At 42.6% G+C, this 60948-nt stretch overlaps 1 protein-coding gene across 2 annotated transcripts; it reads right to left on the bottom strand.

The window, feature by feature from the left end:
- Positions 1–608: 608 nt before the first annotated feature.
- LOC120913450 (delta-like protein C) lies at positions 609–36470 on the bottom strand. 2 transcript variants are annotated; one of them, XM_040323376.1, is made up of 9 exons: positions 35944–36467; positions 34859–35098; positions 32204–32261; positions 26533–26790; positions 15507–15868; positions 9814–10033; positions 4944–5574; positions 3321–3432; positions 609–1371 (listed from the first exon to the last, which is right to left on the bottom strand). In XM_040323376.1, exons 1-9 carry the CDS (start codon positions 35998–36000, stop codon positions 1366–1368), a joined length of 1944 nt encoding a protein of 647 aa, XP_040179310.1. In that variant the 5' UTR covers positions 36001–36467; the 3' UTR covers positions 609–1365. The 2 variants fall into 2 exon arrangements, with proteins under 2 accessions (XP_040179310.1, XP_040179311.1); XM_040323377.1 differs by lacking the exons at positions 609–1371; positions 3321–3432 and adding an exon at positions 3842–4328 and having other exon boundaries at positions 35944–36470.
- Positions 36471–60948: the final 24478 nt, after the last annotated feature.

The raw sequence follows: 60948 nt of genomic DNA, 5'->3' as shown, positions 1-60948 counted from the left end.
AGTTCAGGGATATGCAATGAGCGGACCTCCAGCTGTTGCAAAACTACAAGTCCCATCATGCTTCTGACTCTGGTGTCATGCTTGTGGCTGTCAGAGTCTTGCTATGCCTCATGGGACTTGTAGTTCTGCAACAGCTGGAGGTCCGCTAATTGCATATCCCCGGGACTCTAGTTTGACATTATTTCACAACAACAAGAAATACTTAAAATGATTGTAAACGATCACCTTGTAATACAACCCATTCAGTTTAAAATAGGAATGAAACGCAAAAAATTTGAGTAAAGATACAAAAAACATTATAAACACCTTTTTTCTCCTTTTTTATAAGTGATCACATTCTCTATGTTCTCAGCTGCATAAGACGTGGGGGGGGGGGGGGGGGGGGAACAGTGCACTGAACTGAGCTTCCCAGTGAAAGGCTGTCCAGGGGGGGCATGTCAGGACAAGTCTGATCATTGGAGGAGAGTACTCCGAGTACCCAGCATAGCTAGAGAACTGACCACAGTTTGCTCTCCTGCTTAGTGTGGTCAGTGTTTAATAGGAAAGCAGAGGGACTGTCAGGAACACCAGGAATTTCACACAAAGAAAGCAATACAAAGAGATCAGGATACATGATACAACAGGGACATATCAAGAATATGAAATGTTGGGGTAACAAACACTTAAAGGAAAAAAAGGGTATTTATATATTTGTTTAGAGTACTTCTGTCTTAAGTTGTAATAAAAACATGTTTTTTTTTTTTTCCATACTAACCTACAGCAAATCAAGCTCCTCCTAAGCACATGACTACATAACAAAAGAGCGTTTTGTGGGTAGCATAAATATACATTTAATCAGTCAGTTTTTAATATTTTTCTTTTTTTGTTTACGAAGGTAGGAAGACTATAAACATATATACAGTCTATAAATTAAAACACTTTGGATCAAAACCAGCACCCTTGACGTGCTTGACGCTTCCTGAATAAATAAAGCAAAGGTCCATCAGTCTTATTTTGATGCAAATTGCCAAAGCTGGAGACGATGAGGCGTTCATCTTTTGAATCGTTTGACATTTTGGTCTCTTTTACAGTCTTGTTACATAGAACAAAAAGTGTTCTTTTTTTTTTATCCTACAAAGCCCAGCAGATGGAGACTGCAACTAAAAATCTTGTCTTTGGGGTATCATGAAATTAGCTTTTTTTTTAATTGCAGTTCTATTATTAGCAGCAGAGCAGATATTAAATATAAAAATATATATACATCTATTTAAATATGTACACGTCCAAATATTTCAATAAATAAATGTTTACTGGAAGTGAAGAAGAGATAGGTAGTATTTCCTTGAGCTGTACAGACGGAGGTCAGGTTCTTGTATTGGAGGTGGGTTAGACCTGAGGAAGGAGAGAACAGGAATTAATGTAAGACTTTGTTTAACTTATTTTGTAATGTGCAGTACTAGGCAGGCTAATAAAAAAAACATTGCAACAGCTGTTATATATGTAATCAAAATTTGATAAACTCTAGTGCTTCGTACACACGACCGGTTTTCCCATCGGGAAAACTGCCACGACAGCTTTTGGCCGGGAATACCGGCCGTGGGTATGCTACATCGCAGTTTTCCAGACGAGAAAACTGCGGGGGAAAAAAAAGAGAGTGGGGTCTTTTTCCCGTCTGGAAAACCAGTTGTGTGTATGCTTTCCCAAGGGGAAAAAAAAACACACATGCTCAGAATCCAGTATGAGACGGTTCTGGTAAAACTAGCATTCGGAATGGAGATAGCACATTCGTCAAGCTGTAACGGACTGAAAAGCGCAAATCGTCTCTCACCAAACTTTTACTAACACGAGGATCAGCAAAAGCAGCCCAAAGGGTGGCGCCGTTTGAATGGAACTTCCCCTTTATAGTCCTGTTGTTTGTGTTGTACGTCACTTTGCTTTGGACGGGTGGTATTTGGCCTTAACGTGTGTATGCAAGGCAGGCTTGAGAGGAATGCCATCGTGAAAAACGTTGTGTGTACAAGGCAATAGAGTCATAGTTGGCAAGGTTGAATAAAGACTCCAGACCATCTAGTTCAATGTGTGTGGATGTCTCTACCACTCCCTATATACCTCCCTGTATTTTGTGTTCAATAAGATGTCCATCTTAAGAGTTGTATTTTTTTAATTAGTGACACTTCCCACTGAAACCACCAATTGTGTGAGTTCCATAACCTTGCTTCTCTTTACAGTGAGTCTGTATCTGATTCTGTCTGCACTTCGGAAACCGACACTTGACATTCTTCTCTCTCTATCCTCATCCATAAGGAGGTATTCCTTTTATCCATCACTTGTGCGAGGTAAGTGTCTGACCTGGCGGTCTACTTCTGGAAGAAACAATTTCTGGTCTTGCATAAGAATGAGGTTGTGTTGAGGCCCAGGACTTCCTATCTGCCTAAGGTTATTTCTCTTTCACCTCAACCAGGTCATTGTTCTTCCATCCCTCTTATGGGTTTCAGTTTACTAAAAGGAGGTATCCCTCCATTGTCTAGATGTGGTTCCAGCAGTGAGAGTGTATTTTTTATCCAAACACAGCTTCTTTCAACAAGACTGATTACCTTTTTGTCATCCTGTATGGTCCCTGTAAAGGTGTGCCAGCTTCTTGTTACACCGTCACCAGGTAGCACATACAGACCATTAACCAAGCTTGTGGTCTCAATGGCCAGGCTCTACTCTTTTCTTTCAAGGTGCAATCTACTAAATCAGCACCAAGCAACTGTTTCCTAGAATTGCAAGGCTGCCACATGGTCTTCTGTTTATACTTTCTCCAAGTTCCACTAAGTGGATGTTATGGTCTTCTCTGATGCCTAAGGTCTTTGCGGCTCTTTGTTTTTTGTTGTTTTTTGGGGGCCTGTTTTCTCTGTAGCCCACCCCTCACTTGGATGGCTTTCGACATCCCAGAGGTGCAGGACTTCCTGTGTCCCTCAATGGATGAGAAGAACATAGGCTTTTTCTACTCACCATATCCCTTTTTTTACGAGTCCATGAAGGGCTCCACCCCTTTGTATTTTTTTAAATCATGCTCTCACTACTGCTTTGCTACATAGTATGAGGGTTTTTCTGGGATGGTCTACAGTATTTTTTGTTTTCCAATATATAAGTGGTAGTACAACTCAAAGTGAAGGACTTCAGGTGTCCCTCAATGCACCCCTCAAAAGGATTTTATGGAGAGTACAAAAATGATATTACTTTTCATGATCTGCTGCCCCAATTTTCCTGTACTTTTCAACAATCTCTCCCATATGTATAAACAGGTGGCACATAACAATTGAGTATAATAATGCTTTGGAAGAATGGATTGTTACCTCTGTTGCAAAGACACACTGTTCTGAGGAGCCGGGGAGCAGGTATATAGAGTGACAGAGAGCATCTTGGTTTTTCCCCAGGGCATTGCAGTTTCTAGAATCTGTCTTTGTTCTAAAAAAGAAATTGACATAGTTATTATAGAAGCAGGTTAAATAAAGAATAACAGACTAAAATTGTGTGGCACTTCTGCTTACCAATCTTTATAACACGTCCTAAATGGTTACAGTTTTGAAAAAATAACTAAGAATAAGAATGAAACAGAAATATGGTACATATTCTGTGTCAAAGTACTTCAGATTTAGCTATAATTGTTAAAATTATTGTAAACTCTGTTTTTATTTTTATTTTTTAAAACTACTTGTCCAAGGAATCTACTTGTTACACATGACAATCTACTGATAAGGAATGTCTGGGGATTTTAAAAACAAACGGGGCTTTATGGCGACTTAAACTTTTAATGTTTTTATATGGCAACTTAAAATTTTAATGTTTTTATATGGCAACTTAAACTTTTAATGTTTTTATATAGCAACTTAAACTTTTTGTGTTTACAAAACGGTTTATTGAAAAAAAATAAGTCTCAATACAATTTAAGCGTACATTGGTAAGACATATACATATAAAAAAGGGGGCAGTATACATCACATAATATATGGGTAGCAGTAATATAAAAGATAGGGGAACAATCTATGGGATGTATAATAGAATCATTGATTACTTATTGTAGAGGCACAAAAACCTAGAGAGATTGTTTGACGATAAAGGCCAATCACATTATATTGTAGTTCAATGAATCAACAGAGAGAGATCCCAAGGTTTTCATTTTCTATCGTATGTGTCCATAGTGTCAAATAGGGTGTGATGAATGTGTTCCGATAGCTTGATGGCCGGCATGCGATTCATAATTTGGGACCATGGCACAGTAGAAGATCGCCAGTTAAGAGCTATGGCCCAGTGTATTGAGCTGAACAACGTGTGTATTAGCCTAGTGTAGGCTATAGAGATATCTGGAATAGGATAGAAAAGGAGGCACGTTTTAGGTGTCAGTACAATGCTTCTACCCGTAATTTGTTCTATTTTATTTTTAGCCTATTGCCATGTGGTTTTGAGGTGGGTACAATCCCAGAAGGTGTGAATAAGGGAGCCCTGGACCGGGCATCCTCTGAAGCATAGGGGAGAGGTTGTTGGATAGAATTAATTAATTCTGTCTGGGGTGAGGTACCACCTGTATTGAAGTTTAATGGCAGATTCTCTGATGGAGGCTGTCTTTGTGCACTTTCGTAAGTTGTTAATCATAGTGTCCCATTGTTCTGTGGAGAAGGACTCATTCAGATCCGATTCCCACTGTGACATTTGACGTGTTTTGTCTTGTGTATTGTGTTCATTTAGATCCTTATATATTTTGGATATTATATACCATATACTTTCAGAGGTCTAGTGGCATCCATGCCTTGATGGGTTAGGGCTGTTATGGTGGCAAAAGGGGACCTACTCAACATTCGGTGGTGGTAATAAGGTTATGGCTGATTGGTGTAAGCTAGTATTACATATGTTTATTTGTTGGTTGTTTTCCTGACTAGGTAGGGTTCTCCCTTAACAATCTTAGGTTAGTTATCACTCACCGTTGCCCATCTCTGTCCTCCTCCATATCGGATGTTGGCAGGAGCTTCTGCTTGCTTCGGGATTTCTCCCTCAAACAGTCCTGATTGGGCATCTTGAAATGAGGCGGTGAGATGAGGAAAGGCTCCTTTTCTTTCAAGTTGTTTTTGTGCTCCAGATCATTGGTCACTATCCCCTTCTGATCTTTAAGACCTTTTTTGATGCTTCTCATCAGCAGGACCAGCCCACAGGCTAGCAAACAAAAAGTGATCACACCTAAGCAAGCAGCCAGAGCTACGTTGGAAGGGGGATCAGCATAGTAGGAAGCTGAGGTTGGCTCCTGCACTCGGAACTCACATCTGGAACCCATATATCCCATAGGACATTGGCAGACGTGGCCGCTAAAGTGAGTGTAACAGGTGGCTCCATTAAGGCAGGGCCTGGAGCTGCAGGCATCAACTCGCTGAGCACAGTCTTTTCCTCCATAACCAAGAGTGCAAGAACAAGTGTAAGTGTTGATACTGTCCACGCAGGTCCCACCATTGGCACACGGATTGCTGGCACAATCATCAATATTTATCTCACACCGGGCTCCGGTAAAGCCCTGCCGACACTTGCATATTGCATTACGTCCAACATCCAGGCAGTGGCCTCCTAAATTAAGCCAAAATAATGATATCAGTATAACATTTAGCAACATTCAATTTAGTGGGGTTTATTTACTAAAGCTAGAGAGGGCAAAATGAGTCACAATTCTGCATAGAAACCAATCAGCTTCCGGGTTTTATTGCCAAAGCTTAATTGAGCGAGCTGAGGTTAGAAGCTGATTGCTTTCTATGCAGAAATGTGACAAATTTTGCCCTCTCTAGCTATAGAAAATAAACCCCAGTGTGTCAACTTGGGTAGCGCAGAGTTAACAAATACTCTGGATTATAAGAGTGCTTTATGAAATACTGCAATGGCCAAAAAAAACAAAATCAACATAAAAAACAGAATGCAATGATTTGCAAATCTCATAAACCATTATTTATTCATAAGAGAAACTAGAAATTATTTCAAATGTTTAAACTAAGAAAATGTATTGTTCTAAGAAAATACATTTTGAAATTGATGGCAGCAGTTGGGACAGGGCAACAAAAAGCAGCCAAACTAAGACCCCTTTCACACTGAGGTGGCTTGCAGGCACTTTAGCATTAAAAATAGCACCTGAAAACTGCCTCCCATTCATTTGAGTGACTGCTTTCACACTGGAGCGGTGGGCTTGCGGAACGATAAAAAAAGTCCTACAAGCAGCATCTTTGGGGCATGTTTGGCGCTTCAAAAATACGCCTTAAAAGCACTTTGAAAGCGCAACAAAACAGGCATTTTTTGTTGTTTTTTTAAGGTCACTTTGTCACGTGCCCTTAAAAAAAGCACCCGCTAGCGCTTGAAAAGCGCTGCTAAAGCACCGCAAAAACTGGCACTTTAGTGGGTGTTTTAGCAGCACTTCAGTGTGAAAGGGGTCTATGTGGTACTAACAAGAAAGAGCTTAAGGAACATTTTGTAGCTAATGAAATTAATTAATTAACAGATCAGTAAGGGCTCTTTCACACGGGCGGACCGTATGTCTGCTTTTTCATCCATCCATGTACGGATGATGACAAAAAGAAAAAATACCGCGCTTAAACCCTAAAAATAACTAGCTTAGCTGCAACACGACAGTGTCATACAAACACAAAAACAAGTAAAGAAAAAAGAAATGTTGCGCTATTAATGTAGATTAAACTAAACAAACAGTTGATAACAGAGAAGAAAATTAATGAAAATTATATGAGATTGCAAAGACCCCAAGTTTAAAGGGGAATAAAACATATAATTGGAAATAAAGTCTTTGTGGCAATCAAAAATAATTGCAAGCAAGTTCTTCAATGTTGAATATAAATTCATATGTTGAAATCATATGTGGTGACCAACACCACTAAATAAAAGGATGGAGGCTTACCGGATGGCAAGCAATGAAAAGCTTGCGGCTGCAAACCCCAGCCAGGGCCTTTTGATGATCCTCGCAGGGAGATGACAGGGGATGGATGTTGAGGCTTCCCGAACACAGAACCACAGGATTGCAGCGTGTCACACACAAAAAAAACTTAATGGTGAAGTACAGCAGGACCAGCGCATATAAGATATTCGTGACTCAAGGGACCACCACCACCAAAACACCCTATGAATGGGAGGCTTACCAGATCATAGAGCAGTATGAGCATGTGGCTAAACCCCTAGCCAGGGCCTTTAGAATCCCAAGCGACGGTGATATATCTTAACCTCCCTGGCGGTCTTCCCGAGACTGACACGGGGTTAGATTTTCTTGCTACTATCGGTAACCCCGTGTCAGTCACGGGCTTGCCTCGCTAGATCCACAGGCACTTTTTACTTACCTTGTCCCTGGATCCAGCGATGCCACCGCGCTGTGTGAGCGAGCGGGACCTCGCTCGATTCACATAGTGCTTCCGTGTGACGCCGATCTCCGTTCCCTGCGACGTTACGACGCACGGGGACGGAGAACGGCGCCAAATTCAAAAACGTAAACAAACACTTTACATACAGTATACTGTAATCTTATAGATTACAGTACTGTATGTAAAAAAAACACACCCCCCTTGTCCCTAGTGGTCTGTCCTGTGTCATGCATGTCATTTTATATAATAAAAACGTTTCTTTCTCCCTGCAAACTGTAGATTGTCCATAGCAACCAAAAGTGTCCCTTTATGTCAAAAATAGTTTTAGATCAGCTAAAAAACAGCGATAATAAATTATAATCACTTGCAGAATTGTGCGATAGCGATTTGTGGGGAAATTCGTCATAAAAAAAAAAAAATAATGACAGCAACAATTCTGCAACTGAGCAAATTTCAGTGATTTTAATTTGATTACATTATTGAATAATTTTTATTATAATTATATTATTATTTGTTATAATTATTTATAATTATTTATTATATTATAATTTATAATTTTGTTTTTAAAAAAATGTCATACCTGGGATGCCTACAAGACTCTTGTTTGGTCAGATTTAAGTGAGTTATTTCTAAAAATTACAGACCTACAATATAAAACGCCAAATTTCCTTGCAAATAATGGTACCGCTTTCAGCACCTTTTTTCTGACAGAATCATACCGCCAGGGAGGTTAAGGGTCCTCCGGTATATTATGGTCAGTGGATGCATAGAAAAAATGATAATGCCCACATGGTGAAGTATGTTGACTCAATGGTTTTAATAAAAAAAGGTTAAACACTTACAAGGTAAAAGCAGAAATGGATAAAAGCCGGCCGGCTCTAACAAACGCCCGTCCACACGGAACGAAGAACGTCTTGCTGACGCAAGACGTTCTTCGTTCCGTGTGGACGGGCGTTTGTTAGAGCCGGCCGGCTTTTATCCATTTCTGCTTTTACCTTGTAAGTGTTTAACCTTTTTTTATTAAAACCATTGAGTCAACATACTTCACCATGTGGGCATTATCATTTTTTCTATGCATCCACTGACCATAATATACCGGAGGACCCTTAAGATATATCACCGTCGCTTGGGATTCTAAAGGCCCTGGCTAGGGGTTTAGCCACATGCTCATACTGCTCTATGATCTGGTAAGCCTCCCATTCATAGGGTGTTTTGGTGGTGGTGGTCCCTTGAGTCACGAATATCTTATATGCGCTGGTCCTGCTGTACTTCACCATTAAGTTTTTTTTGTGTGTGACACGCTGCAATCCTGTGGTTCTGTGTTCGGGAAGCCTCAACATCCATCCCCTGTCATCTCCCTGCGAGGATCATCAAAAGGCCCTGGCTGGGGTTTGCAGCCGCAAGCTTTTCATTGCTTGCCATCCGGTAAGCCTCCATCCTTTTATTTAGTGGTGTTGGTCACCACATATGATTTCAACATATGAATTTATATTCAACATTGAAGAACTTGCTTGCAATTATTTTTGATTGCCACAAAGACTTTATTTCCAATTATATGTTTTATTCCCCTTTAAACTTGGGGTCTTTGCAATCTCATATAATTTTCATTAATTTTCTTCTCTGTTATCAACTGTTTGTTTAGTTTAATCTACATTAATAGCGCAACATTTCATGTACGGATGAAAAAGGGACATACATTGGTCCCTAAGCGATTGCGGGTGTCAGCGGATGAATATCCGCTGACACCCGATCTCACCCGGTGCCGCATTTCTCTGATTCTGCAGATGGAGGAAAACCCTATTTTTCTATCCGTCTGCGGATTGGATTGGGTGAACATGGACAGACGGTCCGTGTTCATCCGATCCCCCCATAGAGGAGAGCGGATAAAAGACAGGGCAGTCCCTGCACAGTGTGTGGGGACCGCCCTGTCATCCGCCGGCGCTGATCCCCGCTAAACAAGCAGAGGTTCACGGGGCGGATCATCACTGATCCCCCCCATGTGAAAGAGCTCTAACATAATTGGGTATAAAAAGTGCATCTTAGAGACTCAGAGTGGGTTTTTTACGAAAGGCAAATCCACTTTACACTACAAGGGCAAAGTGCACTGGAAATTGCACTGAAAGTGCACTTGGAAATGCAGACGCTTTCCCTCATTTCAGATCTACCCCTCTGATTTACAATAAAAAGTTTGCAATAACGCCGACAGTGCTGTGCTGAGAGCGCGCGCCTTGCACGCTCCTGGCACAGTGACCGTCGGCTCTCGGAAAGTACCCCATTGCCATTTGAGATCGGGACTTTTCCAATCATATGACAGCCAATCACGGCGGTCACATGGCCATAAGCCCCTCTCAGCATAGCAGACCCTTAAAAGGGCCGGCGGCAGCCATTGCCAAGGGATTAAAATATAGTTTGGTTACTTGGAATAACAAGATACTGCACAGGTACGGTCCAGCCTTACCATTCAGACAGGGATTGTTGGTGCAACGATCGATTTTCTTTTCACAGTTGGAGCCGTGGTAGTTGACAGGGCAGCGACAAACATAGCCTCCCACGATGCTCTTTTCTACGCACGTGCCCCCGTTAAAGCAAGGACCATCTGCACAGGTCATGGCACTAATATCGCAGTTCTTGCCATAGAAACCGCGAGGACATACACACTTGTAGTCATTTTCCAAATCCTAAGGAGGCGGGGGTGGGTTCAATGAAATGGATGGGATGGTAGGAAGACAATTATAAAAGAGAAAAGCAAGTTGGGTTTGTATAGCATGGAGGAGGTTTGAGAAATGGCAGAAGCAGGACACAGAATGATTTGTATTGATCCAAACATAGTTTGATGATTAGAAGATGAGGAACATGATTGATGGTTCAGGAGGGTGGGGGAAAGTAAGAAGGAGAGGAAAAGGGAAGACAATGAAATAGAGAATAAAAAAAAAAAGAATTCTCATTAGGATTATACATTCACTTATGCTTCTATTATAAACACATATGAATAAAGTTAGTTCAATTACAATTAATTAATGTCACTGGGCCAGGTTTATCAAAGTATCTCAGTGCAAATTACCGTATTTATCGGCGTATAACACGCACAGGGGTATAAAACGCACCCTAACTTTAAAGCGGGGGTTCACCCTATTAATAAAAATAGCATAACATGAGGCATAGTAGCGCGAGCTACAGTATGCCTGTCTTTATTTTTTTAGTCCGGTACTCACTGTGTAATCGTAGAGACAAGATTCCGACCCCCCTATGGAGAGGGAAGGTGATTGACGGCCGGCTCTGGCACGTCACGCTTCTCCGGAAATACCCGAAATAGGACTTGGCGCTTCACGGCGCCTGCTCATAGTCTGTGCGCAGGCGCCGTATAGCGCCGTGAAGAGCCGAGACCTGTTCCGGCTGTCTTCGGGGAGCGTGACGTGCCAGAGCCGGGCGTCAATCACCTTCCCTCTTCATAGGAACGCCCATTCCCCGCGGGGAGTCGGAATCTTGTGTCTACGATTACACTGTGAGTATGGGGATAAAAAAATAAAGACAGGCATACTGTAGCTCGCGCTACTATGCCTCATTTTATGCTAAAAACATGTTAATAAGGGTGAACCACCGCTTTAAGAGGGAAGTTTCATGAAAAACCCTTTCCACAGCCCCCTGTGTATAACACTCAGGCACAGTTTTCCCTCTATTTTCAGGGTAAAAAAGTGAGTGTTATACGCCAATAAATACAGTATCTGTGTTGTTCTTAGCAAACCATTCAGGTTCTTCCTTGTAATTATACACGGCAGGTTAGAAAGTAGCATAAAAAAGTCTTAAGTTACTTAAAGGGGTTGTAAAGGTTTGTTTTTTATTTTCTAAATAGGTTTAAGCTAGTGCATTGTTGGTCTACTTACCTTTTCCTTCGATTTCCCTTGTAAATGTTTTTTTCTTTGCCTGAATTTCTCACTTCCTGTTTCTCCTCAGTAAGCTTGCCCCCATCATCCGAGCCGTTCTGGCTGGGGGTTAGTCATCGTGCTTGCCCCCTCCCTTGGGACTACAAGGGAGAGGGCGTCTCCCCACAGGGATGTAGTCCCAAGGGAGGGGGTGAGCACGCAGACTAACCCCCAGCCAGAACGACTCGGATGATGGGGGCAAGCTTACTGAGGAGGAACAGGAAGTGAGAAATTCAGACAAAGAAAAAACAACAATGCACTAGCTTAAAGGAACCTATTTAGAAAATAAAAAAACAAACCTTTACAACCCCTTTAAGGGCAACAGAAACACTTTAGTTTTGATAAATGAGGCCCATTGTGAGTAAGCATGTATATGTTACAGACAAGCAATTCCTTGTTTTTTGACTGTATAGATTCATACAAGGTGTATGAAGGTGAGATCTATACAGACCATGAAATGTATGCATTGGATGACTCTTGGTTATCTTCCGTGTGCGTTTATGGGGTTAGTATTGAACTGTTTGTCCTACATCTACGGATGAGAGGTGAGATGATATATATATATAAGTCTATAATGATATATGTAAGAATTCATGTATAGAGTACATACGTACCTGTGAAATATGTATGTATTATGGCAATGGGTGTGTAATTCTGCATAGTGCTGCGTTCAGACAAATATTTAGGAAGATTTGCATGCATTTTCCATATGCTGTAATATATATATATATATGAACCTCGCACAATGGGCCTCATTTAAATTGGTTTGAATGGAAATTCCCCATTCTCTGACCCAAACTTTCATACATAAATAATTTTTTCTGAAGAGGTGACTCTAGATTCAACCTGCACAGTGCAGATTGCTGGTAAAATCTGGTAATGCAACCAAGTCCTGTTAACGGTAAGGCCTAGTACACACGTCCGAGAATCTCGTCAGGAAAAAACAGCCGTTTTCCCTTACGAAATTCTTGGCAAGAAACTCTTGCCGCCGGAGTGTACTGACTGTCCTTTCAAAAGAACCGCAGTGACGCAGTGACGTCATCGCGTATGACGAGCATGCGCTCGTCACATTCGATGCCGCCGCCACCATCTTGTTTCACCCTACCTAGGCCGTGTAAGCGTCAAAGTAATTTCGAGCATGTGCGGGTTTCCACAACAACAGGTAAGTATACACACGCTTGGGTTTCTCGTCGGGAAACAGGCCGACAAGAATCTCGACGAGAAAAAAGAGAGCAGGTTCTCTTTTTTTTTTCTCGTCGAGATTCTGGCCAGATTTCCTGACGAGAAACCTGATTGCCTCGTACACACGCATGAGAATCTCGGCAAGAAGCAGTTTTCTTGCTGTTTTGTGCCGAGAAACCCGGTCGTGTGTACGAGGTCTGATAATGTTTTGTGGACAAATATGGGAATAACTGCAAAATGTTGTATGATTTTTAGACTCTAATATAGCCTCAATTCACTAATCTATACTCATCATTATTTTCCATAATTATCCTTTTTTTGTTATAAAAAAAGTTGCATAACCCAAATTAATGATCATTATGGCAAATATCACATGTCCTATAGCTTACTGAATTGAGCCTAATGCCTCGTACACACGACCGGTATTCCCATTGGAAAACCTGCGATGAGAGCTTTTGGCCGGGAATCCCGGCTGTGGGTATGCTCCATCGCAGTTTTTCAGACGGAAAAAGGTTCTCTTTTTTTTCCCCGTCAGGAAAAAACGCTGGCGGTAAAACCGTTCGTCTGTATGCTTTTCCGACGAAAAAAACAAACGTGCATACTCGGAAGCATAGACCTTCATTTTGTCGACTTACGTCACTGCGTTCTTGGCAGTCAAAAGTTCACCAGACTTTTGTGTGACCATGTGTATGCAAGGCAGGCTTGAGAGGAATTCCATCGGGAAAACCGTTGTTTTTTTAACCGGTCGTGTGTACGAGGCATTAGGTTCTGAGCCTTCATACCTCCCTGAGGAGCCTCCAAACATAGCAGCCCTCTCCGACTAGTAAGCATGCACTCCAGTTTGAAGGTATTTTTGAACTATCCAGCAAGTCGGAGAGGTTTAAACCTCCTCAGAGAGGTATCAAACCTGAGGTTGGATTCACTTTAAGGTTCTACTGGGCCACCTATCTGTCTTAATCTGAGGACCAGAACTGTGACTGTTCCATAGCAATGAGATCCAGGTCTGCCATGAGCCGTGGATACATGGCAGAAAAATCAAACCTGCTTAAAAAAATGAATAGTGGAAATATTAACGAGATGCAATTTTTCATTGATTTCACAAAGCTGTGAATGGAGAAAGAGTAAGATTGTTGCATACATCTAGTCTCCTGTCAAGTAATGTCATTGACTAATTTTTCTCAGCCTAAAATGGCTTGTTCAAAATACATTTTATTTAAAGTGGTTGTAAACCCTCATATATACCCACTGAAGTGACTAACCTCACCACAGATACACAGAGATTAAACAAATCGTCCTACATAAGTTGTACTCGTTTATCTGTGGTCCTTTCTCCTCTACCACCTTCTAATGCACACATTACACACAGTATTTCTTAGCTTCAGAAGGCAGAGGCAGGGATCTGATGTCACACACAGCACAGACCTGAGTGTAATCTGAAACCTGAGTGCAGGGAATGAACATACCCTCTCTACACAGTCTCTTGTAAGGACATTTTTACGACTGAGGCTGTCAAATCACCTACTGTGTGTTGGGGGGGCACTGTCTTCAGGGATTGTCTGGTGTTGACATAGACCAGGGATCGGTAACCGGGGGGTTATTGGGATTGTGCCCCCCCCCTCATAGCAGTGCCCTCTGACCCTTCCAAATCACCCCCCACTGTAGTGTCATGTGCCTCCCCAATGCAGTGTCATGCTCCCCCTTTACATTACTTCCTTCCCCCCAACTGTAGTGTCCCCTGCCCCCCATAGCAGTGTCCTGTGCCCCTCCAAAGCATTGTCCTTTGCCCCCCAGCAGTGTTTTTTGCCCCTTCACATTAACCCCCTCCACAAACACACCCCAGAGTAGTTAGCACTCTCATAGCTTACAGAGGTGTACTGCAGAGCGGAGAGCAAGAGGCTGCACAGTATTGGATGGAGTGTGGAAGCTGCCAAACTTTAACTTCAATTTTCACCCAGCATCCTAGCATCCAGGCCCCTGCTGGTTAACCCCAAAGGTTAACTGAAGAAGCTCCCGTCCTCCATCCGGTACTGTGCTGCCTCCCATTCCCGGCTTTGCAGTGAGAGCAGTGCCCGCGGTTGATGAGTAGATCGCGATTGGCAGCTTTCAGACTACAGAAGGATATGCTTTGTTCATATTTTATTTCAGAGGTTTACAACCACTTTAAGTCAAATATCCTACATATGTTAAAAGATCATTAAATATCAGATTTCTGAGATGTACAAGAGCAAAATAAGTGATCATAAATGAAAAAAAAATTTTTTTGTAAGTTTAGTAGCCATTTAATGGAGGTAAGGAGTTTCTAAAACACTATACAGTATTTAAGGGGGCAAGCAAGCTTAAGTAATTCTCGCCTAGGTAAGAAAAATGTGGAAGTGAGAGCATGTACCTGCCAGAAAAGGGTACCCATACCCCCCCCCCCCCCCAAAATATGGGAGGTAGTTAGGTGGAGTAACATGGATTTTAAAGAGGTAGTAAACCCTTATAATAAGGCTTACCTGTAGGTAAAATGAATATCTCATTATCTCATAAACGTGCACCACCTAGGAAATATTCCAGCGAGCAGCAGCCAGTGACATCTTTGGCGCATGCGCTCTGAAGGAACGGCATTCCTTCAGAGCTCTGTGCCCTGCCTGGGGCGTTATCGGGGCTCCGGCAATCAGATGGCCAGAGCTTGCGAACCCGGAAGAAGACCAGGTGAAGATGGATTATACCCCTGTCAGCAGCGACAGGGCGACACTGGAAGGATCACTTTGAAAGGTAAGTCTAACATAATGTGCTAGTATGCAGCGCATACTAGCACATTATGGCTTAAACCTGCAGGGGGGACCCTTTTTTTCTTAGGTTAAATTTACTACCGCTTTAAGTCAAGGTCTGCTTTAAATTTGAACTTTAGGCAGATATAAAAGTCACAAATGAATACAGCTCTGTAATCATTAATACATCAATAAAGAGGAAGTAAACCCTGATGGGTTTTACTTCCTCTTATTTCCCCTGCATAGTGAAAGCATAATGGGCTAGTATGCCTCAGGGCTCCCGAGTTTTCACTTACATTACAGCTGCCTCCGTTCCTGCATGGGTTGCTGGCACACTCATTGCTCTCGATCTCACAGTTGGTACCGGTGAATCCTGGCCGACAGTTGCAGGAGTAGCTCCCTTGTCCAGTGTTGGTGCAGCTGGCACCATTTCGGCATGGCTTATGGTTGGTACAGTAGTTCAGGTCCTGATTACAGAAGAGGCCACCCCAGCCTTCTTGACAGGTGCACTCAAAAGGCTGAGAGCAGGATCCATGCAGACAACCTGGATATCGCACACACTCATCGCAAAGGCGACCTTGCCATCCCATGCGGCACTTGCATTCTCCGGGCACTTCACAGAAACCATGAGACTCACTGCATCCAGGAAGGCAGATTGCTGCAAGAAAACTTACAGTGAGTCATGTGATGTTAAACAGCTAAGCAAGTCATAACACATTATTAAGCCGTTTTATTCCTGGAACCCACCACAGTGTCCCCATCTTGCCTGCAAATTATGTGATGCCAGGGAACCCAAGCAAGAATAAGTCATCCTCATGCTATATCATGCCGTCTCCCAGCTTTTGGGTGTGCATAACAGAATCAAAGAACTGATTCCCTTAGAGGGGGTCTCCAAACTGTCTAAACAATGGGCCAGTTTACTGTTCTTTCAGGCTTTGGGCATTGGGAGTAGAAATTGTCATGGAGTCCATGGGAGTAAACAGTGCATCTTAGGCCTTAGTGGAGGAATAATGCACCCTTATTGGTGTCAGTGATATAAATATTACCCCTTGTTGGTGTCATGCCGCGTACACGCGATCGGTCAAACCGACGAGAACAGTCTGATGGACCGTTTTCATCGGACCAAACCGATCGTGTGTGGGCCCCATCGGTTATTTATCCATAGGTTAAAAAAAAAGCAATCTTGTTTTAAATTTAACCGATGGATTCCTAACCGATAGAAAAAAAACGATCGTTAGTAGGCACGACCATCGGTTAAAAATCCAAGCATGCTCAGAATCAAGTAGACGCATGCTTGGAAGCATTGAACTTCATTTTTTTCAGCACGTCGTTGTGTTTTACGTCACCACATTCTGACACGATCGTTTTTTTAACCGATAGTGTGTAGGCACGACGGACCATCAGTCAGCTTCATCGGTTAACCAATGAAAACAGTCCATCAAACTGTTCTCATCGGATGGACCGATCGGGTGTACGCGGCATTAGTGGGAGGAATAATGCACCCTCATTGGTGTCAGTGATAGAAATATTACCCCTTGTTGGTGTCAGTGGGAGGAATAGTGCCCCATTGGTGGTGTCAGTAGGAGGAATAGTGTCTCGCATCAGTATAAAGCAAAATGCCCCAAGGGCCAGATAAAGGCAAGCAAAAAGCCACATCTGGCCCCCAGGCCACAGTTTGGAGACCATTGCCTTAGGATTATAAGCAATTATAGATCTCTTGTTATATGACACTGTTAGGCTCAATCCTGTACTGGACTGCAGTGGAAATTATGGAAACTTTTAAGGCACAAAACTTGTTTCCAGATGAAGAAGAAACCTTGTTCCAGTGTGCTGCTATTGCCATATAATTATACTTTCTCGCCACTAGATGGTGCTCTATGCTGCCTTGCTTCAACACAAGCTTCCGAAAAGAGACCGCTGATGATTTTACCTGACTGTACTATCACTTTAATACATGGTGTTAAATATAGGGTTAACTATTAATATGAGATTAAGAGTTATTTTTAAAGATATGGTGAAGGCTGAATTAGGTTAAGTGTTATAGAAAGGATAGATGTGTGGAAGTGTATACAAAGAAAGTTTTGCAGATGCTTTGTAAAACCTTGCTGTACACACTGCTCCTGTTCAAGCTAAAGCCTGTATGTGATAGATCAAGCTTAAAATTGATAGCAAAGGCATTTTTTTTTTAAATTAAATTAAAAAGATGTTATATTTACCTGCTCTGTGCAATGATATTGCACAAAGTTGTCCCTTACTTTTTTTTGGGGGTCCCTTCTTTTACCGAATGCCCCCATAACCAACGGTGTGCTATGCGGGCACCCGTGTGGGCTCGCACCTTAGCCGGCCTGTGTGCATTCATACAGGAGGCTGCCATTCATAGACTCATTTTTAGGGAATCACAGTTGAGAATCAAAACTCCCTTACAATATGGCTTAATACTGAAATGTGTTGCATTGATTAAAAATCTTTAAGCACACAGAGAAATATCTCATGTTTAGTGACATATATGAAAAAATAAAATAATTTTGAAATATGCTGTCGTGGTATACCATCTATATGTCAGGGAAAGACCAGATGGTATGGCTCATGGTTAGTTTGTGAGCCAGAAATTGGATCGGGTTACTGCAGGTCAGGCTGAGTGGCTCCACAGAGGCAGGTCTCTGGTACCTCCCACTGAATCTGGCAGTTTGGAGAAACTTCTAGAAGTTAGTGGAGGGAGGCCAGGAGTACTGATCTGCAAACTTGAGGGAGCTTGGCCAATCCCCAGGCAGAATGTTCTGGCAGGGTGACTGAGTCAGCCCTTAACCACTTCCCACCTGGCCTATAGCAAAATGACGGCCAGTAAGTTGTTCAGTTATCCTGACCGGAGTGTCATATGACGTCCAGCAGGATAAGCCACGACCGTGCGGGGGGTGTACAGCGTTTTGATTGGTGGTGGTGTGATCGCCGATCATGGTAAAGAGCCACTGATGGAGGATATTTACAATGTGATCAGCTGTGACCAATCACAGCGTGAACCAGGAAGTGCTGGTAATCAGCTTTCCTCGGTTGCTGCTGACAGGGAGAGCCGATCGGCAACTCTCCTGTCAGAGGGAGATGTGCACTGATAATCAGCACATTGATTACCAGCACAGCCCCCATCAGAAGTGCCCACCACAATGCCAATCAGTGCCCATCAGCTGCCAGTCATTGCCCACCCAAATCGCTAATCAGTGCCCGTCAATTGCCAATCAGTGCCAATCAAAGTGGCAATCAGTTTCTGTCAGTAACACGTGTCAGTGCCCTTTACAGATGCCCATCAGTAATTCCTGTCAGTACCTCATCAGTGCTGCCTATTAGTGCCCATCAGTGCCGCCTATCAGTGCCACCTATTAATCCCCCTCAGTGGCGCCTATCAGTGACCATCAGTGCTGCATATCAGTGGCCATCAATTCTACATATTAATGCAGCCTCATCAGTGCCCGTCAGTGAAGGAGAAAACTAAATTTTATAACAGAGACGAAGAAAAGCTTTTCAAAAATGTTGTTTTTTTTAGTTTGTTTAGCAAAAAATAAAAAACCCAGAGGTGATCAAATACCACCAAAAGAAAGCTCTATTTGTGGGAAGAAAATACTAAAAATTTAGCTTGGGTACAGTGTTGCATGACCGCGCAATTGTCATTCAAATTGTGACAGAGCTAACAGCTAGAAATTGTCCTGGGCAGGAAGGGGGGAAAGTGCCCGGTATTGAAGTGGTTAAATATGGAAGCCATGCTAGCAGGGGTTGGGCAGAAGATGGAGTGCTGAGAAGACTGTCCATAGCCTAGGAGGAGGCAACTGTGTCTGGGGGGCTCTGCTTCTAGGCTGGGCTAGGGCTGGCTTGGGAAGGTCCCATCAGCGTCTCGGTTTGGGAGGGATTTTGCCTAAGGAGCAGCAGGGAGCAAAGAAAACCATTAGGTAGATTCAGGTACAATGGAGCAAAGTTACGGCGGCGTAGCTTAGCCTGTTTAGGCTACGCCGCCGTAAGTTAGCTAGGCAAGTACATGATTCACAATGTACTTGTCTGCTATGTTACGGCAGCGTAGCCTAAAGCGGGCGGGGCGTAAGGGCGCCAAATTCAAATGTGTGGAAGGGGGGCGTGTTTAATGCTAATAAGGCTTGACCTTACGTTTTGCCCTGGGAGGTCTTCGGAGCAGCCAGGTTGGCTGGTGGACAAGCAGCCAGGAAGGCTGATAGTTCTTGCAGACAAAATCAGAGTCTGTTTCTTGTGTCTGGGTGGAAGTGAAAAATGCTTGTTGGCTGGCTGTGCAGGATTAGGGGAACCAGTTATCAGCCGTCCCTGCGGGGATAGTGCTACACAGTATACACAGTAGCCTACTATAAATACTCTTTCTACCTCTAACTATCCCATTGGCAAACAGACAGAATGACTTTTCACAATGGATGAGGCAAATCCAGCCATATGCTATTGATGTTTGCACAGAATAGAAGCCAACGAACGTGTGATAAGTGATTAGCTGCTGCACCAGCTGCTGGCAAGGGCTGCCGAGATCTTTAAACATGCTTGAAAATCTCTACATCAGAAGGCATTCATTTTAATGGAACACGCAGTAGGATGGTCATTATGGAAAAAACAGGCTGATATTGCTTTTGTCAAACCAGATACAATGACTGGCCTAAGTGTGAAATCAGAGGATAGTCAGACAAGCAGGCAAGGTTTAACTTCCGGGAAATCACTTTTGGAACAGTTTGGGAATAAACATGCATCTTTGAGTCATCCAAATAAGCATGTTTATGAAATAGAGTATATCAGTAGGATTACAAGCAAACACTCCCTGAAATACGCTTACATTGGGGGTGTGCAAACTTTCTACAAAGATCAACATCAATAATGAAAGGATAATGTATAGTGTTTTTTTTTTTACCAAATTGTCTGTATTATGGTCAGGATTAATAAAATAAAAAGGTAAAAAATGTTGTTGTTTTTTTGTGAAAATAATGAAATTGCATATTGATATCAAATGTATTCCTTTTTTTAACCAGTAGGTGGAGCTCTAGGTTCCTTTTCACATGCTTTAAAGTGAAATTCCAGCCTAACTGTATCTATGCTTAAAAATGTCCCCTCCCTCCCTCCTCCTGCTACCTATTCTGCCTAGCTAACATGAGATCCCCCGTGGCAGTGGGAGGAGAATGCAGGGGAAAGGCGAGAGCACTTGATAATGGTTGGGAATTCCAGGAGCGGTAATATCACTAATAGACTCCCATGGCCCAGCCGATCGTGTGTGGGCCCCATAGGTTATTTAACCATAGGTTAAAAAAAAGCAATCTTGCTTTAAATTTAACCGACGGATTCCTAACCAATAGGTCAAAACCGATCGTTAGTAGGCATGACCATCGGTTAAAAATCTACGCATGCTCAGAATCAAGTCGACGCATGCTTGGAAGCATTGAACTTCGTTTTTTTCAGCACGTCGTTGTGTTTTACATCACCGCGTTCTGACACGATTTTTTTTTTTAACCAATGGTGTGTAGGCACGACGGACCATCAGGCAGCTTCATCGGTTAACCGATGAAAACGGTCCATCGGACCGTTCTCATCGGATGGACTGATCGTGTGTACAAGGCTTAAGAGCTAAGCTGGCCATAGATGGATCGAAATCCAGCATGTTCTGCAGGAATCAGGCAAATTTGAATCCATCTATGGGCAGGCTGCTATAGCTGCCAGCAGGGATTATTGTATTCTGACAGCGGGGAAACATTCCGCTGTAACAATACAGTAGCTGAGAGGGACTTACTGTGTTGATGGGGGAATCAAGCAATTTTCCTTCCTTCAACCCCTGGTTGAAAGAAAGAATATGTCCAGCTTTAGGCAGCCCATAGATGACTAAATTCCCCCATCCACACACCTGATTTATTATTGTATTCCAACAGCGGGGAGACTTCCCCACCATCAGAATACACTCATCAGCAAGCGGGGAAAATCCAACATAGCAGTTGTACTGAAGTTAATCGGTAGATCGACTTCTGTACAACCTCCCTGCCCATTCATGGATTGAAATACGGCCGATTCATGTATGGCCGGCTTTCTATGGCAGTCAGCTCTCCTAAGGTACCTCTAGCCTTAGATCAACTTGGTACATTCAGCCTGCCCATACACAATTCAGAACTTGGCCAGTTCCTGCTGAACCGGTGTAGTGTCACATTCTGCTGCCTATCGTAGAATGCTGCGGAAGTCACGTGGCGGCCAACTGCGCATGCGCAATGCGTTCCAAACGCAAGTGCGATGCGTTCCAATAGATTTGCGACAGTACACACCAGCGAACCCGGCATTCAGGGCGACGTGGAATTAGAGGAAAATGGTCTTTTTTTAACATCCTCCAATCCACAGGGATGTTAAGGAAAGAGCCTGGATGCCGACCGAGGTTTCACTGGTGTGTACTGTCGTGAATCCATTGGAACGCATCGCACTTGCGTTTGGAACGCATCGCGCATGTGCAGTTGGCCGCCACGTGACTTCCGCAGCATTCTACGATAGGCAGCAGAATGTGACAATACACCGGCTGAGATTTGAACCATCTATGGCCTGCCTTATCAAAATAAACAAACACACCCACTATGGGTCCTTTTATCTACTAGTAAATATGTACTTTATGTGTTCTAACAAACCTTCCTTGGGATCATTGTATCCCCCAGGCCCTCTGTAGCCCTTGTCTTATCAGAATTTTCCTGCACAGCCTGTGAGTGCCAAGCAGATGACATGCTGAAAACTGCGGCTATCAGGCTGATCCACACACAGCACCTGCCAGAGAGGGGGAGGGGGGTGCTTAATGCTGGCCGCCTGTCTCTATTGTGCACAGAACAATTGGGGAGCGGGGAAGTGCCAGGAGGGGGGTTATTAATCTGTCTTCACTGCTCACAATGAATTCTGGTTAAAACCACATGTCCCCCCCACCCCCTGCACACTCCTATTTACCTTGAAGAGCGTCTGGTGGGGTGCAGCCACTGCACACGTCCCATAACCAGTCACCATATGCTGCTTTGGGGCCTTTGTGTGCAGCCCTGACTCCGCTGCTCTCCTCCGTCCCGCCTAATGTGTTTAGTGGAGTAACTAAATACACATTGTTACAGGATATGTTCTGTACAAAGCACCAACAATACACTGGATTCTGTCGTTTTTATGCCCTAATTTTGTACCTGGAGAGCCCCAATTCAGCTACAGCAATGCCAAAAAAAGTTTTAGCGTGCTCTGAGGTAAATGGGATGCAATGTATTTGTTTTATTTAAAGTTGGGAAACATGCATCTTAAGGTTTTATGAGCGCTTATTATGTGGCATTGACCATGCTGTGACCACAGCTGCCTGCATTGTGAACCAAGTCCTTTTACTTTCATTGGGGACCCATTATGTGAAAACATTTATATGGTCCTAGACAACAGCCACATTGACATTGCCAACATTTAAAAAATTGTTACTAAATCAGTGTATCACAGGCTCCCCAGTTTCTTTTTTAAAAAAGACCTTCTGAAACGTTTTAATAAAATACCCTTTTTCGCATTGAAAATGTTAACTTTAAAGGCCTAATTCCGTGTACACACGATTATTTTTCGGCATGAAAAAAAACAATGTTTTTCAGCATATAGAAAAAAAACGAAGTTTTTCCAACTTCATCATTAAAACGACGTTGCCTACACACCATCGTTTTTAAAAAATGCTCTAGCAAAGCGCGGTGACGTACAACACGTACGACGGTACTATAAAGGGGAAGTTCCGTGCGGATGACGGCTGCTTTAGCTGATTCCGTGTTAGTAAAAGACGATTCGCGCTTTTCTGTCTGTTACAGCGTGATGAATGTGCTTACTCCATTATGAATGGTAGTTTTACCAAACGAGCACTCCCTTCTCATAACTTGCTTCTGAGCATGCGCGGGTTTTTAACGTCGTTTTAGCCCACACACGATCATTTTTTACAACCCGAAAAACTACATTACGTTTAAAACGTCGTTAAAAAATGCAGCATGTTCTAATTTTTTTTTTGTCGTTTTTCAGAACCTGACAAATGATGTGAAGCCCACACACGATCATTTTAAATGACGTTTTTTAAAAAACAACGTTTTTTTCATGCCGAAAAATGATTGTGTGTACGTGGCATAAGGTGTAGAGGAGACATCGGAGTCAGATCAGAACTGTGTGGCCGTCATCTGAGAGTCAAGCTATCTGTATATCTGTGTGTAGGAAGGTTAAACACTGTTAGTTTGAGATTGCGCCATATTAAATTATTTAACTTTAACATCCCTTGTAAGGTTTGAACTGGTAACTTGTGAGCCTGAACTCATTGTATTGCCATGCTTGTTGGATAGTGCCCCAGGACTGTTTGCTCCCTGCTTGCTTATTCATCCTGATAATGAGCTCTGCGGATAATTAGGATCTGTACCGCGGAAAAGAGTCAGTGTGAAAGGACTAGGCAAGGCTCTAATCTGGGGCAATTATCTGAATACATACTTTACATTCATAACAGCCCCTCACAATTTTGGGTGAAAGGCTGACCACATGTAGCAGGCTGGTGCCTGTACATTACAATTGTTACAGGTCATATTGTCAAAAACCTAATTTTGCACAGTTTAAGACCTCATGCACAGGGGGCAACTCAAAAGTCCCTCTGAATGCCAAAACTGCTGACAGGAAACCGTGGCATTAAAAAACGCGCTAAAAGTCACGTATTGCATACGTGTTTATGTACAAATAGCATTTGAGCGTAAATGCATTCAACTGGTCAGAATATGAATTTTGCGCATTAGGATGCATTAATGCGCATATTCCTGTAAATGCCAATGTGTGGATGGCCATATAGGCTGACATAGAGGTTATTTTACAGGGACAAAAAAGAAACCGCTGAGTGCCTGTATAAGTGGCGTTTGTCAAGCTCCGCGTGCATGAGACTTATGCCGCGTACACACGGTCCATGCGATGAAAACGGTCTGATGGATTTTTCCATCGGTTAACCGATGAAGCCGACTGATGGTCAGTCGTGCCTATACACCATCGGTTAAAAAACACGATCGTGTCAGAACGCGGTGACGTAAAACACAACGACGTGCTGAAAAAAAACGAACTTCAATGCTTCCAAGCATGCGTCGACTTGATTCTGAGCATGCGTGGATTTTTAACCGATGGACCTGCCTACAAACGATCGTTTTTTTTCTATCGGTTAAATTTAAAACAAGATTGAATTTTTTTAACCGATGGATAAATAACCGATGGGGCCCACACACGATCGGTTTGGTCTGATGAAAACGGTCCATCAGACCATTCTCATCGGTTTGACCGATCGTGTGTACGCGGCATTAGGAGAAGATTTATTCCATGTAATGCTGAGCATTGAAAGTGTTGTTGCAAAAATGATTGCATAATAGTAAATAAATTTGGCCCTTAAACGGTTAAATTCTGCTAATCAATAAAGAAATGCCTTCCAACTTTCTAGAAATATCCTATCTGAAATAGTAGGTATAAACAACAGCTGGCCAAATCATGACGTTCTCAAAAGCGGGCTTTAAAAAATAAAGGTGGTGTGTACAAACCAATAGGAACCTGGTGGAAACACCAGTCTATCCAATCAGCTGCAGCTTAATGAATGCTCAGTTCTGATTGGTTGCAATTGCTCTTCACACCATTTCTGGTGATACCAACAATGGAGTACTATTCCTCCCACTGATACCAACAATGGAGTACTATTCCTTCACTGATAACAACAAGGGGGTACTATTTCTCCCACTGACACCAGTGATGGGGCACTATTCCTCTTACTGATACCAACAATGGGGCATTATTCTTCCCATTAACCACTTACCCTCCAGAAGGTTTAACCCCCTTCATGACCAGGGCATTTTTTGCTATTCAGCACTGTGCTACATTACCTAGCAATTGCTTGGTCAATTGCTTCCAACAAATACAGCTTTCTTTTGGTGTTTTTTGATCACCACTGGGTTTTAGAACTTTGAAAAAAATATATTTTCTACTTTTAGTTATAAAACATATCCAATAAAAAATTAAAATTCTTCATAAATTTAGGCCAAAATGTATTCTGCTACATGTCTTTGGTAAAAACAAAAATCCTAATAAGTGTAAAATAATTGATTTGTGTGGAAGTTATAGCATCTACAATCTATGGTATATATAATGGAATTTATGCAGCTGTAAATGCTATACTGGGACTGTGATAGGATGGCGGGCAATCTGGTGCTAACAGACACTGCCTGGGAGGGACACTAACTGATTCACACTGATGTCGCTAGTGACACGAATACATTGATCAGATATAATATTGTACACTTTACTAATGACACTGGCTGGGAAGGGGTTAACATCTAGGGCTACTCAAGGGGCTAACTGTGTGTCCAACAATGTGTAATGTGTGCTGCTTTTACTCACAGATCTGGCTGTTTTTTCTCCCCTCTTTTCAGGGAGAAGAAACAGCCAGATTGCTCTTCAGTTTACACAGAGTTCTGTGTATTTGTAACAACAAAACTCTGTCCTGTGATTGGACACAAATGATTAACTGGTTTGAGTTGAACTCATTGGCTGAAAGCTGCTGACAAGCTCTTGCTTTGTCCAATCACAGCATGGGTAAGAAGGGGGTGTGCACCCAAAACCTGGAAGCCATATTTGGGGGGGCTTACCCCATCTAGGTCGTGGGCTTCCTCCAGGCTTCTGCGCCTCCTCCTTCCTCAGCCTCGCCGGCTTCCCCTGCTTCTTCTCTCTATTACTCCTTGGCGGCCAATAGGATCGCTTCTCCTCTCGGCCAATCGGGTCTCAGGACCCACTTCTTGAGTTGGGTTTGGCCAGAAGGAGAATCAGGAAGACAATAGCTAATATTAATTTGCTTTTGTCACACAACTGTGTGGGCTTGGGGCACATTGAGCATCTGTGGGGCATCCTCAAATGGAAGGTGGAGGAGTGATGAACTCCATGCCCAAGAGGGTTAAGGCAGTGCAGAAAAATAATGATAGCCACACAAAATAGCTTTGGGCCTAATTTGGACATTTTCACTTAGGGGTGTACTCACTTTTGTTGCCAGCGATTTAGACATTTATGGCTGTCTGTTGAGTTCTTTTGAGGGGACAGCAAATTGACACTGTTATACAAGCTCTACACTCACCACTTTACATTGTAGCAAAGTGTAATTTCTTCATTGTTGTCACGCGAAAAGATTTAATAAAATATTTATAAACATGTGAGGGGTGTACTCACTTTTGTGAGAAACTGTATTTAAAGGACAAAAAGGCAAGGTATTATTAAAACAACATAGACAATGCAATGATGAACAGCACCAGCAGAAAACTGTATACTCACGTTCAGCGCAATATTCGCCCTTCCAGCCAGCCAGGCAGAGGCGCCGTCCCTCATTGTCACAGACGTAATGGCCAAAGGTGTCATCTCGTGGACGGCAGTAATCAGAACAGCTGTCGCCATAGTAATGCTCATCGCAGGAGACATGATAGGAGTAGCGCAGTTCGCTCTGCTGGCCCAGGTGAATGTCCTGAGACCAGTCCTCCCCAACGGACAGGCGTCGGCGAGTGGCCAATCGACTGATGAGATTATCAGGATTTTCTGCAGAAAGAAAAGAGTAGAGTAGGGAATTAGCGGATTGCTACTAAACCATGTTATTTTGCTATGTATCTAAGAGCCATTCATGAGATCCCTGCTATCTTCTGGGTTCCTGGCGTTTCATGGGAAAGTAAAAAGCAACCCAGTTTAACTACTTCAGCCCCGAAAGGATTTACCCCCTAATGACCAGGCCTTTTTTTGCGATACTGCACTGCGTTGCTTTAACTGACAATTGCGTGGGCATGCGATGCTGTACCCAAACAAAATTGATGTCCTTTTTTCCCCACAAATAGAGCTTTCTTTTGATGGTACAGTATTTGAACACCTCTGTGGTTTTTATTTTTTGCGCTATAAAACAAAAAAAAGACCGACAATTTTGAAAAAAAAACAAAACAATATTTTTTACTTTTTGCTATATTGAATATCAAAAAATTTTATAAAAAAAAACCCATCAGTTTAGGCCAGGCATATGCAATTAGCGGACCTCCAGCTGTTGCAAAACTACAAGTCCCATCATGCTTCTGACTCTGGTGTCATGCTTGTGGCTGTCAGAGTCTTGCTATGCCTCATGGGAATTGTAGTTCTGCAACAGCTGGAGGTCCGCTAATTGCATATCCCCGGTTTAGGCCAACATGTATTCTACATATTTTTGGTAAAAAAAAAAAAAGTTAAAATTGCGCGAAAGTTATAGCGTCTACAAAATAGGGGATAGATTTATGGCATTTTTATTAATTAATTGTTTTTTTTTCTAGTAATGGCGGTGATCAGTGATTTTTAGTGGGACTGTGACATTGCGGTGGACAGATCAGACACCTTTGACACTTTTTTGGGACCATTGACATTATTACAGTGATTAGAGCTAAAAATAGCCACAGAGTACTGTATAAATGACACTGGCGGGGAAGGGGATAACACTAGGGGGCTGCATATGGCCCCTGGGCCGCAGTAAAATATAACATGGCCAGTTGGTTATTGCACTAAAATCAGTTGGCCAGCAGGTTTCCATGAATACTTTATTTCCTGTCCATAGGCACCATTTTTGTTCCTCAGTAATTACCAATGGTAAATCTGGATTTCCTGCAGAATCCTCCAGCCTGCAAAGAATCAATTGAGCACTGCATATGCTGGTTACAATTTATTTTTATAACAAGGAGACTAATGTGTAATGTACAGCAAACGAAAAATAGATCATAGGAGTCTGATATGGCTATTCCCTGGCAGACCTGAATCTATTTCAGATTACATTATCATCTTCGGTCTAAATGTGTTTAAATTTCTACATCAGAAATTTCTTAGTAGGGGGAACTGCCTGCAAGGGGATTTCTAAGCAGGAATTCAGCCGTGCATAGCAAATAACCCCATCACAAGGCAGTTTTATCTCAAATATCCTGGGCTCGGGAAACGTTCATATGTATCTATTTAGCTGCAGTATATATCCGAAAATTGTATTTCTGAGCTTTATTCTACAGTAAATACTGATAACAAGTAGAGATGAGTAAATATTAAACTAGCTATCGGCTTCCAGGCTCTGAACGTGAGATGAAAGTAGTTCAAGCTGGTTTGGGGTTTACCTGATCTGATTTGCTCATTTCAGGCCATAAAAATACAGATAATACAAATTTGCAAACTGACTGGGCTGATTCTGTTAGATATAGTATCTTAATCAGTATATTTTTCCATTAGTTTCTGTAATTCAATGCAGTTAGAATAAAGAGAGCACCTTACAGGGTCACTGGGAGTGTACTTCCTGTAGCCAGAACTGTTGAATTTATTTTATATTTCTGTTCCCAGTATTACCCATTATAAATTGGATGTTCAAGGCAGCGTTAAATCTGATTGGTGGATTTAAGAAATGTCAGGGAACTTAAATTGGTGTATTTGGAAATTCATAAGAAGGGGTTCCTAAATTACCAGATGACTAAGAAAAAAGTGATGCGCTGCAGCAATGGCAATGACAGCAATAAGTTAAAGCAGACCAGGTAGACTGTGCTCCCAGTGGAAACATTAGGGTTTAACGTTTAGGCTGATGTGTGCTTCTGAATTAACTGTGGTTCAAAAGTTGATCTCTTTCTAACAAGGCTGGACTTCAAAAGTATTAATTATATTTACATCTGCCTTCAGCTTCTCAACCAAACTGCCATAACCTTAAATCATGTGCAACTTATTTATTTATTTATTTATTTATTAATCAGACTGCTTACTTTTTTATTTTTAGTTTAGGTTAATAAACTTTTAAGTAGTTAGTAGCCAATTCATATTAATGGCTATTTGATCTGATTGAAAATATACTGATTTATCAGTAGTTGAGACTGTCCAATTCTTCTTTTTGTTCCTTCATAAATAAAAGAACTAGTCAGATTTAAACGCCTTCCAAACTTTTTTTTTTGTTTAGGATAGAGGACATTTGGGATACAGACTCTGTTGGGTTACGACTGTTCTATGTGTCTCTATTTAGGCCGCGTACACAAGATCGGTTAAACCGATAAGAACGGTCTGATGGACCGTTTTCATCGGTCCAAACCGAACGTGTGTGGGCCCCATCGGTTATTTATCCATCGGTTAAAAAAAAGCCAACTTGTTTTAAATTTAACCGATGGATTCCTAACCGATAGAAAAAAAATGATCGTTAGTACGCACAACCATCGGTTAAAAATCCATGCATGCTCAGAATCAAGTCGACGTATGCTTGGAAGCATTGAACTTCGTTTTTTTCAGCACGTCGTTGTGTTTTACGTCACCGCGTTCTGACACAATAGTTTTTTTAACCGATGGTGTGTAGGCACGACTGACCATCAGTCAGCTTCATCGGTTAACCGATGAAAACGGTCATTCAGACCGTTCTCATCTGATGGACCGATCGTGTGTACGCGGCCTTACTCTTGTTTCCTGTTTAATTGACCTAATGTATGTAGGACACCAGAAAACACCATAGGCATAGGGTTGTCCGAGGGAGAAGTAGTTGGACATATTACCTATGTTTGTCCGTAAAAAGCCAACACTAGAGATGTCTGCAGCATGGATTGTGCCTGCATGACCAGCTACCCTCTATAGTTTACAGTGAGGCCCCGTACACACGACCGAGGAACTCGACGGGCGAAACACACCGTTTTGCCCGTTGAGCTCCTTGTGAAGCCGCCGAGGATCTCGGCGAGCCGAAATTTCCCATTGAACAACGAGGAAATAGAGAACATGTTCTCTATTTCCTTGCCGAGGTCCTCGTCGGCTTCCTCGGCCGAAAGTGTACACACGGCCGCGTTTCTCGGCAGAATTCAGCTCCGACCGAGTTTCTGGCTGAATTCTGCCGAGAAACTCGGTCGTGTGTACGGGGCCTGACTCTTATGCCGCGTACACACCATCACTTTATGTGATGGAAAAAAATGACGTTTTCAAAAACGTCACTTTAATTGACTGTGTGTGGGGGAAAACGTCATTTTATGTCTTGTAAAAAACGACCAAAAAAAATTCAAGCATGCTTCAATTTTATGTGTCGTTTTTCAAAAGTGCACTTTTTACTTCACAGAAATTGACCGTGTGTAGCAAAAAACGTCGTTTTCCAAGACGTTTTTTCATCCACGCATGCCCAGAAGCTACTTATGAAGCAAGCTTCAATGGTAAAACGTGGTGGAACGTAACCTCACTTTGCAAGAACATTGTGAGAAAAACGATGGTGTGTAGGCAACTTCGTCTTTGAAAATTGAAGTTTCAAAAACGTCATTTTTTACTTCACAGAAAGTGTCGTTTTTTTTCATCACATAAAGTGATGGTGTGTATGCGGCATTAGAATAAGTAAGAAGAGTATAGACCTGGACGCTAAGGTTGAAACTATGGATATAAAGAATATATACATTTTTGACTATAGAATGCAGTATTCAAGAATGTATTGGTTTTGTAAAGGAAAGGAAACATCAGTTGCAGATTTTACAGTTGGTGCTCTTTAATAATTTTAAAACAGGGATGTAGTAAAAAAAAAAAAATGTTTATATAGACGGCAAGTTACTGAGCAATGAACCAAAGAAGGAAAATCTCAAGGAACGATACCAGAGATACAGTAGATACAGAGGAAATATGAGCACTGATCAATATGTATTTAATATACGCTATTAAGGTAGACAATAGTCTTAAATTGGATACTATTGTGCTAAAACTGTTTCCCTTCATCTAAAATGGGTAAAAAGGCTTCCTATTGATTTTCCAGCAATCTTATCTATAATCCAGTCATTTGCCACTTTTCAAGGCTAAATGGTCACAGATCCGATAATTTCATCCCATTATGACCTCAGCATTTGGAACTGACCTATTAACTTAAAAGATGGCTCCAGACACAAGAACATATATCGCCTGAAAATAGAGTTCATCTGTTTTTGACCCCAATCCCACCAGGTTTTGCTATATATTTTGCAGTTCTAATTTCTCATCTATCCCCAGGAGATTATCAATTCAGTTTTACTATAAGAGTAACATTGAATTACAATTGTGGTGGATAACTTGCTAATTCCCTGTGGGGAATAAGGGGTTTCATGTGCACTTATATAGCACTAACATATTAGCATCTTCTAGAGTACACAACCATTTTCATCAGTCACTGGCTCTGAAGTAGCCTATAAAGTATGTTATGGGTCTTCAAACTACGGCCCTCCAGTTGTTCAGGAACTACAATTCCCATCATGCCTAGTCATATCTGTGAATGTCAGAGTGTTACAATGCCTCATGGGATGTGTAGTTCCACAACAGCTGGAGGGCCGTAGTTTGAGGATCCCTGATCTATGTCATGACCCATACAAAGTGACAATTTGATCAGACCCACTAGTACACTTTTGGCAGGCAACCCATGCAAGCATGGGGAGAACATACAATACGATCTTAGTATCCCAAGCGGAACTTGACCTCACAATAGTAAGTAAATGTGCTAACCACTTTGCCACCATGCTGCTGTGTTTGATATTAAAAGTGGTAAATTAGGGAGAAGCACTTACAGCTCTAATGAGAGCATGTACACCGTTTAAGCTAAACCCAACTAATCTGAATCCTCTGTAATACAGTCCCAACATTATAATTTTCCCTGGAAAAGATGTTGGAAGAAATATGCTGAGAAGTAAATGACCTATGGCCAAATTTAACTTTCTCACCTTTTTATTTCTTTTGCTCTGCTTTGCCACGTTATAATTTGTGATTTTTTTTTCATTAATGCACAAGATCACCTTTTACTTTCAATGTAAGGGACATTTCCCAATGGATTAATCTTAAAAGGGGGTCCCTGAGACCTAAAAATTATTGCAAGGGTTTGGGGTGAAAAAAGGTTGGGAAAAGAAGATCTAATCTCTAGGGGTACCTAAAGAATACATTACAATGTCTGACTTAAGAAATGTCTGGATTTATAGATGACCACTTATGAATGAACAACTTAAATAAAACTTACCAATGGATTTGTCTGCTGTAAGTGCACTCCAGGACTCAATAATAAGCGAGAAAATTCCCTGTAATAAAATAAAAAGGTTTGTGTCAATGATGTGCACGTGTCTTTGGTAGAACAGGTGAATAAGTATTTTACACGGGTCAGAGAAAAGACAGCGGCTGGATATTTGTGACCTGACTTGACAGCATTGGTTGGAGTAAAGGACAGTCTTATGAAGAAGCTCCTCTGTCACAATCCTACAATCTCCTACTATTCTCCCAGCGAGGGGGGGGGGGGTATTTGCTCTGTACATTAAATTAATTAGCAAAGTAATTTTTATCACATTACTTATATTCATTTTTTTCTGCACAATTCTGCTGATTTCAATGAAATAGAATGATCTTAGTGCATCTACAAGTGCTGTGCAGCAAATATTACTGCTGTGCTAAAAGAGCTCACTATATATATATATATATATATACATATGTACTGAAAATTATAATAAACATATATTTACCTCTAAAAGAGCTCACTCTTTTACTTTAGGACACCCCAAATTATTAGATAGAATTCCAGAGAAACAGGTTTGCTTTTTAGCTGAACAGTCTAAAGACAGGTATTTGCACCCACTTCCGGCCACACAGTCTCGGGCAGACTGCGGGCATGACGTCACCCCCCGCCCCCCCCCCGTTGTGTTCTGGGAACACTCAGCTCCCAGTACACAACGGGAGCCAATCAGCAGTCGTATCGCGACTCGCGCATGCGCCGTAGGGAACCAGGCAGTGAAGCCGGAGCGCTTCACTTCCTGGTTCCCTCACCGAGAATGGTGGGGGGGCAGCAAAGTGACGAGCGATCGCTCGTCCTCTGCTGCGGACGGCGCTGGACTCCAGGACAGGTAAGTGTCCTAATATTTAAAGTCAGCAGCTGCAGTATTTGTAGCTGCTGGCTTTTAATATATTTTTTTCTGCGGAGCTCTGCTTTAAATAAAAAATAGATTTTTACAGCTGTAATTTGATTTTATGTGTCCATAACTATGCTATGTGATACACATTAGAATTTCCTGTATCTGAAAGTATCATTCTGATAACATTTGACACCTTTGTATGCATACTTTATAGAGGAGTGATCATTTGGGCAAGTGAGATCGTTATTGTTAAAGCATAAATTGAATCTGCTTATATTTTGCCTTCCCTGATTCCTACTTTGTCCTCTCATAAATATGCTAGTTTTCCTTTCTGCTTTTTAATGTAGTGAGCATGTTCAAAACTAAACACCAGGTGCGTAAAAAAGTCAGAACACAAAAATTGCACAGGGTATACACGTTACATGGTGTTACCGAGATAAACGGCTTATGAAATGAGAAAAGGGACAAATTAGGAGGGTTGTTGATAGTTTCAAACCATATAACATATGTTACAGAATAAATATTTAAAGCTGGGGCCCTGATGCCTTTGTTACAAAGTTAATGTGGAGCCACCAAAAAAAAAAAGGATGCTATGACATAAGAATACTAAATAATGAAGATTAGAGGATTCCTGTTAAAGATTATGTAGAGTAATGAGCAACCACTAGGGGGTGCTGGTAGACAAAGGCACAATGACATGGAGATCCCTTCCATAGGGTTCCTGGTAGACAGATGTTTGTGACCAGAGATGGGGCAACTGAAAGACAAAGGTTCTATGACTAGTTAAGCCACAATTAGAAGGATGCTGGCAGACAAAGAACATGTGGCATAGGGAAGCACCAAAAGAGGGTGCTGGCAAAGAAACCTCCCTTAACAAGAGCAATCAATACTATGGAGTGGTTCTATGGCACCTTTAGAGGGCACCAATAAAGGTTTTTGGACAATAGAAAATCCATAACTGGGGTTTCTTTACAGACAAAGGTTCTGTGACTTGAGATACAACTAGAGGGTGCTAGGCAATGGGTTTTAGTCCACACCACTAGATGGTGCTCTAAAGAATAAGTGTATTTTACCTAAGAAATAATTCATGGTTCTAGGTAGACAAAGGCTGTGGGGAGCCTAGAAGGCTATTAGATATACAATTATCAAAAGTCTAAAAATAACCATATTCTGCCAGGATTATTTTTTTTAGGATTTAGGTCAAATAACTATTACTGTGACACCAGCCAGTAACAATTACATTTGAAGTTCAGGCCTTTTATTTACAGTAGTTGGGCATTAAATATTCTTATGTTATTTTACCATTCCTAAAAGGATCAAATGTTCTACCAAAATGAATATACCTTTTCTATACCATTTTGCCCCATCTAAGCATTTGATTGGCTCTGCATCATAAATTTCAAAAGCAAAGCAGTTTAAGCCATCCATAGACATTAAATGATGATCCAGCATCAAATCTGACCATTAAATAATCTCTTGGGAAAGAAAAGCTAAGGCAGGCAAGACCATGCACACATCTATGGGGTCACACTATTCCAGCCAGTAGAAGTCCCCCATGTCATTTATTGGCCATGGGTGTCTGCCAAGATCTAGAGGTGTCGATAGACAGTTGGGTCATGAGCTGGTTCTGGTACTGCTGTTTGTGTTTTTTTAATTTGGCTACAAAATAAGGAAAAACTTGTGGTGTCAAGCTGGTTCTAGCTTTTAAATTCTACCTTACTCTTGAACCTACAAGTGCTATCATTATCAATGAAATACACAAGACACTGACTTACCGGCCATTTGAAGTGAAAGGGGACCCGTATGGGTGTGCTTGAAGATATGGCCTCTGGATCCATGGCCATAAGGTCACTGAGAGCGGTCCCAAATGTGCAGGGTGGATCTGGGGACACAACAGGCTGAGCATGCTTCAAGCAAACTCTGAAGAAGATGCGGCAAGAGCGACCAGCCACACATACCCCACGGGGGCTATTGAATGAGTGGACCTTCAGCTCAAACATACCAGCTGGGTGGACCTGGGGAGACAATAACTTGACTCATTATAGATATAAAATACAACGAAAACCCTTAGAGGCTATTATGAAACATGTGCTTATGTAATAGGACAGTGTACTGAACAATGGTAATGTCCAATAACAGTAACTCAAACCAACCAGTAAGATTTTATTGGCTGAAAGTAGCCAGCACAGTGGAATATGACTGGTCGCTCTGGGCTGTCACTAGACTTGACATATTTTTTTACTCTGTAAAATATAGTCTAATAAAACTGTGTATCTATGTTCAAAGACAACTTGCGCATAACATATAAATACCCCCCGGGGGCAAAGAGCCTCATGTAATAATACGGCACAGTGAATGCAATACAATATATAATTCTATTCTCGTATACTTTTCTAAGATCTGACACTAACAGTACACCAATTAGAAAAATAGAAAATCATACTCCACCGCAGTGTGTATATTATTTATTATTACTTAATAAGTATGATAATCATGGGGGAGTGTGTGTGGGGCAGTAAAATGCAGTAACCCATAGTAGCTAGCGTTCATAATTTTGGAGCCAAGAGGACAATGGCACATGATCTCTAATTGCTATGGGTTCTACTTTTACATGATATTATCTTATCCATAAGGGAAATGTTAGTAGCATTGTTTAGCAATATTGCCTAAATAATAAATCCAAAATTAATTAACGAACATTATTATTAAGTTTTCTTTACTGCATGCATAGTATACACAATAGTCCATTATACAATGTAGTACCCCTACCCTGTATAAATGACCCTTACTCAATTTTTTACAAAGGAACATTTCTAAAAGAGTCATCAAGTTGCTGCATATTACTTCTTTGGTTACTCACCTCTGGTACGCAGAGCATTCCCATCAGGACCAAAACTAGAACCAAGCTTGCTGTCATCTTATACCCCTTAGTGACTAAATCCGGGATGATTCCAGCAATGGAATAAAAGTCTCAGTTCCTGGAGAAATGGAGATCAATGAAGCCCACGGGGGTATTTACCCACCAGGACCAGGTAGGGTGAGGTAGAAGAAGATGGGTTTGGTACAAGCAGCACCGGGCAGGGCAAATGTCAAGCCAAGGAGAGGGCACACTGGTTGATGGAGATAAATATCAGATCTGGTGATCGAAGAAAATTTTTGGTTTCCTTGCGTCTTAAGATAAAAGTTCTGTTGAGGAAAGTTGACTTGTAGAGCTCAGTAAATATCCTTTTAGCTAGGCAGAGGGCTTCTATTTGGCATTGGACAGGCTTGGGTTCTTTGTAAAGCTCAATCCTGTGTGGTCTTTTGTCTGTAGATGTAGCCTGCCTGCACTGTGACTAAAGTTCTTCTAAGTCATTGCTAGGCTTTTATACTGAGCGAGACCCTCCTGGTGTCAGATGGCCCCCACCCCTCCCCTGACTCCCTCGCTGTACTCCCCCCCTCCCTCCAACTTGTCCATCCCTTCCTCCTCAAGTCACACTTTCTTTGATCAGCTAACCTAAACCTTGAACAACACAAATTAAAGCCTTTGCCCCAAACTGGGACAACAATAGCGTTACCCATACAATTACCATGTCATAGTAATAGTAAAAAACTAGCCTTATACATTAGATGATAGTCTGCCAGCCACACTGGGCAACAATCTAATGTCAATGCGTTTAGTGCAAAGGCTAGAGCTATAAGAACAACCACTGATTACCACATAAAAAATAAAAAAATGTGGGGTTGAGAAGTAATTTACGCTACTTGGGCCGGATTCAGATAGCCTTTACGCTGGCGTATCTATTGATACGCCGCGTAAGTGCTACGAAGCGCCGGCGTATCTTCTTTCTGTATTCAGAAAGCTAGATACGCCAGAATTTCCCTGAGATCCGACCGGCGTAAGTGTCTTAGGCCTGGTACACACGATAGGATTTATCCGCGGATACTGTCCGCCGGACCGCATCCGCGGATAAATCCTCTGCGGATTTTAATCCGATGGAGTGTACACACCATCGGATTGAAATCCGCGCCGAATTCCCATCGCGGTGACGTGTCGCGCCGTCGCCGCGATGATGACGCGGCGACGTGCGTGACGCTGTCATATAAGGATATCCACGCATGCGTCGAATCATTACGACGCATGCGAGGGATGGGTTCGGACGGATCGATCCGGTGAGTCTGTACAGACCACCGGATCGATCCGCTGGTTTCCGATTCCAGCGGATAGATTTGTAAGCATGTCTACAAATTTTTATCTGCTGGAATTCGGAAATATCCGCGGATAAATATCCGCTGGAACGTACACACCAGGGGATCTATCCGCTGAAACCGATCCGCTGAGATTTTTCAGCGGATGGATCCTCTCGTGTGTATGGGGCCTTACACCGTCGTATCTTAGGCTGCATATTTACGCTGGCCGCTAGGTGGCGCTTCCGTATATTTCCGCAAGGAATATGCAAATGAGGTAGTTACGCCGATTCAGAAACGTACGTCCGCCCGGCGCATTTTGTTACGTCGTTTACGTTAGGCTTTTTCCGGCGTAAAGTTACCCCTGCTATATGAGGGGTATCCTATGTTAAGTATGGACGTCGTTCCCGCGTCGAATTTTGAAAATTTTACGTTGTTTGCGTAAGTCGTTCGCGAATAGGGCTGTACGTAAGTTACGTTCACGTCTAAAGCATTGACGATTTGCTGCGTAATTTCGAGCATGCGCACTGGGATTTTTTCACGAACGGCGCATGCGCCGTTCGTAAAATACGCCAGATACGTGGGGTCACAGTGAATTTATATAAAACACGCCCACATCATCCACATTTGAATTAGGCGGGCTTACGCCGGACCACAGACATTACGCCGCCGTAACTAAGGGCGCAAGTTCTTTCTGAATACGGAACTTGCGCCCTAATTTACGGCTGCGTAACGTATCTGAGATACGTTACACCCCGCGGAAAGATACACCAATGTATCTGAATCCGGCCCAATGACTGTGTGCGATCACGTGCATTTTTTTTTTCTCCGTGATTTTGGTTCAGGGGTGGGTTAGCAGATACTTTTCTGTATTCCAAATCACACTTTTATAGATGGGTGATGTCAGTGTCCAGTAAAAAGGATATGAAATAAAACGTAATTTGGGGTTTATTTAGGGCATTGCGCTACTGTGCGTAATCGCAAGACTAAAAAATTGCTCAAAACAAAAAGCGACGTAGTCCAAGTCAGACAATCGATAGCAAGTTTTACGCTGGCTACACGCGTTACAATCTGATTGTACAATCGTCTTTCAATTTTTTCTTATTATACAGGATTTATACAGCACCAGTAGTTTTCACAGCGCTTTACAATCTAAAGGGAGACAGTAGGGTTACAATACAATACAAGAGGGCTCCGCTCATAAGAACTTACAATCTAATCTATCAACAACTACAGTATGTAGTACTTATACAGTGCCAACAATTGACGCAGCTTTTTACATACCGTATATACTCGAGTATAAGCCGACCCGAATATAAGCCGAAGCATCTAATTTTACCACAAAAAATTGGGAAAACGTATTGACTTGTGTATAAGCCGAGAGTGTCCATCTGCATGCCTCACTTTGCCTCACTGTGTCCATGCCTCACTGTGCCTCACTTTGCCTCACTGTGTCCATGTGCATGCCTCACTGTGTCTATGCCTCACTGTATCCATGCCTCACTGTGCCCATGCCTCACTGTGCCTCACTTTTCCTCACTGTGTCCATGTGCATGCCTCATTGTGTCTATGCCTCACTGTATCCATGCCTCACTGTGCCCATGCCTCATTGTGCCCATGACTAGACTGTTGTTTAACATCGGAGTCTATGGAAGGGGTGCCCAGCTTTGAAAAATTGGTTCTCCCCAGTCGTAGGTCCCCCAGACAACACACTTTGTACACTTGAGAAATGGGGCTACATGTGTGCCAAGTTCCGGATCCAGGGGACCTACGACCGGCCGGTACCGTGTCCTCAAATTCACCAGAGAAATGACCGTTTAACATGGACGTCTATGGAAGGGGTGCCCGGCTTTGAGAAATCGGTGCTCCCCCTCGGCTGTAGGTCCCCCGGACAACAAACTTTGCACTCTTGTAGAGGAAGAGGGGCTACGTGTGTGCCAAGTTTGGGGTCCAGGGGACCTACAGCCGGTCGGTCCCCAAAATCCAGGAGATCAGACGCAAAAAGGTGACTTGAGTATAAGCTGAGGGGGGCATTTTCAGCACAAAAAAAAATTGCAAAAAAACTTGGCTTATACTCGAGTATACACGATTTTCCTTACTTGTTTAAAGTCTGTTTTGATTGTTTTGTGTAATCGGACGTCGGTTCAGTATTATTGCACTGTGTATAGCCACCATAAAGAAGATAATGCAACAAGGTTGTAACGTGTGTGGTGAGCTTTAGATCTGCTAATAACTATGTAGAACAAGGGTTTGTCTCATTCAGTACTAGTGGACTGTAAAAGGAAGAAACTGCATTACATAGTTTTGGTAAATATAGAGGAGGTTATCCAATCCAACGATTGTACAATTAGATTGTAACGTGTATGGCTAACAAGGCCACTGGTAATGGGGTACAGCTGGGCCTCCTGTAATGGGCCCAGGCCTCATGACTTCAGCAGGGGGGCCTGGGCACCAAAGGGAATAGGATCAGTGGCGGTTGGTGCTCCAAATTTTTAGGGGGGTGAAAATTCTGAAAAAAAAAAAAAAACACCCATCAATTGCAGCCTCACTGTGCCCATCAAACGCAGCCACTGTACCATCAAACGCAGCCACTGTACCATCAAATGCAGCCACTGTACCAAACGCAGCCACTGTACCATCAAACGCAGCCACTGTACCATCAAACGCAGCCACTGTACCATCAAACGCAGCCACTGTACCCATCAAACGCCATTACTGTGCCATCAAATGCTGCTACTGTGCCATCAAATGCTGCTACTGTGCCATCAAACACTGCTATTGTGCCATTAAACGCAGCCACTGTGCCTATTAAATGCAGCCACTGTGCCCATTAAATGCAGCCACTTTTCCCATAAAACGTCACTGTGCACCAAATGCTGCCGCTGTAGCCCAAATGCTGCCAATGTGCCCAAACGCTGCCACTTTGCCCATTAAACATTGCCACTGTGCCAGAAATGCTACCACTGTGCCCCCCCATCTGCCCGGCACTTACCTGGTCTCGGGTGGGTAGCGGGTGACCGCGGCGAGCGGTGTGCGGTGTCCTCCATTTCTTCTCCGACCCGATGTCTTCTCCCGCCCGCTCCTCCGCTGCTATGATTGGACGCCTGATAGGCATCCAATCACAGCGCCTGTCATTTCGGCAATCAGGTGACAGGTAACACAGACCCGGCGCACCTGATTGGCTGAAAGGTGGTTCAATGTTAGCAAAGCGAATTCCTTCGGCTTTGCTAATATTGAGCTGAGTGAGAAGCGAATGTACAGCGTTGTGCCTGCTTCTCACATTTTTGGAAGCCTATTAAAGCCAATAGCTCTAATCAGGTGCTTCCAAAAAACATCCCAACCGCTGTAATTCAGGTGCCCGGTGACCGAAAAGGGGCCGGACACCTGAATAGGGGGTGTCAGCAGCGACCATAGATAGATTCATGAATCTATCTATGAGGACTAAAGCGATGACAGGAGAGGGGGGGGGGGGCGGCACTCCAGCGTCCTTTATGGACGCACCGCCGCTGAATAGGATTGTGGACAGGATGAGGTGATCAGTGCAGCAGTGGAGAGGAAAGCTGGCAGGAGGGGGGAAGAAGAGAAGCCATCTTTCAGCTGCTGCAGGGAGAACAAGACAGGGAGATCGGTTCCTGTAATGCCCCCCCCCCCCCCGCACTGATGAGCCCCTCCTGTTAACGATCTAATTCCCCTACTGCCTGAGCTCCCATGTGTGCCCCGTTGCCGCTGGCAGCTTCCCCTCCTCTTACTCCTATCAGGCTTCTGCAGGAGGGAACTACAGGGACCCAACACACCATCCTGAATGAACACAGTGAGCGTTTGCAACAAATGTACCAATCGCTCACTGGGGGGGGGGGATAATGCCTCCATGCCACTATTCACTTGAATGGGTCTACTAGTTTGGTGGGGGTATCATTTCTTTCATGGCTGCAAAGTATAGCATTGTGGCCGTTTTAGCAGAAATGTTATTTGATATTTTCAAAGGAGAGTGGTCCTGTCAGGTAGGCTGTACAGGGCTCTGTGATTTCTAGGGTATTGGATCTAGTAATTGCCCCCCACCCCGGCACCACTGATCATCTACTACTGTCCAGTGTCCACGATCCGGTTACCTTTTTGCCCCTGTGTGCCCCCTTCCCTTGCACTGCTGCTGGCTTCCCCTTCTGTTCGCCAGCTGCTGCGGGCACACAGAGGGATCGTTTCAAGATAGAGAGTCATATTTATTGGACCCTTTCTTTCCTGAGTGAACACAGTGAGTGATCGGTATCTTTTAGATTTAGTGGTGGGGGGGCCTATAAGGTAGACTGTACAGGGCCCCATGATTTCTAACATCAGCCCTGAATTTCTGGTAATGGGGTGAAGTAATGCTGTTAGTGCCGGTTCACACAGGGCAACCCGACTTACAGCGCGACTTTGCAAGGCGACTTCAGCGCGACTTGAAGCAACTTACAACACGACTTATAGTTGCCTCCAGGACAGGCGACTTTGGCTGTGGCCAATCACAGAATTATCAGCTCTGTGGGAGGGAGAGGTTTGCCTGAGAAAACTATTTTCTTTTCCTACAAAGTTGCTTCAGTTAAGACAGTGATCCGACTTTAGAGGCGACTTCCATTGAGATCAATGGGTACAAGTTGCCTAGAAGTCGCCTTGAAGTAGTACAGGAATCTTTTCTGAAGTCGGAGTGACTTCAGTAGTGTACATTGAGACGGCTCTCATTCACTTCAATGGAATTTCTCATGTTGCGCGACTTGGGGCGACAAGTCGGATCCCAAGTCGCTGTAGTGTGAACCGGCAATAAGTCTTTTTTTAGATTTAGATCTATACTTACCGTATATACTCGAGTATAAGCCGACCCGAATTTAAGCCGAGGCACCTAATTTTACCACAAAAAAAACTGAAAACGTATTGACTCAAGTATAAGCCTAGGGTGCCCATGTGCATGCCTCACTTTGCCTAACTGTGTCCATGTGCATGCCTCACTGTGCCCATGCTTCACTGTGCCCATGACTAGACTGACGTTTAACATGGGAGTCTATGGAAGGTATGCCCGGCTTTGAAAAATCGGTTCTCCCCAGCTGTAGGTCCCACAGACAACAATCTTTGCACACTTGTAGAGGAGAAATGGGGCTATATGTGTGTCAAGTTCCGGGTCCAGAGGACCTAAGACCGTCCGGTACCGGGTCCCCAAAGTCACTGGAAAACTTACTGTTTAACATGGGAGTCAATGGAAGGGGTGCCCGGCTTGTCCCCTGGACAACAAACATTGTGCACTTGTAGAGGAAGAGTGGGGCTACAAAGGTGACAAGTTTGGGGTCCAGGGGACCTATGGCCGGCTGGTACCGGATCCCCACAATCTGGGAGATCAGGCGCAAAAAGGTGACTCGAATATGATGCCGCGTACACACCATCACTTTATATGATGAAAAAAAACAACGTTTTTAAAAACGTCACTTTAAATGACCGTGTGTGGGGGAAAACGTCGTTTTATGTCTTGTGAAAAACGACAAAAAAAAATTGAAGCATGCTTCAATTTTATGTGTCGTTTTTCAAAACGTCGTTTTTTACTTCACAGAAATTGGCCGTGTGTAGCAAAAAACGACGTTTAAAACAACGTTTTTACACCCGCGCATGCCCAGAAGCTAGTTATGAAGCGAGCTTCAATGGAAAAAAGTGGTGAACGTAACCTCGCTTTACTTCACAGAAAATTTCGTTTTTTTTCAGCACATAAAGTGATGGTGTGTATGCGGCATGAGCCGAGGGGGGCATTTTTTTTTAGCACACAAAAAAATGTGCTGAAAAACTCGGCTTATACTCGAGTATATACGGTATACAAAAAATTTGTGTATATATATATATATATATATATATATATATACACATACATATACATACACACAGTAGATAAATATATACATACTATAATATAATATTAAAAGAAGAAGAAAAACGCACTTACCCTATGATTATTCAATATGAAATTGGTGATAAACTATAAAATCAGATGTAAATAGGGAAAAAAACACCAATATACAAATTATTTTAAAATGTCCCATACACAAATTATAATGAATAAATCAATACTGATAAAGAAAATTCCACAACTGTGTTGATTGGTGAAAATCCCAAAAATTATTTCTATGAAATACAAAACCCAAAAAAAGGATATATATTAAAAATAAAACATATAATATAAATGATATATATATATATATATATATATATATATATATATATATATATATATATATATATATATATATATATATATATATATATATATATATATACTGTGTGTGCATGTATGTACGTATGTATGTGTATATATATATATATATATATATATATATATATATATATATATATATATATATATATATATATATATATATATATATTATTTTTGTTATTTTCTTTTTTTAATTTACAACTTGCTGACATACAATGTTTTCAATGGTGGACTGGGTTTATGTATACTGTATGGATATATTGTAAATACTATGGAAGAGCCCTGGGGCCATCATAAAAAAAAAAATACTAAATTCTGAGTTTCAAAGTCAGAATTCTGAGATTAAAAAGACAGAATTCTGTGTTTCAAAGTCAGAATTCTGAGATTAAATGTCAGAATTCTGAGATTAAATGTCAGAATTCTGAGATTAAAAAGACAGAATTCTGTGTTTCAAAGTCAGAATTCTGAGATTAAATGTCAGAATTCTGAGATTAAATGTCAGAATTCTGAGATTAAATGTCAGAATTCTGAGATTAAAAAGACAGAATTCTGAGTTTCAAAGTCAGAATTCTGAGATTAAATGTCAGAATTCTGAGATTCTAAATATAGTAGTCTCTATTAGGAGGATTTTAGGAGCAATTAGCAATAATGTAGTAACACTCATAGACCATCATTCTGCAGACATACAAGTCTGGTGCTCTAGATATAGATCTGTAAATCTATCTTAGTTACAGCATACAGTATGGGGAAGCAGGCAATGCTGGGCTCTCTGGTTCCTCTACAGTCCCACAGTTTACTGTCATTTGCTCTAACATAAAGAGGGATGCTGAAAACGAGTGTATTGTGTGTGTGAGTGGGGGGGGGGGGGGGATGACACAGCTTCCATAGATAACAGAACACAATGCACCCCAACTTTTAGGAAACATTGCACTGTTGCCCCAACAAGAGGGAATTGTGAGCACAATGTGTGTCTTTGTTCAGAACGGATTGATTATAGCAATTACATGTCTGGACTAATTCTTACAGAGAATGAACCTCATATTACACAAATCGATACAGGTATATAGCTTGAGAAATAGCTCAATGCATAGAGTGACAGACTTGTGATTGATATTTTGTGGGTTCGAATCCAGGAGACAGCACAATTTGTTTTTTAGTTATATGTATATATACATATTATTTTATACATTGTTCTTAGATTAAAATAGAGATGTCCCAATACCAATATTAGTAAATCAATATATTGAAAATGTATATGTCTTCAAAAAATTAAGCTCTGAGCTGGATTCGAACCCAAAACTTAAAAACACAGAAGTCTATTACTCTAACCATTGAGCTATAACCCAAATCATACAACTCTGCTGTTTTTTTAGGTTTAATATGGGGTTCATTCTCTGTAAGAATTAGTCCAGACATGTGATTGCTATGATCAAGCCGTTCTGACCATAGACACACATTGTCCTTCTGCCTTCTAGCCATTCACAATTCCCTCATGTTGGGGCAACAGTGCAATGTTTCCTTAAAGTTGGGGTGCATTGTGTTCCGTTATCTATGGAAGCTGTGTCACCCCCCCCCCCCACTCACACACACAATACACTCGTTTTCAGCATCCCTCTTTATGTTAGAGCAGATGACAGCAAATGGAGGAACCAGAGAGCCCAGCACTGCCTGCTTCCCCATACTGTATGCTGTAACTTAAATAGATTTACAGATCTATATACAGAGCAAAAGACTTGTATGTCTGCAGAATGATGGTCTATGGGTGTTACTACATTATTCTTAATTGCTCCTAAAATCCTCCTAATAGAGACTACTATATTTAGAAACTCAGAATTCTGATATTAAATCTCAGAATTCTGACTTTGAAACTCTGAATTCTGAGATTAAAAGTCAGAATTCTGAGATTCAAAGTCAGAATTCTGAGATTCAAAGTCAGAATTCTGAGATTAAAAGTCAGAATTCTGAGATTAAAAGTCAGAATTCTGAGTTTCAAAGTCAGAATTCTGAGATTAAAAGTCAGAATTCTGAGATTAAAAGTCAGAATTCTGAGATTAAAAGTCAGAATTCTGAGTTTCAAAGTCAGAATTCTGAGTTTCAAAGTCAGAATTCTGAGTTTCAAAGTCAGAATTCTGAGTTTCAAAGTCAGAATTCTGAGTTTCAAAGTCAGAATTCTGAGATTCAAAGTCAGAATTCTGAGATTCAAAGTCAGAATTCTGAGATTCAAAGTCAGAATTCTGAGTTTCAAAGTCAGAATTCTGAGATTAAAAGTCAGAATTCTGAGTTTCAAAGTCAGAATTCTGACTTTGAAACTCAGAATTCTGACTTTGAAACTCAGAATTCTGACTTTGAAACTCAGAATTCTGACTTTGAAACTCAGAATTCTGACTTTGAAACTCAGAATTCTGACTTTGAATCTCAGAATTCTGACTTTGAATCTCAGAATTCTGACTTTGAATCTCAGAATTCTGACTTTGAATCTCAGAATTCTGACTTTGAAACTCAGAATTCTGACTTTTAATCTCAGAATTCTGACTTTTAATCTCAGAATTCTGACTTTTAATCTCAGAATTCTGACTTTGAAACTCAGAATTCTGACTTTTAATCTCAGAATTCTGACTTTTAATCTCAGAATTCTGACTTTGAATCTCAGAATTCTGACTTTGAATCTCAGAATTCTGACTTTTAATCTCAGAATTCAGAGTTTCAAAGTCAGAATTCTGAGATTTAATATCAGAATTCTGAGTTTCTAAATATAGTAGTCTCTATTAGGAGGATTTTAGGAGCAATTAAGAATAATGTAGTAACACCCATAGACCATCATTCTGCAGACATACAAGTCTTTTGCTCTGTATATAGATCTGTAAATCTATTTAAGTTACAGCATACAGTATGGGGAAGCAGGCAGTGCTGGGCTCTCTGGTTCCTCCATTTGCTGTCATCTGCTCTAACATAAAGAGGGATGCTGAAAACGAGTGTATTGTGTGTGTGAGTGGGGGGGGGGGGTGACACAGCTTCCATAGATAACGGAACACAATGCACCCCAACTTTAAGGAAACATTGCACTGTTGCCCCAACATGAGGGAATTGTGAATGGCTAGAAGGCAGAAGGACAATGTGTGTCTATGGTCAGAACGGCTTGATCATAGCAATCACATGTCTGGACTAATTCTTACAGAGAATGAACCCCATATTAAACCTAAAAAAACAGCAGAGTTGTATGATTTGGGTTATAGCTCAATGGTTAGAGTAATAGACTTCTGTGTTTTTAAGTTTTGGGTTCGAATCCAGCTCAGAGCTTAATTTTTTGAAGACATATACATTTTCAATATATTGATTTACTAATATTGGTATTGGGACATCTCTATTTTAATCTAAGAACAATGTATAAAATAATATGTATATATACATATAACTAAAAAACAAATTGTGCTGTCTCCTGGATTCGAACCCACAAAATATCAATCACAAGTCTGTCACTCTATGCATTGAGCTATTTCTCAAGCTATATACCTGTATCGATTTGTGTAATATGAGGTTCATTCTCTGTAAGAATTAGTCCAGACATGTAATTGCTATAATCAATCCGTTCTGAACAAAGACACACATTGTGCTCACAATTCCCTCTTGTTGGGGCAACAGTGCAATGTTTCCTAAAAGTTGGGGTGCATTGTGTTCTGTTATCTATGGAAGCTGTGTCATCCCCCCCCCCCCCCCCACTCACACACACAATACACTCGTTTTCAGCATCCCTCTTTATGTTAGAGCAAATGACAGTAAACTGTGGGACTGTAGAGGAACCAGAGAGCCCAGCATTGCCTGCTTCCCCATACTGTATGCTGTAACTAAGATAGATTTACAGATCTATATCTAGAGCACCAGACTTGTATGTCTGCAGAATGATGGTCTATGAGTGTTACTACATTATTGCTAATTGCTCCTAAAATCCTCCTAATAGAGACTACTATATTTAGAATCTCAGAATTCTGACATTTAATCTCAGAATTCTGACTTTGAAACTCAGAATTCTGTCTTTTTAATCTCAGAATTCTGACATTTAATCTCAGAATTCTGACATTTAATCTCAGAATTCTGACATTTAATCTCAGAATTCTGACATTTAATCTCAGAATTCTGACTTTGAAACACAGAATTCTGTCTTTTTAATCTCAGAATTCTGACTTTGAAACTCAGAATTTAGTATTTTTTTTTTTTATGATGGCCCCAGGGCTCTTCCATAAAATACAAAGCCAAAGAGATGTCATGTCATGTTATTATGGGGCTTTATTAAGTTGTGAATAAGTAAAGGATATTGTTGACTTTGCTTACTATTGGTGCTCTATAATTTCATTGTTTGAATTATTTAATGTGACTTTTTGCTGTATTGTACGAGCTGTGAGGTGAATTCCCTTCAGAACCCATGTTTATTTAGGATGCTGGAGACAATAGAGCGGCATTTGTTACCAGCAGATGTGTTTATTGTGTCCAGGTTGTATTCTATACTTGATATACCTATTACCTGTATACCTTGTTACACCTACAGAGACCCCCCCTCCCCCCTCCTCCGCTGACATGTGTCCTGCTCACCTCCCCATTATGAAGGTGCGTGTGTCTGTTAATGAAGTGTGCGGAGAGGAGGGGGTGGGGGCTCTGTAATGGAGAGAACTTGTTATGGCTGGCTGGGGGTCTTTTGTGTCCCAATGAATAGGAGAGGGGGGTGTCAGCTGTATGCTAATAGCCGGCACCTGTCTATCTGACCCCAGCACACTTCAGCCTCACCTCACTTTCTCCACATCCTGCCTCCTCATATCCAGGGGAGGAAATGTATATACATCTATATCATCAGAGTTTATCCATCAATATAAATTTATATACATCTATATGATCAGAGTTTATCCATCAATATAAATGTATATACATCTATATGATCACAGTTTATCCATCAATATACATTTACAGTGCCTTGAAAAAGTATTCATACCCCTTGACATGTTCCACTTTTTGTCACGTTACAACCAAAAACGTCAAAGTATTTTATTGGGATTTTATGTGATAGACCAACACAAAGTGGCACATAATTGTGAAGAGGAAGGAAAATTATAAATGGTTTTAATTTTTTTTTTACAAATAAATATCTGAAAAGTGTGACGTGCATTTACATTCAGCCCCCTTTACTCTGATTCCCCCTAACTAAAATCTGAAACCAGTTGTCTTCAGAAGTCACCTAATTAGTAAATAGATTAGTAATTAGTAAATAGAGTCCACCTGTGTGTAATTTAATCTCAGTATAAATACAACTGTTCTGTGAGACCTTCAGAGGTTTGTTAGAGAACCTTAGTGAACAAATAGCATGATGAAGGCCAAGGAAGACACCAGACAGGTCAGGCATAAAGTTGTGGAGAAGTTTAAGGCCCCTTTCACACGGACGGCTGTTCTGCCACAGTTAAAAGCATGTTTATTTTCTGCTGAAATTCAAGACTCCAGGCACAGCGATCAGCTGCATTTGTACAGTGCGATTAGCTGCGGTTGAGTTTTGCCGCGGCACGATATTGACCGGGGATCCGACTTGGATCCCTGCCAATACCAGGCACTGTGTATGGTATGAATCTTAAAGGGGGAACTCCACGCCAAATTTTTTATAAAAAAACGGCATGGGTTACCTTAGGACTGCACCAAACCGCAGGTAACGAAACCGCAGCTAAACGCAGTGTGTGAAGGGGGCCATAGGAAAGCATTGTGTGCTTTTAGCTGTGGTAGAATCCACAGCTAAAATTTTACGATGCTTCAGTTTATGAATGGAGAGGAGCTTCTCTCCATTCTTAGCTGAGGCTGCTGAGAAAGGGACTGGGGAATCTCTGTGTCCTTAGTCCCTTTCTCTGTCTTAGACCTCTTTCACATTGAGACGTGGAGCCGCGGTGACGGTATAGCTGCGCTATTTGTAGCGCGGCTATACCGTCGTATATACCGCGATATTCGGGCGCTAGCGGTGAGGTTTTAACCCCCGCTAGTGGTCGAAAAAGGGTTAATACCGCGGTATTACCGCGCTTTCCCATTGATTTCAATGGGAAGGCGCGGTATAGGAGCGGTGAACACACCGCTCCTATACCGCGGTAAAGATGCGGCTAGCAGGACTTTTGGAGCGTTCCTGCTAGCGCGCCGCTTCAGTGTGAAAGCCTTCGGGCTTTCACATTGAACACAACAGGGCATGATTTTTCATGCGGTATAGCAGCGCTATTTTTAGCGCTGTACCACATGAAAAACGCCTCAATGTGAAAGGGGCCTTAAAGGGGAGATGTCAGAGGTCTGTTAAGACCCCTGATATCTCTCCAAAGACCCCCATCAGGGCTGATTAAAAAAAAAAAAAATTGCAATAAATTTTTTTTTTTTAAATAAATGAAAATAAAATGTAAATAAAAAAAAAAGCACACTGACAATCCACTCCCCCCCTAAAAAATAAAATAAAAATTATTGTAAAAAAAAATGTCAAAAAAATAAATAAATAATACCGCCACTGTCACATGACATTAAAAAAAAGTATCTGAAAAAAGAAAAAGCCGACCATATACAGTTTAATGGGGGAATCAAGTGAATCACTCTACCTATGGCTGGCTTAAGCCTGTCGGGTTTTTTCTAATTGATCAGTACTGCCGGCTATAGCCCGCAACACTGATCAGTATATTCCGACAGCGGGGACACCTCAGTTCGTCAGAACACAATATCACTCTATCATGTGTGAATGGTGAAATCAGATCTTTTTTTTTGTTATAAAAATATATATATATATATATGGGCTGCCTTATTGCAATGCACAGATGTGATTGGGCCCTAAGGGCTCTAAGAATTTTAATTAAAGATGTTTTTAGAATGAAAAGAACCCTGTTCATAGGCTGCCACATTGAGCATGCTAGTTGTCTGCTTGTGATCCTGTTTTCCCAGAAGAAAGCAATGCAAGCACTGGGAGAACATGCAAACTCCATGCAGATAGTGTTCTGATTGGGATTCAAGCCAAGAAGCCCAGTGCTTAGAGACAGGAGTGCTAGTCACTGACATTTATATCACAAAGAAGCCAAAACTATATTATTAGGGTAGAAATCTACTAAAAAGGCCTTTCAGCTGCCTTCTCTGAATTCTCTTTTTGTTTATTTTGCTTCACCCAAAACCCCAAATGATTATATTGAAGCTTACCAATCATTAGGTATGGCGGCTGCATTAGTTCTCTTTTTTAGGCTTTTTCCCGCTCTGTGTTCACCTGGTGATCTGGCGAGTAACACACCTCCCATATTAGTGAGACACCACTCTGGATTAATGAGAACAGGAGGCACAGTAGATGGCAGAATTGTCAATCTGGGGGGAAGGGGAGTGTCAAATGTATTAGTAGATTTAGATACACTAACAAACTTTAGCCAAACTCCAGCTAACACGTTAAAAGCAGATACAGCAACAGTTTTTTTTTTTTTTCCCTTTTGTGATAAAGATTTTGCATGAATAAATAAAATCATTGGTCATTTTATTCACTCCTCCAGTGTTAAGTGATTTGTCTCATCGGTGTAAACAAATACATTCTGCTGGAGAGCTTGTGCTTGGGAAAAACAACAGTCTTGCTGGCTGGATCATCAGATGAAAGTAGAGAAAAGAAAGCCTAAAAAAGGAAACTAATGCAGCTTAACGTCTAATAATTGGTAAGCTGCAGTATAATTGTTTGCTTTTGGGTTTATAAAGCTTTCAGTATGGTGAAGAATTAAAAAAGCAGCAAACCATTTGCTGACATTTCTTTAAAGCTGTGTATGCAGTGATCACATTTCTGCCAGTTTCTGATGAATCGGTCAGAATTTGAGTAGTGGGTGGCCCTATTGGTATACTACCAACGTCATTCACTCTGAAAATCAAAGAGGCCAGGTGGATAATTCTCAGTTATATATCAGACAGGAGGCTCATATCTTATGCATTATCTTTCCTTTAATAATGCCCACAGCAGAAATACAACTTTAGTGGATTTAGTAATAATAAAAGAATTTTTACAACCAAAACTACAAGTCCCAGCAGCCCCTAGGGCCTATCAGCCAATCACGTGGTCCCTGCCAGTATATAAGGGGCTGCCCCTTTAATCACTTCCTCTTTCTTTCTGCTCACAGCAAGAAATCAGATAAGTAATCTTCAAATGAGAACTATTTAGTTGATATACATTACTTTATTCAGAGATTGTATTATTATTAGGATTCGTGGATGGGACTTGCTCCCTCCACGCTTCTAGAATATTTAGATATTGTCTATTGTATATAGATATTTTATGTCTTTCTCCTTTTTAGGTTAAAATACATTTATTTCTGTTTATTATCACTGGTCTGGGAAAGGTAGCGAATCGCTAAATTTACCATCGCTCAGACAACTGTTTGCAACGCTAACTATAGCCTAAGTTGTTCTTTTTCACAAGACCCTTTTTATTTCCCAGGCAGCGCCATTTCTCTAGCTTGGCGCCTTTTCCCTACCTCACGCTCCGCGCGCTTCTCCTCAGTTGCTCGTGTCTCTGGGGGGGGGGCGTGTCGAGCAGGTCACACTTCCTCCTATCACCATCCAGTGCGCTGCGGGGGGCGTGCCCGGCGGAGCTCCGCTCCAACCTATCACCATGCAGGAGACGTAATCTCGCGAGATTACGCTCTCCTGAACGGGGGATGCTCCTATCGTACGCCACGGCTCCAGTGTGGACTGACCTGGCGGTACGGTAGGACGTTAGAGTATCCCCTGCGGCCCATATAGAGATAATTTCTTATACAAAGCAATTAACCCCTGCAGCGCCTAGTCTGTGTCAGATAGCCTAGTCTGTGTCAGATATCCACAATATCTACTGATACAGAAAGATTATTGCTAGAGGGCATAAATAATTTATATATATTCTTCAAATATTAATTGAGAAAACATCATGGCTGATGAGGATTGCTCTGAATTCTCGGCCATGCCAACTGAGGGAAATATTACCCCCCAGAATCCTATTTTCCTTACTGCTGCCCAGATACAGGAATTAATAAACCACTCGGTGCAAATAGCTATGGCTTCCGCCCCTGTATCACAATTGAATGCACCTGTCATGCCTGGACCCCCAGGCCGTGGTGAACCGCCCTCAAAGGGCAAAGCGACACACAAGCGCAAACATGTTCCCACAACACACGACTCCCCGGCAGGGGAAGTAAATAATGTGCCCCAGGCAGCACCCAACCCGGGCTGCCGACCCACTACCCTACCAGACTCTCACCGACCCCTGAGCCTCGGGGAGCAGCAAAAGCAGAGGCAGAAGTCCGCCAAACGGACTAAACCAGATTCCTTTGTGGACACATCAGATTCGTCCACAGGATCTGAGGCGTCAGACGCCTATGAGTCTGAGGAAGATACGGATTATGAGGGTAGTGGGCATATGGCTCCTTCTGACAACGCCACCCCTGTAACCCAGGGCGAAATTATCCTAGACGCCAGGGGAGAACCCTTCTTCGACCCAGAAGGGATTTCTCACCCCCGATCTGGCGAATGGGCACCCCTCCCGGAGGTAGCCCAATATATTCAATACTGGGCCCGCAGGTCTGTAGATAAGAATAATCGCAGTAAGCTGAGGGCGGAGTGTCCCCGTCCCTGTATCCCTAAAAAGACGGTAGTCACCCCAGAGGTAGACCCGGTACTTCTCAGGTACCTTACCAAACAAGGTAAATATTCCAAAAAGGGGATCGAAAGATCTTTTCGATCTATCCAGGATAGAATCCTCGACCTGTTTGGCCCAGTCACCAAAATACTGAACATTGCAGAACAGGCCTCCTCTACGGGGACCCCTGTAGACCTGGACCAACTTAGAGGTTGGGCCCAGAGAACAGTGTGCCTACTAGGCTCCGCCAATACCATCTGCTCCACGGAGCGTCGTCGCTCCATCCTGATGAGGTTAGACCCTCAATTGGCCCACCTCGCAGACTCAGAGCCGGGCCCTTCAGCCGAAGGTATGCTCTTTGGCGACTCACTTATTAAGGACATTAATAAGATGGTAGGATTATACACCAGTTTGGACAAAGCCCAATCATCCCTGAAAAAATCAGGGTCAACCAAGGTTTTTCCTAGGGCCGGCAGAAACAGGGGCCGTTCTGCCGGTCGCTATTCCGCAGGCAGGCAATACTTTAGAGCTCCCGCTCAGTACAGCCAGGCTCCACAATCCTACCCAATCCCGGTGGCACAACCAGCCCCCTTTTTCCCACCTCGCGGACGACCCTGGAGAGGACGCGGAGGGAGAGGCTACCCCCGCTCAAGACCTAATACCGGTGAGTGTCACACACCCGAATCATTGTCACATTCTCTTGGGGGGAAGGCTGAGACATTTTATCCACGCTTGGTCTGCGATTACGGCAGACGCCTGGATACTCAACACGGTGACAGGGTACCAGATAGAACTGTATTCTTTACCAGAAATGAATGTGATGCCTCAACCCATCAAATTCTCAAACAAAAGTTCAGCACTCATAGACCTAGAACTTCAGGCCCTGCTTACCAAACAGGCCGTGATAGAGGTACATCCTGTCTCCCCGGGGTTCCTCAGCAACCTCTTTCTAGTAAGAAAAAAGGATGGCGGTTTTCGCCCCGTCATAAATCTAAGGACCCTCAATCAACATGTCGTCTACCGACATTTCAAGATGGAGGGGATCCACTATTTGAGAGACCTGTTACGCCCCGAGGACTGGCTAGTAAAGGTGGACTTGAAGGACGCCTACCTCACAGTCCCCATTCACCCGGCTTCCCAACACCTCCTGCGGTTCCTTTGGAGAGACAGGTTGTGGCAATTCACTTGCCTCCCCTTCGGACTCTCCTCCGCCCCATGGTGCTTCACCAAATTGTTGAAGCCGGTGGTGGCGGCCTTACGAAGCAGGGGCGTCCGGTTAATCATATACCTAGACGATCTCCTCATAATGGCCCGATCTCATCACCAAGCGATGACCCATGCCACCTGGACCGTCAGATTGCTCCAGGGACTAGGTTTCGTCATCAACCACGAGAAATCCATCTTGATCCCTTCACAGGAGATGGAGTTTTTGGGTTTCTTAGTGGACACCAAACTCTCTATCCTTCGCTTACCCAAAGCCAAGCTAACTACTATCCGCAAGGAGATTCGTGCCATATTGTACAAACGGCGAGTATCCTTACGCGGTCTGGCCCGGTTAGTAGGACTTTTATCAGCCTCTATTCAGGCCATCTTCCCGGCCCCCCTACATTACCGAGCCCTTCAGAGACTCAAAGCGCTCCACTTGCGACAGGGTCTTCGCTATGCAGACGAAGTACCTCTGGATGCAGAAGCAATAGTAGAACTGCGTTGGTGGCTGAGTCACGCCATCGATTGGAACGGGAAGACCATCTTCAGCTCCAATCCGGATTATATTATAGAATCGGATGCGAGTCGACACGGCTGGGGGGCTCGCTGCGGAACGTCCACCACAGGAGGGACATGGTCCGCAGGGGAGTCCCTGCTTCATATCAATGCGTTGGAACTCATGGCGGCCTTCTTCGCCCTCAAGAGTCTCCTTCCGAACGCCTCCAATTGTTGCGTATTGCTGCGGATGGACAATGTAACCGCAGTCCAATATGTCAACCGCCTAGGAGGTTCCAGATCCAAAGCTCTGGCGAACCTGGCAAAAGAGTTTTGGCACTTCTGTCTGGAACGCAATGTCGTTCCTCTGGCGGAATACATCCCGGGTGCCGCGAACTTGATCGCGGACTGGAATTCCAGATACCTCACAGATTCCAGCGATTGGCGACTGGACCGGACGGTATTCCTTTCTCTGTTCCGGTTATGGGGTCCTTTCTCCGTGGACCTGTTCGCTTCCCGCCTCAATTGCCAACTCCCTCGCTTTTACAGCTGGAGGCCGGACCCCGAAGCCCTGGCAATAGATGCCCTGCGACAGGTTTGGCCGCGAGGGACACACTATGCGTTCCCTCCCTTCTCCATGATCCTCAGACTCCTATTACAGGTGGCAAACCTGCAAGCTTCAGTTGTGCTGATCACTCCTTGGTGGCCAACACAACCGTGGTTTCCCCTTCTCCTGGGAATGACCATAGATCTCCCCAGGCTGCTTCCCCGGATTCCTCACCTCCTCTCCAATCCTGCAGGAGAACCCCACCCTCTGGTTGTGGATCACAACCTTCATCTCCTCGCCTGGCTGATTTCGGGGTGTCAGGCGCAGATTGCGACCTTTCACGAACAGCTAGGGACCTTCTCGCCCTGGCCTGGGCCCCCGGGACTAGATCGGCATACCGATCAGCCTGGGGAACCTGGGTACGTTGGTGTGATCAACGGAAAATTGATCCCGTTCACGCACCTGTAGCAATGGTTGCTAACTACCTGGCAGATTCTTTTGCTTCCGGGAGATCTTATAGCTCCATCAATGTGTACCGCTCTGCGATTTCGGCCTACCATTCCCCGGTAGATTCCCTTCCAGTGGGCAAACACCCCGTGGTGTGTCGCCTCCTGCGAGGCGTTAGATTCCAACGTCCGCCTCGCCCCAGATATCAAAGCACCTGGGATGTCTCCAGGGTATTGAACATGTTTTCTACATGGGAAGATAACGACGCCCTTCCGCTAAAACTGTTGTCCTTCAAGCTTACAGTCCTGTTATGCCTTGTCTCCATCAAGCGCATATCCGATGTGAGGGCCCTGGACATTTCCAGACGCCAATTCTCACCTCAAGGCGTACAGTTCTCCGTAGTTCGCAGAACAAAGACAGGGATACAATCTGTATTCTATCCCTTTTTCCCATCACACCCACGTTTATGCGTGGTTCGCTGTTTACAGACGTATGAATTACAGACGGCCCCGCTTAGGTCTCCGTCTCTATCCCAACTTCTTATTTCGTATGTCGGCCCACACCTGCCGGTGTCCTCGGCCACTCTGGCCAGGTGGGTTAGGTCCACCATGGGCTTGGCTGGGATTGACGTTACACGATTCGGTGCACACTCTTCCAGGGGTGCAATGGCCACAAAGGTAATCACCTCGGGAGGTTCGCTTTCGGACCTTCTGAGAGCGGCGGACTGGTCTTCCGAATCCACCTTCCGCCAATTTTACTTTAGACCGGAGGAACACGTATCTATGTCGGTTCTATAAATCGGTTGTTTATTAGATGTATACTTAATTGTTATTGTATTTATATCTAGGTATGACTTTGAACTTGCATAAGATATGAGCCTCCTGTCTGATATATAAATTGAGATTTTCCTAGCTTGTGACGGAAAATATTAGTTATATGAAGACAGGAGGCGAGTATCTTCCCTCCCGACCCAACCCTATCATGGTCTTTTCTTCTCATATTGTTCCAGGTTACTGAGGACCGCAATACGCGAGCCACAGGCTGAGCAGTTTCCGGAGGAACCTCCTTTGTTGTCCCCGTTGGGACCTCTACTCAAGCGCTTCACCGAATCCAAATCGTTGATGGTCGGAAGACTAGTTGGAATTGAAGTTCACGGTTTTTCAAGTCTGGACAGTTCGCTCCAAGAAAGAGGAAGTGATTAAAGGGGCAGCCCCTTATATACTGGCAGGGACCACGTGATTGGCTGATAGGCCCTAGGGGCTGCTGGGACTTGTAGTTTTGGTTGTAAAAATTCTTTTATTATTACTAAATCCACTAAAGTTGTATTTCTGCTGTGGGCATTATTAAAGGAAAGATAATGCATAAGATACTCGCCTCCTGTCTTCATATAACTAATATTTTCCGTCACAAGCTAGGAAAATCTCAATTTAAACAGTGACTGAGCCAATGAGCTGCAGTGATTGTTTGGGTATTCTGACAGCCGCTGGTTCTGGCTGTCATAATATGATAGCCTCAGCGGGAGATTCATTTGTCTGCATGTTTAGCATAGATGGAGGAATCATGGATTATATTTTGTGCAGCCCCCAGGCTATGATCAATCTATTGGGTATGGCCAGATAAACTCCTTCCCATAGCTGGGAGTAGTAAGTCACTGTCAGCCAGAGAAACATCTTCAACATTACAAAGAAAGTCCAGTGTGATGAACAATTACTAGTCATACCATGACCTAGATGATTGAGAACCTTCACAGATTATTCTTGTAACATTTTTTGTGTTGAGGCCGATGGGAAGCTTCCAAAATGACCAATTGTGCAGCCAGAATATTGGCGCAGTTGATTGAGCTAAGGGGGGGGGGGGGGGGAATTTCAGTGACCACAGACATTGACAATTCCGAAAACATCAACAATTTTGAAGACATTGACAATTCCAGGGACATCAACAATTTCAGAGACATCAACAATCTTGGGGACATAGACAATTCCAGGTATATGGACAATTCTATTGATATCAACAATTTTAGGGACATCAACAATCTTGTAGACATAGACAATTCCAGGGACATAGGCAATTCCATGCATATGGACAATTGTACGGATATCAACAATTCCGGGGACATCAACAATCTTGGGGACATAGACAATTCCAGGGATATGGACAATTCTACAGATATCAACAATTCCAGGGATATGGACAATTCTACAGATATCAACAATTCCAGGGATATGGACAATTCCAAGGATATGGACAATGCTATTGATATCAACAATTTTAGGGACATCAACAATCTTGTAGACATGGACAATTCCAGGGACATAAACAATCTTAGGGACATAGACAATTCCAGGGATGTGGACAATTCTACAGATATCAACAATTCCAGGGATATGGACAATTCTACAAATAACAATTCCAGGGATATGGACAATTCTACAGATATCAACAATTCCAGGGATATGGACAATTCTACAGATATCAACAATTTTAGGGACATCAACAATCTTGTAGACATAGACGATTCCAGGGACATAAACAATATTGGGGACATAGACAATTCCAGGGATATGGACAATTCTACAGATATTAACAATTCCAGGGATATGGACAATTCCAGGGATATGGACAATTCCAAGGATATGGACAATTCTATTGATATTAACAATTTTAGGGACATCAACAATCTTGTAGACATGGACGATTCCAGGGACATAAACAATCTTGGGGACATAGACAATTCCAGGGATATGGACAATTCTACATATATCAACAATTCCAGGGATATGGACAATTCTACAGATATCAACAATTCCAGGGATATGGACAATTCCAAGGATATGGACAATTCTATTGATATCAACAATTTTAGGGACATCAACAATCTTGTAGACATAGATGATTCCAGGGATATGGACAATTCTACAGATATCAACAATTCCAGGGATATGGACAATTCTACGGATATCAACAATTTTAGGGACATTAAAGCCTGGTACACACGATCGGATTTTCCACGGACAAAGCATAGGACTTTTGTCCGAAGGGCATTGGCAATGAACTTGTCTTGCATACAAACGGCCAAGAATTGTTGGCCAACAAATACGAAACTACATGTTTTTTCAGCTCTTTAGCGCCACCCTTTGGGAAACTTCTGCCAATGTTGTGTTATGGTTAGCATTGCTTCTGAGCATGCGTGTTTATACTTTGGATTTTTTTCTGAAGGACTTCTATACACACGATCGGATAATCCGACAACACACATTTGGTGTCGGAAAATTTTAAAGCATGCTATCCAACATTTGTTGTCGGAAAATCCGACAACAATTGTCCGATGGAGCGTACAAACGGTCGTATTTTCCTACAAAAGCCTGTCATCACACAATTCCCGTCGGAAAATCCGATCGTGTGTACGAGGCTTAACAATCTTGGAGACATTTCCAGGGATATGGACAATTCTACGGATATCAACAATTTCAGGGACATCTACAATTCCAGGGACACCAACAATCTTTGGGACATAGACGATTCCAGGGATATGGACAATTCTATGGATATAAACAATTTTAGGGATATGGACAATTCTACAGATATCAACAATTCCAGGGATATGGACAATTCTACAGATATCAACAATTCCAGGGATATGGACAATTCTACAGATATCAACAATTCCAGGGATATGGACAATTCCAAGGATATGGACAATTCTATTGATATCCACAATTTTAGGGACATCAACAATCTTGTAGACATAGACGATACCAGGGACATAAACAATCTTGGGGACATAGACAATTCCAGGGATATGGACAATTCTACGGATATCTACAATTTCAGGGACATCTACAATTTCAGGGACATCTACAATTTCAGGGACACCAACAATCTTTGGGACATAGACAATTCCAGGCATATGGACAATTCTATGGATATAAACAATTTCAGGGACATTAACAATCTTTGGGACGTTGACAATTCCAGGGATATGGACAAATCTTTTGATATCAACAATTTCAGGACAATCTTGAGGACAATTGCAGAGATATGTACAATTTTATGGATTATTAACCATTTCAGGGACATACTTTTGAGAGCACAGCCAATTCCAGGGACATACTGGTAAACAGGGACAGTTTTCAGAGTGTGAACTTGATCTGGGCAGAGGGTTGTACTGGGAGAGGAGGTGGTGGGCAGCAGTGACAGGAGGTTGGGGGGTGGCAGAGTTAAACTCTTTTGTTCTTGGTTGTGTGTGTGAGAGGGAAAGGTATTGATGTTCCCCTGGGCCACATGTCTGCTGTTTTAGCTCTGACACATGGCGGGGAGGGGGCAGTGCAGCAAACTGCTGTTTTCTCAAGTCCCCCATTATGATGGTAATGAGAGGGACGCGTGTCTCAGCTGGATGTGCTCCATCCGGCACACAGCACAACAAAGAGCAGCCGCTCAGTGAGCATCTGTAAGGGCAAAGCTGTAATCTCATCGGTAACCACGTGCGTGGGGCCATCTGAGCCGCGGCCTGACACCGGGGCCAATAGGGGAGGTGTGAAGTGGCACGGCGCGGTGGGGGCCTGATTACACCGGACGCACTGCCACGCAGCATGCTGCGTTTTTATACGCAGAGAAATGCACACACTAGAGAAAACGTATCAGCCTAATGGGTAGCGTTGCAGTGCACTGTGATACAGTCCTGTGTGCTGCGTGTCGGGTGTGTTGACCGGCATTGAGCCATTCAAGTCAATAGAGTAAAGTGGACAGCGCTAACACCGTTACACTGCGAGAATCTGTGCTCACACACTATAAAGTATATTTGTATCTAATGAACACAATATACATTAAAAGGGCTAAATGTGCAAAAATGCTAAATATATAAATTCATGCAATCAGAAAAAATCCATCAAAAAGTGCTATGCGCAAAAAAAAAATTCATTTATCCATAATATGTTACTTTTTAATTTGTGTGCAATATGCAATCACTGACTCCAATGCTGGCTGTCATTACTGCGATCACTGACTCCAATGCTGACTGTCATTACTGCGATCACTGACTCCAATGCTGGCTGTCATTACTGCGATCACTGACTCCAATGCTGGCTGTCATTACTGCGATCACTGACTCCAATGCTGGCTGTCATTACTGCGATCACTGACTCCAATGCTGACTGTCATT

This window comes from Rana temporaria, chromosome 9 (assembly GCF_905171775.1).
Source record: "Rana temporaria chromosome 9, aRanTem1.1, whole genome shotgun sequence".
Classification (NCBI taxonomy): Eukaryota; Metazoa; Chordata; class Amphibia; order Anura; family Ranidae; genus Rana; species Rana temporaria.
The sequence above is the reverse complement of the archived record's forward strand: the minus strand, read 5'-3'. Positions and strand labels throughout refer to the sequence as shown.

Bases quoted from the DNA above. Each gene is read 5' to 3' on its own strand.
- LOC120913450 (XM_040323376.1), bottom strand. From the start codon at position 36,000: ATGACAGCAAGCTTGGTTCTAGTTTTGGTCCTGATGGGAATGCTCTGC. The intron at 26,791-32,203 runs GTAAGTTTTATT...TTCTTTCTGCAG, and splicing joins TACAGCAGACAAATCCATTG to AAAATCCTGATAATCTCATC. The intron at 3,433-4,943 runs GTGAGTGATAAC...TTTCTTTTTTAG, and splicing joins GAGGACAGAGATGGGCAACG to AACAAAGACAGATTCTAGAA.